Genomic DNA, 72089 nt, shown 5'->3' with positions numbered 1-72089 from the left:
TCTCAACACTTGATCACTAAATATTAGATCCTTCTGGCTAAATCCCTGCTGTGGTCTGAATGTTTGTATTCTCTCAAAATTTATATACTAAAACTCAGTCCTCAGTGTGATGGTATTAAGGGGTGGAGCCTTTGGGAGATGATTAAGTCGTATGAGTGGAGAGCTCATGAATGGCATTTGTGCCCTTACAAGAGGCTAAAGAGACCAGAGTTCTCCACTTCCGCCTTATGAGGACACAGTGAAAACACAGCCAACTATGAACCACAAAGAAGGTCCTCACCAGACTGAATCTGCCAGTGCCCAGTGACTCGATCTTGGACTTCCCAACCTCCAGAACTGTGAGAAATAAATTTCTGTGTTTTAGAAACCAGCCAGTCTATGGTATTTTGTTATAGCAGCCTCAGTGGACTGACATTCCTCCTTGGCCTGATTCCACATTCATCACGTGATATTCTAATTATGATATGACTTTTCATATAACTCTATATGACGCTAGTCACAGAGGTGTCAAGTATTTTGATCAATCTGTCCAGATAATGAACATGTTGGCTTTCTAAGTTAATATCCTTGTCCAAAGTCAACATTGCCATTCTCCTTGATATAACCCTACCCTTCTAACTGGTCTCCCAGTTTCCACTCTTGCTCCCTCCATTTCAGTACTGTATTGGCCTCTAAAAAGATTATTTCTCTATGGACATTTATTAAAACACTATCTCATTTGACCATCACAGCAAATGCAAAAGTTCTTATTATCTCCATAAACATATGAAGGAGTTGAGAATTATAAATAGTAAATGACTAAAACAATTAATAAGCTGTAGAATTGGGACTCACACGCAAGTGGAGTAGGTTGTTATTGTTACTGGCTTGGGCCTTTTCATGATCACCTACTACATAGGTTTGTTTGTCCTAAACAAATAGCAACAACATACTCATGTACTTAATCTTTATTCTATTCTTGCTACAGATGAGAAAATTGAGGCCCAGAGTTGTCAGGTGAATTCTTCAAATTTACCCTGCAAGTAACAGGGTTTAAATTTATACACTAGGTTTTTTACCAGTACATTTTTGGAAGAGATTGTTATTCATATATACATTTATATATATATATATATATTTTTTGAGACAGAGTCTTGCTCTGTCACCCACGCTGGAGTACAATGGTGTGATCTTGGCTCACCGCAACCTCCACCTCCCAGGGTCAAGCAATTGTCCTGCCTCAGCCTCCTGAGTACCTGGGACTACAGGCACGTGCCACTACACCTGGCTCATTTTTTTTTTTTTTAGTAGAGACAGGGTATCACCATGCTGACCAGGCTGGTCTCAAACTCCTGACCTTGTGATCGGCCTCCCAAAGTGTTGGGATTCCAGGAGTGAGCCACCACCCCCAGCCCACATATTTTTATTTTTAAGGCCTACTATAAACATTCCATTTCAATTTGTAAACATGTTTACAATTTTTAAAAATTTAATTTTATGTTTAACTTTTCAAAATCCCAATTTTGTTTCTATTAAAATTTGTGTATGTGTGTGCATATATGTGTGTGTGGATATTTTCTATTGTTGACATAACAAATTACCACAAACTTAGAGGCTTAAAAATGCAAATTTAGTATTTTAGAATTCCTTAGGTCAGAAGTCCAACACCAGTCTCATGAGGTTGAAATTAAGGTGTTGTCAAGGCTACATTTCTTTCTGGAGACTGTAGTGGGAAATCCATTTATTTGACTTTTTCAGATCTAGCCATCAATTGCTTCCCTTGGCTTGTGGCCCCTTCTATCTTCAAAGCCAGCAGCAGGAAACAGAGTCCATCTCACACGACCATCTCTTTGGCTTTCTGCAGGCAGGAACGGTTCTCTGTTTTTAAGGATGCATGTAATTAGATTAGGCCCACATGAATAATCCAGTATAATCCCCCATCTCAAGGTCCTTCACCTTAATCATACCTGTCAAGGTCTCTTTTGCCATGTAAGGTACCATATTTCCCAGGTTCTAAGTTAGGAAGTGGACATCTTTGAGGGCCATTATTCTGCCTACATACATAGACAGAATTATGTATATTTTATATATATATAAAATAATAGATTATATAGTACATAATCTAGATAATATGATAATCTAGATAATCTGATTATATAGTACATAATCTAGTAACATAACTTAATGTTATCTTATGCTAACATAACTTAATGTTACTAGATTATGCACTATATAATCTACATGTTTTGTGTGTATATATATAAAATTCATGTTATCTATTTATAATATATGTTATGAAAACACTACGTAATTTATGCATTTTGAAATTTTTGTTTATGTGTATATATACTATGTGCATGTGTGTATATATGATATGTGAAATACCTAGAAGTCTTTTTCACAGTTGTTTTTTATAACTCTTATTTCTCCACCCTTTGCTCCACACTCAGTGACTTAGGTAGAATTGGCTATTTTCATCTTTTCACTTTTTCACTTGGGTCTACTTTTATTGAAGTGATTATAGCAGTCAGAGAGGCTAAGTTATAAGTGTTTTAAGCAACATCCGTCTGCCATGCCTTAAAACTACAAAAGCCCTAATTTTACCCATACTCCATGTCAGTCATAGGGTGACCGCAGGGCTCTGCTCTGTGCTGTCCTTACACAGGGACCCCAGGGCAGGGAAAATCCAGCTCCAAGATCCAGAAACACCAGGATAGAAGAAATGTGGTGGATTGTGCGCTCATTCTTGAAGCCCCACTTCCAGGCCCATTTCATTGACCAAAGCACAGCACTTGGCCTCACTTAAGTACAACAGCACATTGAATATTTATGGACAGTCCTAGTGACTCCCTTTAAAATGCACAAACGCCCTTTAAAAAGTCCACATCCTTTAACATAGAACTACAAGATTTATTATTTAAAAAAAAAAAAAAAGTCTCTACCCCAGAGAGCTCCTTCTCTACCTCAAGTAAAAAGCACTTTAAATTGTATAGTGATTTCTTCTGAATTTACCCTCCAATTTTGAAATAAAAGGTATGGTTCTTTTCTTCCATTTTAGATACCATCTATTGGATTCCTGTTAAGGAAGATTTGACTTACTTCTCTTCCTCACTACCTCTCCATTCACACCCTTCTTCTCTCATCTTCCTAATGTAATCACATTAAAATATTTGGTTAGATCACTATTTAGTGTTTACAATGTCATGATCTTGTAAACAACACTTACAGCTGAGCTATAGGGTGTACTATGGCTTCATTTCCTTTCTCATACATTTTTTCTTATAGTTGGTAAATGCCTCTTTTTAGAAATTTGCGTAGCTCTCTGTGTATTTACCTTTAATTTTTCCCCAAGTTTTCTGATCAAGCTGTAAAACTCCTCTTAAAACATTCAGACACACTGAGTCCTTCATTAGCTCCATTCTATTCTTCAAAACATCCCTCCTCAGCCCTCAGTCCCCCTGCTCCAAATAGGATGGGTCATCCTCTAGGCCTATTTACATCTAGAATTCCTATGCCTTGAAAACTGTGGGTTACCAATCAAGAAGAGAAGAAAAGACTAGATAACTTCTGAAGTCCCTGGTCCCTGCTCTGGAATTTGAGGACAAAGATGAAATGTTATGAGAAACCCACATAGGCTCCAAGAATTGGCTCTGGACCAGTGTCCTATGGCCAACACTGCCCATCACTGCAGCCTAATCACTGGATTCTGGGCCCTCCCCTAGCCAGCTCAGGTTTACATTGCTTACCTTGACTTTTGTCTCTGCTGCTTTTTACATCTTGCTCATCCTCTGATCTCCATTGTCCAGGAGCCAATAATAAGAGACAAGGGGAAAGGCCCAGCCTGTGTTGTGGGGGTTCCTAAACTCCTGAACCCCAGCCCTAGAAGCATCCTCATGGTTTTGTTCCTCCTGTGTCCCATCAGAAAGGAAATTATTAGACTACTCAATAAGTGGAAAATCCAAGTCATAGAGAAAAGCAGTGTGAAAGATAATATCTTGTTATGCTCTTATCTAGGAACTGATTGAATTCCTGAAAGCTCTTGAGGTGCCCCTGCTGGCAGTTATGGCTGAGGGTTCAAAGCAGAGAAACAGAGCATGTGGGGAAATTTTTTTACTGCATGATTTTCTTCTCACACCTGGTGATGGAAAGAAAATTGCAAGGGGAGTGGAATGGGAATATACATATTGCAATGATGATGGTAATGCTTTTATACCTGGTGTGGAGATGAGATTTGGTTTGGTTGTAGAAGGATAAGGCAGAGAGGACAATCAAAATGATTTTGAGAAACTGATGAAATCCAGACTGGTGCAGTTCTGTGCGTGAAGAGTGTGTTAAATAAACCTAAGTGATTTTATGCCTGCTTAGTCTAACACCAAGAAAATGATCTTATTCTTTTTCTCCTCTCTTTTTGTGTTATGTGGTAACGTAACTGGAGATTGGACTAGAAAAGACGTTCCTGGGGCTTTCTCTGAAAATAATGACCCCACCCAGTGACAGGACAAGGATTGATGCTAGGAATTAACCACTTGTAAATGGAAATTAATACTCTAATTAGCAAGATAGGAAAATCAATCTTATTGTAAATAGTGCTACTTATAGATTGTGATATTCCTCCAGGGATTACCGGGTTATTTAAAAGGAATAAATCAAGAACTACATTCAGACCCATGAAGAAAGAGCAGCAGAAATATTCATAGCAGGCATATGCTAAAAACTGGCAATATTTTCACCAAGATTGTGAAACAATGGATAAAGTCAATTTTTAAAAAGATACACATTTGTGATTTTTGACACTTCTTAGATGGAAAGAGTTTTCAGATTGGCTTTTGAATATTAACATTGTCACCTAGACAGCTTTCTAGCAAACAAACTCAAGACATTGGATAAAAAGATTAGTCTCACAAAAAAATGAGCAAATAAATACTGCGTTTCAAATAAAAGCAAGGGTCTCCAAGGATAATATAAACATTCGATAAACCTGCAGCTCTGGTGAAAACCTATTTAACAGCCTGGCATTTCTATAGCTGTTTAAAATGTGGAACCTGCTTTCATATCCATTAACTCATTTGTTTCTCAAAAGAGAACAGATGAGGAAATGGAGTCCAGAAAGATTAAAACTCACACAGCCTCCCAGGTATTAAGGGGCTGTGAGTATTTAATGTTAACCTCTCTTAAACTGGAGTTAAAATTCAGCCATATTTCTCTAGACAGCCCCATGAATGAACATAGAGATGACATTCCAGCCACAGTAGGGTTGTGACTTCTTTTTGAGTTCAAGAATGAATCCATGTAAGCCAATTAGAAAAATGCCTCCCATTCCCTTCATGTATATGAATGTAAGGATAACAGAATTTCATCCTGTTATTCCCATTATAACACTCATGTGTGACAGATTGATTAGGGTTCTGGTAGTGACAGTGCACATCACAATTTGCCTTGAATCAAGACTCTTCATGTAAACATCTTCCCTCTGGACCATAGGAGCCAAAGACCAGCAACAAGGTCTTTTTATTATTATTATTATACTTTATGTTCTAGGGTACATGTGCATAATGTGCAGGTTTGTTACATATGTATACATGTGCCCTGTTGGTGTGCTGCACCCATTAACTCATCATTTACATTATGTATGTCTCCTAATGCTATCCTTCTCCCCTTCCCCCACCCCACAACAGGCCCCAGTGTGTGATGTACCTTCCTGTGTCCAAGTGTTCTCATTATTCAATTCCCCATCAAAAAGTGGGCAAAGGACATTAACAAACACTTCTCAAAAGAAGACATTTATGCAGCCAACAGACACATGAAAAAATGCTCATCATCACTGGCCATCAGAGAAATGCAAATCAAAACCGCAGTGAGATACCATCTCACACCAGTTAGAATGGTGATCATTAAAAAGTCAGGAAACAACAGGTGCTGGAGAGGATGTGGAGAAATATGAACACTTTTACACTGTTGGTGGGAGTGTAAACTAGTTCAACCATTGTGGAAGACAGTGTGGTGATTCCTCAAGGATCTAGAACTGGAAATCCCGTTTGACCCAGCCATCCCATTACTGGGTATATACCCAAAGGACTATAAATCATGCTGCTATAAGGACACATGCACTCATATGTTTATTGCAGCACTATTTACAATAACAAGGTCTTTAATATTTTGTCTCCATCCTGTGCCCTTCCCAGTGCCTAGCACAAAGGAGTTGCTTCATTAACATGTGTGGTGATTGAAATAAGCCACAGAACAGACACTTTGCAGTGTGCCAATTGAGTTACATTGTGGACCTGCAGACTGGAAGTAGTCACAGCCCCTTAGAGGGTTAGCAATGTCACATTGTTCCCTTTTCAATCACATAAGTCGGTTCTTGTTTTTTGCATAGTTTCATCCCATTTTGGGGGATGAAGTCAATTATGAGTGAACCCCTACTTTCACACAGAATGAAAATGTGTGTGAAAACCAAGTCATAAACTCATACTATAAAAGGAGTTTTTTCCAGGTTTCTGTTTTCCAACACTTTAAATCCCCTATCAGAAATACCAGGTCCTCTGGCTGGGCTAGAGGAATTCTGCAAATCCCAATAAGTGATTATCCATGGATGTTATGGTCCCTACCCCAGCTCTGGACCACACCCCAGCTCACACCCCTACCCAGGCTCTCATGGAGGGCCTGAGAGGTGGCTGGAAAATCAGGGATTGGGGCACAGTGAGAGGTGGCTGGGAAATCGGAGATTGGTGAGCTACAGGAGCATCCACGGAAAAAACCTGTGCCAAGGGAAAAAACAATATGTAATAATTTCTATTTTGTATAAAATTGGGGGAAAAGGTTAAAATAAATGTATATGCAAGCATAGACAAAATACAGGAAAGAAATAGACAAAAATGTTAAGAATTTATTTTTCTAGGTGGTATTTTATATTTTTTTCTATATTTGTATTGTTTTCATGTCCTATTTTTTTATAGATCTATAAGTTCTTTTTAATTTTATGTTTATCTACCTGTAAGACATTAAAAATATTACCGATGAGGCTAAAATCTGACCCCCATCCTCAAATCCAGCTAGTCTCCTGACTACCCAGAGATAACCATGTGTCATGTTGGCATCATCTCTCTAGATGTTTTGGACATACAGTGGTTCCCTCTTACCCCCCTTATCCTTGGGGGATATGTTCCAAGACCCCCAGTGGATCTCTGAAACAGCAGATAGCACCAAACCCTAAATACACTGTGCTTTTTCCTACATAATAATGGGTGGGTAGTGTATGCAGGATGGATACGCCAGACAAAGGGATGATTTGCGCCCTGGGTGGGATGGAACTGGAGGGCACACAATTTAAAACTTGTGAATGGTTATTTCTAGAATTTTTAATTTAAGATTTGCTACTTGCTATACTTGTCTATTGTTCATTTAGACCTAGTGTTTGGTGAGAGTCAGGGATGGCAAGGAAACAGATCCCAATATTAATATGTATGTGAGAAATCATGAAAAAAAGTTTTAATTTTACTAAATTAAGGTAAAAAGTAAGAAAAATTAGGTTTTGCTATTTTAGACATGATAAGGATACAAAAATATTTGTATACTGTAACAGGACTGACTTCTTAGCCTTAGGACAATTTCCTAAGTATTATATAACCTAGAAAATGTTTTCATGCCATAGGATAATTTATTTAGGTAAGAGACCCAACAAATCCAACCAATTCAACATTAAAGTATTTGAATAAAAGCATATACAAGAGACAAATATGGAAAGCATTATGATTTAAATAACCTGCAAATATTTGGGATCCCAATGTGATTTTTCAAAAAACTCATTCTGACCCAAAGATGACAGAATTTGAAAAATTTGTAAGTCCTTAAAACAAATTTTTTTAAAGTCTAAATTTCTGGCAAAGCAATTAATTTTATAAAAAGTTCACCCTTAACAAAGAATTATATCTCCATCTCTGGTTTTGAAGAAAAGCACAGATAAACAAGAAATATGAGGCATATCATTTTGTTCAATATGATTAATTGTGTAAAATACTGGTAAGCTATGATCCATAATGCTTTTCTGGTAACATGAAAGCAGGTTTAAAAAAAATGCTGATTATCTTTTCTCTTCTAAAGTAAAGCCTTCAATTAGTGTATGCAAAAGTCTTCAAGGGGATTCAGAAGGCTCAGGGTGAAATGTTAACGAGAGAAGCTGACCATTCTGGATGCTAATATAAGGCAATGAGGTCTCGGGGGTGTCACTGTGAAGCATACCATCCTGAATCCTATATACAGGGGTGGGGAAACAGGGTGGGTTCAAACCCTCCAGATTTAATTCCTGGAACTTGAGATTTCACATCTTCTGTTAGTGACAACTTACCCGTGCTGGGTTGATTCTGCTACGTTTCACTTGTAGGAGAAATCAAGGGGAGATGTCTAGTGACTTATACAAAATAAAGGAGAAATGCAGTAACCTAAAAAACAGGTTTTTATATGAAAATAATACCTAAGATAGACAAAGAAATAGCACTTTACAGCCATTCCCTCATTTCCTTCTGTATCTGGAATCTAATGCTCTGAAACAACTTGCTCCAGAACTTAGTAGTTTAAAACAACAACAAACATTGATTTCCCCAGTGTCTATGGATCAGGAACTCCAGAGAAGTCTAGCTGGGTGGCTTTGGTTCAAGTTCTCTCATGGGGTCACTGTCAAGATATCGGCTGGAGCTGTTGTCATCTGAAGGCTTGTCTTGGGCTGGAAGATCTGCTTTCAAAGTGGCTCACCCACACGGATGACAAATCAGTGCCGGTTGGTGGCAAGAAGCCTCAGTTCCATGATACATGGACTTTTCTTCGGGACTGTTTGAGTGTCACAACATGGCACTGGCTTCCCGCAAAGCAAGTGATTCAAGAAGGAACAAGGTGAAATGCAATATATTTTATAAGTGACAGTGCCCTGTTCTGAAAAATGAATGAGTTGGACTAGATTAGGGAGGGCAAACAGGTTTCCATATATCCAGTCTGTCATGAAAAGGCTGCGTGGAGGTATCCTCAGAAGAATTCTAAGGTTAAATCTCAGATAGAAGCTTACCTTAATGAGTTAGTGATGTTGCTGACATCTAGGAGCAGAGAGTGGTGACATCCGTGGCATTTATTTGCCATCCTTGGACTAGATAATCAATTAACTTCACTGAAAGATGGAGGCTGACATTCTATAACCCACCCAAGCCTTCTCATCAACGGGAGAATGTTCTGAAACTAAATTTGGATTATCCAGTTTTCTATACCCAGCTCAGTCATAATCAGTGTTGCCTTTACAATTTTTGTAAATAGCCAGCTGGTTACTTAATTAAATTCACCCAGTTGTTTTCAAAACAAGCAGGAGTATGACCAAATTCAGTCTTTTCTTCAAACTAGTTTTGCATAGCTCTGTGAGGTGCTACATGACGATATATGTTATTTTAAACTCTCCTTATTTTTAATGATATAAACAATGAAAGCCTAAGTAAGAGAAAGGAGCTAACACATTTATTCCCATTCTGCCATCTGTTTAAAGCTGCTGATGTAATTCCAGTTTGAAATTGCATTAGCGTTTGCCTCCTGGACTTCTTCCTTATTTCCTTTTGTATTTCAGGCCTTCTGTACTTAAGAGAAAGCACTGCCTCTAGGATGTTGGTCAATTAATACGAAGCTACAGTATAGCTCTGGCCATTTTCAAACTGGTCTCCGATTTGGATTTCCTTCAAGATGAGCTAGAATGACTGTAACTGGAGTGTTATTTGCTTAAATGTATTTGGTATTTAAGGTTTGATTAGTGATGTTTTCAGCAATATCATCAACAATTAGCAGATTTGTTTACACTGCGGAGGATGGCAGAGATTAAGGGTTGTGGTCGTGCATACTCAATCATTGCATACTGGCTTTTTTGACTTTTATCTCTGGATTATGCCTCAGAATTCAATTTTAATCTTTTTTTAAAAAAAAATCCAGCTGCTTTACAGTGATTCAGATAATATTGTGATAGAGAGTTTTGTTAAATTGTGTGATATTTTGTGTGTGTTGGGGGCTGTCTTTTATGAGGCTAGATTTCATTTAAAACTAAATTTTGGTTTGATGGCCAGGGTATGGTTTCTTTTCTTGGATATAAACTGGGGACACAGGTCAAGCCCTCCTTCTCTTCATTTCCAAATATCCCCAGTGGGGACCTGGTGGCAGGGGAGTGTGAACAAGGTGTTTGAAGACACAAGTGGGGCTGCAGCAGAAAAACCAGAAATGTAGGAAGCTTCCTCCAGTTTTCTGAGCCTCAGTTTCCCCACCTGAGATTATACTAACCAATTCTGAAGTCTTTCTCTTCTAAACAAATTCTATTGATACCTGAAACAAACATCTTTACCTTTCCTTGCTCTCACTGTAGTTAGTGGCACTGCTTTGGGGGAGTGACATTGAATTTCATCTCAGAAAATCTCATCAGGATAACAGAAGGTTGGACTTGGAAGGGACCTTAAGGATTCTCCTCCTAAAACTCTTTTTATTTATTTTTGAGACGAGGTCCTTCTCTGTTGCCCAGGCTGGAATGCAGTGGAGCAATTATGGCTCTCTGCAGCCTTGAACTCCTGGGCTCCAGCAATCCTCCTGCCTCAGCCTCCTGAGTAGCTGGGACTACAGGTGTACACCACCATGCCCAGTTAATTTTTAAAAATTTAATTTGTAGAGACTGGGTCTTGCTATGTTGCCCAGGCTGGTCTCAAACTCCTGAGCTCAAGTGATCCTCCTGCCTCAGCTTCCCAAAGTTCTGGGATTACAGGCATGAACCATGTGCCTGGCCTCCCAAAAATATTTTTTAGGCTCTCAGTTACACTCACCCTCAGAACTTAAGGGCATGGCCAGTGGAGAGAAATGTGTCTTACCAGGTACCAAGAACACAGCTCGACTTCAGCAAGCTGACCTGGAATATCTCTTGCTACTCAGAACTATGGCTCTGAACTGTGGCTCAGAACCACCTGTGGATTTTTTCCTTAATATCAAAGTCTGGGTCTTATATCCAACTTGCTAAATCAGAATTTTAGGCAGTGGGGACCAATTACTTGTATATTACAAAACTCCATGGCTGATTTCGAGTCTAGTGAATCAAAATCTCTTGGTCAAGGTGAAGAACCTCAGAGTCCCTTCCAGAGAGGATGGAGCTCCCTAGCCTTTCTGAAGGGGAATTCCCACAGGTAGGGGTAGCAGCTTCACCCTGAGAAATCTTCAGGGAAGTTGGTGTTGGGACCTGAAGGCTGAAAAGGATTTTGACAGGTGAAAAAAAGCATATGGTGTTGCATTCTAGGAAATAGCGTGCTCCGAGGACAGAGGAACAGGAGTGTGCCTGGGAAACTTTGAGGAGACAAGAGTGGGTGGGGTAGTGTGTGTGTGTGTGTGTGTGTGTGTGTGTGTGTATCTGCAGGGGTTTGTTGGGACTCAAGAGGACACATGGTCAGGGAAATGTTTGGGGCCAGGAGTTTAAGAGTTTGAGAAATTATATTGAATGAGTTATAACCTAGTAACTGAATGAGTTACTACCCAGTTTCTGAATTAGTCATTTTGCTTCCTTTCTTAATGGGTTTCAGACGTGTTTCCCTAAGCATTGCCATTATTTTTTCTTATTATGATTTGTTTGTTTGTTTGTTTGTTTATTCATTTTACAATTCTTCTATGTTCAGTTAGTGAAAGGTTGTAAGATGGATAGGAACAGCAAGACTCAATGATTATTTAACAAGTAATAAACTGACAGTACAGTCAAACAAGCTTGTCATTGGAAGTCTTACTCTGCTATGTGAAGTTAACACAGCAGAGCTCATTTATTTAATTAGAAGCTGTTTTTACTGGAAGACTTCCAGGAGGACAGTGGGTGTATTCTATGGCATTTGGGGGCTCCTTCGATTTCAGAGGTCTCACAGATAGAAATTAAATTGAAGAGGACAATTAAAATAAAACCCTGTGAACTGTTACTTCCTTCAGGAGTGTCTGTTGACTGCATCCTCCCTCTTCAGCTGTTTGGGGATGGAGACCTTTATCCTCAGAACTAGGCAGATATAAATTACATTAAAATGTACCAAGCTCTTTTGGTGTTTTTCCCAGATTTAGAAGACACACATCTTGCCATTTCTTGATTAATTACTACATGAAAGTTGCAGAGAAGCAAGCTTGGCTCAACATAACGAAGGATTCGCATGTGACCTGGAAATGCTGTCAGGCTGGGTAAGGAGGACCTGGGTTCTAGTCTCAGGTGCAGCAATAATTCTTTGTGTGACCCTGGGCAGGTTGCTTCTCTTCCCTGGGCTTCAACACTTCATTTGTAAAACGAGAAGGGAAACTTTATGGTTGTTTTTAGCTGCTCCATTCTGAAATTCTGGGTCACAAGAAGGCTGCCAAAGGGGAGAACCCAGCCAAGGCAGAACATCAAGGAAAGATCTTTAGAATGACAGAGGCTGAGTGGAGCCTTAAAGGAAGAACAAGCATCAATGACAGGAGTGAATCCTGTAAATGTCTCTAAACAAATAATCACTATTATAGATGTATGCAAAGACTTACCTAGAAGAAAGAGAGAATGCTAGAAGGTTCTTTGAATATTATTATTTTGAGAATCTTAAATGAGTTAATGAGTATGAAGTGCTTAGCATAGATCTTTTTTCTAGGAACAGCGAAGTAGGTTATTTAGATCAATCCTCCTGCCAGAAGCAACAGAAAATACACATTTTTTTAAAAGATCTTCTTAAAAGCATTGAAGAGATGACAAAAGAAATGTTAGAAATACCAAATCAAAAATAAAGGGAAAATGAAAACTTAGAAATGAAAGTAAGCAAACACAGAAAGTTTATTGCTCTGAGCACACATGTGCCGATTTCTCAAAATCAGAAATATTTTTTCTGGCAGCCTTGAGAAACGAGGGGAACAGAAATAAAATCAAAGCCTAGGCCCACAGCAGAGAGGCAACTCCCAGAAAACCCTTCCCACAACAAGCTAGAATCCCAGAGACTTCACTCCCAGGATGAGAGAGAACCAGAAATGGCACAGCCCTCATAGAATCGCAGCCTGGTTCCAGTCTTCTGGGTTTTTTTTCTGGTCCCTTACTACTCAAAGTGTGACCCACAGATCCCCAACATCAGCATCACCAGAGAGCTCATCTGCAACATAAATTCTTGGGCACCATTCCAGACCAATTGTATCAGAATCTGTACTTTAACAAGATCCCACGTAGAAGCAAGCCCAAATCCATTTGTGAGGAACTCACTTTCATTACAGGTCTCAAATTACTGCTGGAAGTAATCTCTCTAATGCAATTTCTGGTCAATACAAGAGATAACAAAGCACAGAAGAAAAGCAGGCAAGAAAGTCAGCAAAAACAACAGACAACAGAAACAGATGTACAGGGTCTTTGGAGATTGGAATTATCAGGTGCAGTCTCTCAATTAATAAATTATATTCACAATAGCTATGTGTGAAAGGGAATATAAAAAATAAAAACTCGAAGTTCTCTTCAGTGAATAGGAATCTATTTAAAAAATTGTAATGGATTTGAAAAAGAAATTCTAGACACGAAGTGTTTAGTACATTGGAGTAGTGAGTTCCCTGTCATTGAACGCACATGAAAAAGGCTAGACAACTGAGTATCAGACTAGTTGAAGAGGGGAGTCTAGCCCTGGCTAACAGTTAGCCTGGTCATCTTCAAGTCTCCTTATGGTATAAATGCTGTAAGATATTTTATCTAAGAACAAGACATCCTCCAATTGACCAGGGCCCTCAGATCACGTCTAGCTTGACTTCTCCAGGTGTGGGCTTGAGAATCCTGCTCAAGCCTGTTGCATTGCTCGCTGCCCCAGGGTAGCTAACAGTTACCATGGCTATGTGAACTTGCAGACAGATAGGGATCATCCATAGAAGCTCCAGATGAAACACAGGGAGCCAATCTGGGGGACATATCACATACCATGGATCCAGGAGAAGTTTTATAACATGTAGTTCAAATTGATCATTTGCAGACATCTGCATGAGTTTGCAAAAACTCTCTTCACTTTTATTCTCAGAACTTTATAATATTCAAAAATAAAATAAAAAACCATCAACTTTTGACCCTCTGTCTTTCTTGGTTCTATTTATGTTCTCACCTTGTTCTACTCTATCAAACTCTCCATATGGGGGGGCCTATGGCCGTATTTTCTGTCCATGCTCACTCTTCAGAATCCCCAGCCCAAATTTCTTTGCATGCAGTCAGTTTATTCAAGTTACACTTTTTCTTAGGTTCATCCTTTCCAACATATCTGATCATCTTCTCCTTCCTGGGGCTCTCTTTGGAAATCACAGTTACCATTCAAGGGGCATTCTTAAACCACTTTCTGTTACATCATTTACTCCTTACATGAATCATGAGTAATCACTTTTGTTATGGCTATTATATGGTAATATTCATTGCTTATAGGAAAAACAGAAAATACCTGTAAACAAAAGCAAATTGACATCTCTTCTAATTTTACCAACAAGAAAAAAACGTGTTGCTAATGCTTGTTAACATTTGGTATGTTTTCTCTAGGTATTTTTTTCTGTGAAATTTTGTAAAACATGAGATTTTATATGCTGAGCATACATTTTAGTCTGCCTTTATTTATTAACAGTAGATTATGAACCCTTTTCCATGTTAATAAATATACAGCTACAACATAATTCTTAATGTTTGCACAGTATGTTTCTATATGGATATATGACAACTTCCTTACAAATCTTCTATTGTCAAACATTTGAATTAATTCCAATCTTTACTATTAAAATAGCATCTTACAGCTGTATCTTTGTGTACATCCTTAATTATTTCTCCAAAATAAATTCCTAAATGTGGAAATGAATTCGTACTTCTGCTTTTGATAAATTTCCCCTCCAAAAAGTTTGTACTAATTTAGACTCCCAACAGCCATGTGTGAACAGGAATATTTCCCTACACTCCAACCAAGATTTGGGTACTAATGTTTTTATTGTACTGGCTAATTTCATAAGTAGCATTTTATTATTGTTTTAATTAGCTTTTCTACAGTTATAAGTCAAATAGAATATGTTCTTCTATGTTTATTTACCAATTGATTTTTTTTCTTTTGTGAATTAAATTGTTAGTATTCTTCATATAGTAACACTGGTACATAGAAATCAATGTTAACCAATATTATTATCATCATCATGATTATCATCATAGCTAGCAGCCCTTGTACATTGTAAATAGAATCCCAAATTTTTCATTTCCTTTTAATTTAATCCAATTATATTTTATTAATCTAGGCCATACAGAGGTTTACAGTTTCGATATGAATAAATTCATAAACTTTGATTTTTATGGTTTCTGCCTTTGATGACATGCTTGGGAAGACCTTTCCCATACTAACATTATATAAATGTCGTTTAAATGTTCCCCTTACAGTATTTAAATGGTTTCATATTTTATATTTAAATTATTAATACATCTGGAATTTAGTTTCATGTAAGGGTGGGATACAGACCAGTGGGCCTTCACAAAAAGCCAAATGGTTTTTCTACTTAACATTTTAAGTATTTTTCAAACAGAACAGAACAGGAACATTTTTGAATCAAGACCTGTGAATGGCTACATCTCTGAGTGGAAAGGAATTAATTACTGCATGTCAGAAATCAGCATGGGGCCAGAGCTGTTAAACATACTAATGGCTTGGATAGAATGAGAGCTGCAAAGCAGGCTGCTAGCTTTTCCTTGTCCAATGGTGATTTAAGAGGGTTACTTACAGCCCAAGATGACAGTGAGGAAAGCCAGACGGCCTTCAGTGTCAGGGAAGGGAGCAGCCGTAGTGTCAGCAGACAAAATTGGATCTGGTTGTGATCTGTCTGCAAGACTCTTCTAGGCCCTCGTTGTGCAGACTAGAAAGGGATAAGAATGGCCAGGACCTTCCCTTCCTGACCAGGCCCGGAAGGACCACACCCAGAGCCTTCTCTAGGTAACAGCTCAGCAGTCAACTGTGCTGGGGGTTCCTCTCCAACAAGGCCATCTTCCTTGGTTTTGCTCTATGGACTTCTAGCACACTTCTACTCTCCTACATCCCCTTCTCTACTGTTTTCTTCAGAGCACACATTTGATATTAAAATCATTCTTCCCCAGACTTTGTTTCCATGCTGTATGGCTGTCCGATCATTGCATGTCTTTTCCACCTTTAAACTGTTTTTCATAAGGCTGTATTTTCTGCACATAGCTTTTGGTTATTCTACCAGTGAGAAACATAATGCTATTACTTGACAATTATAACTTGCTTTTAATAACTTGCTTCACATGTCTTTTAATACAAACCTCTGAGTAATCCTGACAGGTAGTTGGGGAAGATCCTGCGGACAAAGCCAAGATCTGAGAAGTCGTTTGTCTCAGGGGCACGGTGACTCAGGAGCAGATCTGGAACTTGACACCAGAGATCTGGCCCAGCTTTAGAGCTCATCCTACCAGCCTCTGTGATCCCTTTCCTACTTAACTTGGTGGTTCTTGGAAGTCCTGTGGTTCAACACAACTCTAAGAATTTTTTCTGTCAAAATTCCACGCTAGGTTGTAAGGGTACCAAGATAACAGAGTCATACTCAGTGTCTGAGCAGGTTCACACCAGGAGTGACTTTTGGGTATTTTGTGCATACAAAATCAGAGGTGGACAGAAGAAACTGCTAACCATTGTCAGGCTATTGGTTGGGGAAGGCATCACAGAATACCACATTTTGGCATGTGGGTTGGGGCCTGTCACACTAGATGACTTTGGCATCTTTAAAGGCCATCTGTTGTACCATCCTGCCCATTCCCCATCCACACTACAATTTTCCTTCCTCTACTCTCAGTTCATGCAATATCACCTCCTGGCCACAGGTATAGATTCAGGTCTGGTACCCATGTTATTTCAATGGCATGAGACTCTGGACTTTTGTTAATTCCATTGGGGAAAAAAAAAGATGCTGACTTTCTGCAGGGGTATCTGAAGCTGGTGACCATCTTGTCTTTGAAAACAGAGAACTTACCTGAGAACGGAGCCCACACAGGAGCAAGTAGAACTGAGAGAGGCAAGGGATAAGACTGAGCCTGTGGGACATTGTCTGGGCTCTGAATGCAGCCACCCCTGAAAGCAAATACTTCGAATTTTACAGTCTTGTGAGCCAATAGATTCCTTTTCTTATGCAGGTACATCAATTTGAGTCAGGTTTCTGTCACTTGCAACTCAAAGATCTTTGACTAATATAGAGTCCCATTCCAAATCCAAGGCCCTGTGAGTCTTTGGCAGACTGGAGGACAGACATGGTGTCCAGCTGCCTCAGCACCTAGCTCCTCTGCCTGTGGTCCAGCTGCCCAGCATTCATGAAATTATTGGGCCAAAATTGTGCTGCTTTCAAAGATGTAGACTTTTATTCCTTGGTGGTATGAGGTTTTAGACCAGCAGGACTTTAACTCTCCTTGGTTGGGGCAACTACTGAAGCATTTCTGCAGAGTGGTCCAGCTGCTGATATCCTAGGTGGCGGCCACAGATGGTGGTTGCATTCGGCCATTCTTGCATTGTTATAAAAGAATTCCAGAGACTGGGTAATTTATAAGGAAAAGTGGTTTATTGGGGCTCATAGTTCTGCAGGCTGTACAGGAAGCATGGCACCAGCATCTGCTTCTGGTGAGAGCTTCCGGAAATTTCCAATCATGGCAGAAGGTGAAGGAGGATAAGGCATATCAGATGGTGAGCGTGGGAGCAAGAGAGAGAGGGAAAGGTGCCACAATCTTTTAAACAACTAGATCTTGCATGAACTCAGAGTGAGAACTCACTCATTATTGTGAGGACAGCACCAAGACATTCATGAAGGATCCACTGTCTTCACGCAAATACCTCACCAGGCCCCACCTCCAACAATGGGGATTACATTTCAACATGAGATTTGCAGGGAACAAACATCCAACTATACCAATGGCTATCCCATGAGGGTTCTATTGTTTGTCTTGGTAGAACAGCACCCCCTTTCTGTAAAATGATCCCTTCCCTCACTCTAGCCTTGTAGTTTGAGTGGGGCTGCCATAATCTTAGTCACATGTGACCAAAGTGATTGGCCTGGAATAGGTACCTCGTCAAGAATGAGATGAAGAAGAAGTCTCAGATCTTCTCCAACAGTGGAGATCTCTGGAGCTTTGGTGAGCAGGTCCCTTGTACTATGGAAGAAATAGCATGAGGAATGAATGAAGTGGCTACAAAGAGAGAACATGGGATGAGGGCTGTGGATATGGGGCAGGCAAGATCAAGTGGTTTTCTACTACTGGAGTAGAAAACTCCTTGAAATTTGTCCTTGAGATTCCACTCTATCCCCTACACACCTCTTGGTGAAATTGGTCTCCTAATAAATCCCTCTGCAAATAACCAAGCTAATGTAGCTGAATTAAATACCCGGCATTTGCCATCCAAAGGGTGTCACACAACTCCTGAATTCTCCAAGGCCATCTTGGCTCCATTTACCTAACAAGCCACCCACCCATTAAATCAGTGGCTCACAGCCCTGCCTCACATTAGAATTACGTAGGGTCCTTTTAAAATACTGTGGTATCCAGACCCAGCTCCAAGGACTTTTACTTAACTGATCTAGGGGAGGGCCCAAGCATAGTGCGTGTTTTCTTTAGTTTCTTTTTGTTTTGTTTGTTTGTTTGTTTGTTTGTTTTTTTTGGAGACAGAATCTCACTCTGTCGCTCAGGCTTGAGGGCCGTGGTGCGATCTTGGCTCACTGCAACCTCCGCCTCCCAGGTTTAAGCAATTCTCTGCCTCAGCCTCCACAGTAGCTGAAATTACAGGCGCCCACCACCATGCCCCGCTAATTTTTGTTCTTTTAGCAGACACATGGTCTCACCATTTTGGCCAGGCTGGTCTTGAACTCCTGACCTCGTGATCCAACCGTGTCCACCTCCCAAAGTGCTGGGATTACAGGCGTGAACCACCATGCCTGGCCTGCAGAGGGCATGTTTTTGAGCTACTTTGTTAATTCAAGAGTTGTAAACCACTGCAGAGATGATCCACTCCCCTGACTTGCCTCTAGAATGGGACATGGGGCACCAAGGTGTGAGGAAATGATCTTGCTGTCTGAAGGGCTCCGTCCAAGCCCATCTTGGTTGTTAATTATGTGACTATAGACAAGTCTACTGATCAAGTCTCTGGGTCCCCACCTGTAAAATGGAAATAATAACTATTATGCTGTCTTCCTCACAGAGGTCTTTTCGGACAAATGGGAAGAACCTAGAACTTTGAGAATCTGGAACTTCATGCTCCTCACACAGGGGAAGAGGATACCAAGGCTTCTCCACATCATTTCTTTGGAGTCAGAACTGAAATGTTCACAAGGAGAAAAGGGCAACTCTACCTCAGTAGAGGAACACAGCAGAAAATGGGTTTCTGACTGGCTGTTCTCTAGAAATGCTTATTTTGTCATCCTCGTTCCCTGCTCCACCCGCGTGCCCTCCCCACCCCGATCAAAGTTCCTGTAGGAATACCTCAAAGATCCCTTGTCAACAGCCAGCTACCCATCAAGGCTACTTCATGATCAAATCAGCCTTTCTAGGCCTTTTCCTAAAGGATTTTAATCTCTGTCCTTGTTCTCCCCGGGATTTTTTTCCACCACTCTTTGGCTTAATAAATGCCTTTCCAGAAGGCTTCAGCGCGGCTGGAAGTATACTTGAACAGCAATTCTAAGTCCTTATTAGCTCTATAGTGATCAGGTGAAGGAATAATTGATCTCAATCAGGAACACCTGGTTTTATAATTGCACAAATGATTATAATTCAATAATAAAAGTCAATTTAACTAACTTAATTCAGATTGCTTTAACCTCTCGCAGACAGTTAAAAAATGAACAAGCAAACAGGAAAGGGAAAAGAAAAGAAAAAAGAAAAACAAAGCTCTATCTAAACTACCTGACCAAATACGGCCAGAATGTAATTGATTCATTTTTCCCCTACCATAGGTAACATGAATTCTCGCTTCTGGAGCTATGTTCATTAAAGTCTTTCTGTGTCAAATGTCCTTCTCTTCTCTCTGTACTTCCAAACTGTATTCATTTTTTCAGATCAGGCTCAAATACAACCTCCTTTACCTTCCCTAGAAAGGTTCTGGGATGGTAGGAGTTGGAAAGACATTCACTTCCCCTATGGGGCTTGAGTGAGATCGGGCCTAAGAAGAAGAAAGTGATAGCCATTGAGCAGCTATTATGAGTCAATCAGACATTATTTCTGGCATTTCAATCAGTCTTCACAAAGAAAATGGGAAACTGAGGCTAGACAAGCTTAAGGATCTGCTCAAAGTTTCATAGCCAGATAATAGCAGAGATAGGACTTGAACCCAGGTCTATCCTGAATTCAGAGCCTATGCTCTTTGCTCCCCACCATGACAGACAATCAGGACCCCCCAGGCCTTTCCAGGCTCTTGGACTTTGTCACGACTTCAGCCGCCCTTTTGAGTTTCAGCTGCTGCCCCTTGAGTCTGAACCACGAATAATTTGGCCAAGAGTTTGCCAGTCAGATAAGGCTTTCTCTGTTGGCTTCCACCTCATGGCTATTTGCAGGGGGGTTGTTAGGAGCCTCAAGAGGTGTGCAGAGGGTAGAGGAGGATCTCAAGGATCTACCCCAGAGGTAGCTCTCCACTGTCTCTCCAACCAAACATTCATTCATGGAGATCAAAGGAGGACATGAAATGCTGGTCTGTATATCTCTTCAACTTCGTGAGTCCTAGAGATTGAACTTCAAGGAGTATGGTCTTGAGATCATAAAGAATGCCTGAGGCTGAGCCTGAGAGATGGAGTAATGCCCCCAAACCAGTTGCTGCCTCTGTCTGCTTTCTGGGCGGGAAGGGAGAGAGGAAGACAGTGAGGGACCTCATTATTCCACCCTTCCATTTACTAAACATTCATGGAGTGCCTGGAAGCCCCTGTGCTGGGGATTCTCAGCTGACTGCTGCTGCTGCTGCTGCTGCTGCTGCTACTACTACTACTGTTTATTATGAACGATAATAATACCACCTGCCATTCATTGAGTATCAGATACTCTGATAGGGAGATATATGCATTAACCTATTTTCCTTTACAGCCTTCTAAAGTAGGTACTAGCAGTAACCCATTTTACAGATGGACAAATTGAGATTAAGAAGATTTAAGTAATTTACCCAGAGTTGCAGAATTTGATAGTGGTAGACAGAGTTAAGGTTTCAACCCATGAATATGGCTTTAAAGTCTGTGCTCTTAACTTTTCCTCTGCAGAACATCTCTAGTTTGTCTCAAGGTATGCTCCCTGCTCTCAAGTGCTCATAGCCTAGTGGGGGATATGAGTTGCACATGAATCAAAAGAATTCTGTATGAAAGGGCCAGTGGAGGCGTATGTGATCAATGATGGCAGAAATAGGGAGAAACATAATTCACATAATTCTACTGAGACTGGAGTTGGGAGTTCATCCAACTGGGAAGACTTCCTGTAAGAGGTGATGTTTGAGCTCACCCTTGAACATTCTAGGAAAGACGACAAACACACATAGTCACAGGCCCAGACTGGGAGAAAGTCTGCGATGTTCAGAAGCTCCCAGAAGTCTGGTACACTTGATGTGTAGAGCACTGGTATATGTGCCAGGTGAAGTTGAGACGGGCTGGAGAGATGGGCAGTATGTTGTCTTGGACAGTATTCTGCAAAAACAAGAATCCTTGGGAGTAATGAGTAAGGGATTAAAATAATGGACTATGTTTTATCTATGGCCGGAAACGAGACTGGGCAGACCAGAGGCGAGGGGCTCATCCAAGGACAAGAAAGGCCAGAGGGGAAAGGGTGCAGGCAGAGGGTCTCATTCCTTATCCCTGGGCAGCTGGTCTGTCTCCATGTAGATGTCCCCTCCCTGTCCTTTAAAGGCTGAGTTCTCAGACAGACCCTGTGCAGACACTCTGATACACTTTGACATGAGCTTATTGGCCAGTTTCTGAATACGATTTCTTTTTCTAGAACACATTGGCCCTCATGGATAGTGTTTCTCTTCAGAAGCTGTCACTATAAGCTGTGAAATCTCCTCCACTCCCCAGCTCTTCACTATCCTCCTTATTAAGAAGTAATTTGGTTCCTCAAAAAACTAAAAATAGAACTACCATATGATATAGCAATCCCACTGCTGGGTATATATCTGAAAGAAAAGAAATCAGTATGTTGAAGTCATATCTGCATGCCCATGTTTATTGCAGCACTATTCACAATAGCCAAGATATGGAATCAACCTAAGTGTCCATCAATGGATGAATGAATAAAAAAATGTGGTTTAAATATACAATGAGATACTATTCAGCCATAAAAAAGTATGAAATCCTGTCATTTGCAGCAATGTGGATGGAGCTGGAGAACATTATGTTAAGTGAAAGCAGCCAGGCACAGAAAGACAAATATCTTATGTTGTCACTCATGTGTGGGAGCTAATAAAGTGGATTTCAAGGAGGTAGAGAGTAGAATGGTGGTTACCAGAGGCTGGGAAGGGTAGGGGAAGAAGGGGATGAGAAGAGGTTTGTTGATGGCTACAAAAATACAGTTAGAGGGAGTAATTTCTAATTTTGACAGTACAATAGGGAGACCATAGTTAACAATGATTTATTGCATATTTCTAAATAGCTACGAGAATTGGAATATTCCCAACCCAAGAAAAGATAAATGTTTGAGGTGATAGATATCCTGATTACCCTGATTTCATCATTAAACATTGTGTACATGTATCGAAATATCACCTCTACCCCATAAATTTGTACAGCTACTATGTCAATAAAAAATAAAACATACACAGAAAAAGAAATAACACATTAATAACAATTAATATATTAATTATAAAGCAGTAATTTATGTCAATATATAATTATTGATTAAAGTAATTTATATTAATTCATTGAAAATACAGGTAAGGGGCCAGGCGCTGTGGCTCACACCTGTAGTCCTAGCACTTTGGCAGGCCAAGGCAGGCAGATCACGAGGTCAGGAGATCGAGACCATCCTGGCCAACATGGTGAAACCCTGTCTGTACTAAAAAATACAAAAATTAGTTGGGTGTGGTGATGCATGCCTGTAATTCCAGCTACTCAAGGAGGCAGGAGAATCGCTTGAACCAGGGAGTCGGAGGTTGCAGTGAGCCAAGATCGCGCCGCAGCACTTCAGCCTGGCGACACAGTGAGACTCCATCTAAAAAAGAAAGAGAGAGAGAGAGAGAGAAAGCGAGAGAGAGAGAGAGAAAGAAAGAAAGAGAAAGAATAAAAAAAGAAAATGCCAGTAAGGAATAATTTTTTTAAATTTCCTGGAAATTCCATCTTCCAGAAACAACCATAGCCATCATTTTGATGTTTGTTCATTCAAAAGTTGTCCAATGGTCATGTGAAGAGTGTGTATGGGCGTACTTTTCTTTCACAAAAACGCAATAGTATTGCAATTCAGTTTGCAGCCTGCCTTTTTCACATGGCAATATATGATGAGCACCTTCCCATGGGATCACATTTAGAATGAATGGTTTCTAAACTTTTGCAAACCTTGAAATCTGCAGCATGGCAGTGCATAGGTGATAAAGCATAGGAGATGGCAAGGATCATGAGAAGCAAGCCATAGCATTTGAGTCCTGGTTTTTCCTCCCATAGCTGGGTGACCCCTCTGAACCTTACCATTTTTATCTATCAGCTAGGGATGATACCACACTCCTACCCAGCAGACCTCGCAGGTCTGGGGTGAGTGTCTATGCAGTGACAGGCATAAAGTTGTAGACTCTTAATGTATTATTCAAACAGAAGAGATCTATAAAGACTCTGTGCCCCGAATTCCCCTCCTTTTGCTACTGAGAGCTCTAAGATGACATCCCCAAAATCTGAAGATTCCAGGCTTATCCCTGGGGTACCTGCCAGCCAGTCTTCCTGGTTGGTAGTAATGAAGTTCTAACATTGGAATGGGGAGGAATTAAATCAGCCTGTCTGACTTGTCTGGCTTGTTTTACCACCATATTTTCCAGTCTTTTGGCTACTATGGGGCCCATGTTCCAAGCAGGCTGGGCATCTTTCACAGCTCCCTCCTCACAGTGGATCTCATCACCCCAAGTCTCTGCCAGCTAACCCTACCAACTTGCTCTTACCTCTGTTGCCTCTTAGAGTTGGATGCTGTCTCCTCTTGCAACAGATCCCTAGAACTTCCTCAATCCTCTGCCCCACTTTCCTGGACTAAGACGACACCACACTTTGCCAGGAGAGGAGGCGGTGTGGCTTTCCAGGGCTTCTGATGGTGACTTTCCAGAAGGGCCACCCCAATGTCCCAGGGCACTCTCTGGTTCTACCCTGCCTCCTGGGGCAGCTGTGTCTTTTTAGCCCAAAGTGGCAGATGGACCCTTCATCCCCAGCAGTGAGGCCGAGTGGTGGCGCCCTCACTTCCCAGGATCCCATCACAGCTGAAGGAGCTGTGAATTGAATTCCAGACTGTTCCTTCTCTCCTCCAATCCATTCATTCGCAGTTCCCTCTTCCTGAATCATTCTTCCCCCACCCGCCACCCACACCCACTTCCCCATTCCCCAGACTTCCCCTTCCTCATCCTTCAGAACTGAGCTCAGACCGTGGGGCCCTTCTCCTCCTGCAGGGCTACTTTAGGTGCTTATAGCCTCAAAGCATCTAGTACTTCTAATTACCACAGCACATTCTGATTTTCTATTAACTTATTTTTGTTAATTATGAGTCTAAATTATGAGTTCCTTGAGAAGGGAACTGCATCTTATTGTCTATTATTGCCCAGAGCTGAACACATAATGGTGCTTAGTAAATATTTGTGGAATTAATGACTAAACAAACTTAGTATGCCTTAGTCTCACAAGGGTCACTTCAACCCCCTTTTGTTCTTCTGGATAATTTTTTTGGTGACCTAGAAATCCGTCCATCCTTTCTCCTGCAGCTGAGCTATGAGCAAAAGAAATCGAGGTGGGCAGACCTAACACTAACCTGCTCCTACCCCTTTGTCCCTGTGGCCTTCCCCAGAGGGAAAGTCTGACTTGTGAGTGTGACTCACAAGGCCTTGGGCACCTTCTCTCTCTGTTGCCTTCCTGACCTATCCTCTCAAAAGCTGCCTGGCCCCGGATTAGTTTCCAAATGAAAATGAATTTTGTTAATGTCCTAAGAAGTTGCTAATATCCCTACCTGTAAATAGAGATTTCTGCCCAGATTCTGCTTGGATATCGTCAAAGCTGAGATAGAAGTCACTGAGCTTACCTCATTCATGCATGCATTCTTTGATGCAGTACACATTTTCTGAGTTTCTATAATGCTCCAGGTACTGAGCTAGGTGCCAAGGATCCACATTCCACTGTAGATAGGCTCTCTGCTTTAACAGATCTCACTGTTAAAACAACTTCACCTAAAGCCATTTCTTCCATTGGTGGATTTCTGTAATGGGCAGTTGGCCTAATATTCAGCCCATTTGTAAGTTTTTGAACCTGTTTAGATGTCCTGTTCTCTTTGTGCTATCTTTTGGAGGTGGGGGGATTGAAATATTTATTTTTGTAATGATTTGTCTTACAACTCTTCTTATATCAATTAAGATATACAATCTTTTAAAAATAAAGTATGCAAATGTGTGGTAGATGCTCCTGACAGCAATGACTTAAGCATATCCTGAGAATGGCCTTATGGTCCACGAAGAATATGTGTTCAAAGCTCCAAGCTAAGGAATCTGGGAGTGGCCAACCTGTAGATTAATTTCTTATCTATGAGGAATATCTGAACCCCCGGCCCATCCCATGGAACACAGACCATACAGGGGACTGAAGCCCTTTGTTCTGGGTTAAATGAAGTTGTCAGGTGGAGGTTGTTAGCGGGAGGATGCTCAGAGAAAAATGCTGTGTAAATGACATGCTTTTTACAAGCAGTAATGGTTCTCTTGTCCACCCTGCCACCATTGGCAGGGGACCACCCTGTATGTAAGTCCCTTTAATAAACACTGTGTCTCATTGGCTGGCTCCCTGTCTCTTCTTCAGCCTCTCGAACATGGTGTCCTCCCTATTGAAGTCAATAGGGGTTCAGCACAACAGCAAATCATACTGATGTTCGAAGATTGGAGTTTGTGGAACCAATGGGCTTTCAATGCCTTTTCAATCCAGTTGCTGGATTCTGCTGGCACGAGGAATTCATTTTTGGTTGAAGGGAGGGGTGGTTTTGGAGGGAGTATGCAAAGATGAGAAATGGTGGGATAGGACGTGGTTTCTGTCCTCTGCAGACCTGAGAGATGGATCCTGGAGGGAAGGTGCAGAATAAAAGTTAACGGACCACGTTCATAAAAAACTGGAAGGCTCTCGTCTCGCACAGAGCCCACCCTGGAGCTGGGATGAGCCACCTCCCTTTCTGTACCAGACACCGAGTGTGGTTTTAGCCACACTTTAGGGGGACACGTGTCCTTCAAAGGAACTACGTGGAAGGAGAATGTGAGGGGAAGCCTGGGGGAAAGGCTGAAAGTGATGCGTAACAGAGCACAGGTGAGGCAACCCTGCGGACAAGTTGAAACAGCTGGGGGAAGGGCTGCCAAGGTCCTCTGGTTATCCAGGTTGAGGCTGAAGATCGGCAAGACTTGGACATTACTGTCACTGGAACTTTACTTGTGTTCCCAAGATGCTAAGGCCTGAGCACGTTTGAGTTTACAAGACACCCCCAAGCATATAAGACAATCCTATGCACATCAAAATGAATCTTATTGGAAATATAAAATTAAGTTTTAAGCTTCCATTTTTAAATTAAGGAAAAGATCATCTTTACAATGTCAAGAAGAAAAAAAAGTGAGGCAACGGATGGATTAATAGGCAAATTGATTGTTAAGCAAACTGGTTTTAGGCAACAGATATTTAGGTGAAGTGATGGAGCTGCTGTTTGCCCTTGATTGCAGTCCTGAGACCACAGCTCCCCCTCTTGAACAGGGCTGACTTGTTGCTCCCATGTGATCTCTGCATTGCCAAGGAGAGGAGGCCCAGCCACTTCTGGCAACACTCTGGGCTGGGGAAGAGCAGCCTCCCCCATGACGGCAGAGAGCAAACAAAGGTAGTTAGGCTAAGGCTGGGGCACAAAGGGCTCTGTTCCCAATGTGGCCCCTGGACACTGGCCAACCCTCCTTGTCCACTGGGACTCAGGGCAGAGGCACAGTATCGCAGGCTGGGAGAGAATCTCTCTGCTCCTAGGAACCTTGGCCTCGGGATCATCAAAACCTCAAGCTGTAAATACCCTTAGGAATTATCTAGTCCAACTCCCTCATTTCCCAGAGCAGTTGCTGGGGCCCAGAGAGTGGAAGGAATTTGTTCACTGTCACCGGGAATGCTAGTGACGCAGGCTTCCCCGGCTGGGTTCAGTGTGGTACACTGAACCCTGACAAGGGACCCTGGGTTTCCATTGGGTTTATCACGAAAATCAAAATAATTGCATCACTCAGTATTTTCCAGTTACTGGAAAAGTCTAACTTTGTTAAATTCACGAAGCATAAACATTTGCTAATCAAAGTACTTACCCAAATGATACTCAATTAAAGCAATATTAAGGGAAACAAAATGTGTACATGCTACTGACCACCTACGCAGGATTTATATCACATTTCCTTAAATGAGCGTTAAATCAATGGCAGTTCTCACTGGCTGGGACTTGAACAGCAGGGAATTAGCTGGAGCCTTTAGGAGGATTTGACAGACAGAGGGAAAGGCGCACCACTGTCAGGAGCTAGGAACTCCAGCTCCTCCCTTAGCTCTGCCACTCCAGGGCCCAATGACCTGAGGCAAGTCCCCAGCCTCTCTGAGCTTCAATATCTTCAGCCTTGAAATGATGCTTAAAATGATGCTCCCTGCCCAGCCTGCCCACCAGGGTTGTTGCAAGGACAACATGAGGTGGTCGCTTGAAAACTGTGATGTCTGATGCAAATCAATGTTTTCCAGATGCTCTCAAGCTGGGCCGGTGGCCAAATGCAGAAAGGAGAGAGGCTGGGCAGGGTAGGTCAGAGAAAGCGCAGGGTGGGGAAGGAGATTGGAGACCAGGGTCCTGTAGGGAAAGTTGTAATCACTGGAAGTGTTGATCCTGGAGAAGGTGAGATCTTTCCGAAGGGAACAGCAAATGGAGCCAGTTGGATCTGGGATATCTGGGTCTTCCTGGCCACGTGGCCTTGGGCAACTCATGTGAGTTCTCTGAGCATGTAAAATGAAGATGAAAATATACACTTTGTGGGCTATCATAAATACTAATAGTAATAATAACAGGCAGATACTGAGTGCTTGTATCTTAGATACTATTCTAGGTGCTAAGTCTGTACTAACTCATCTAAACCTCACAACAGCCCTCTGAGTCAGATGCCATCACTATCCGCATTTTACTGATGAGAAAATGTAGGTAAAAAGAGGTTCAATAACTTGCTCAAGGTCACACAGCTACAACGTGTTAGAACTAGACTTGGCATTTAGGCCTCTGACCCCAGAACCTATATACTTAACCTCTCTGCAGGCCATATTAATGCCCTATGGCTGTTGTAACAAATTACCACAAACTTTGTGGCTTAAAACAACACAGATTTATAAGCTTACAATTCTGGAGATTAGAAGTCCTAAATCTAAGGTGCTGGCAGGACTGCGTTCCTTTTGGAGCCTCCAGGGACAATCTGTTTCCTTGTCTTTTCCAGCTTCCAGAGGCCACCTGCATTTGTTGGTTGATAGCCTCTTCCTCGCATCACCCTGATCCTCCCCTTCTGTGGCCACATTTTCTTCTCTCCAAATCTGAGTCTTCTGCCTCTCTCCTCTAGGGACCCTGGAGATGACTTTGGGCCCATCCAGATCATCCAAGATAATCTCCCCTTCTCAGTTTCTTAATCACATCGGCAAGGTCTTTTTTGCCACATAAAGTAATATTTCCACTGGGTTCAGGAATCAGGATGTGAGCATCTTTGTGGGGGGAGTCACTATTCCACCTACCACACAGGGTCTCTTGAACAAGTGAGATTAGATGAGAAAATGTTGGTGAAGCACTGAACCCAGAGCTGGAGCACAGTAGGTGTGGATGCTGGTGATAGTGAAGGGATGAGTAGCTGACAAAGACCAGCCAGCTGATTTCACAGCTGTGAGAAATTAGCCTCCAGTGACACCCAAGGAGATTTGCCACACGCTGAGTCAGATAAGCTCTCTGACTTTGTTTTGCCCCAGAAGCAAACCTCCAGAAGAGGACTTCAGTGCAAGTTGTTTATTTAGAAGGCAAGTCCACAAAACGGAAGTGCAAACGCAAGATAGGCAAGGCAAGGAAACCAATGGAGAATGCCATGAAGCTAGTTACCACTGTAGGCAGGTGGAGCTTAATCCCACTGGGGAATTGTGGAAAACAGTGTGGAACCTGCACCTCAGAGTTATCCTACTTGAGGGGTGACAGGGCTGGGGTATGGATGCACCAATTCCCTTCAGTCTGTTGCAAGTTGTTCCAGGGAGGGGGAGAGTGGAGTTAATTCACCTGCATGCCCATCTGCACACACACGTATAAAGCAGGCTCTGCTATTTGCAATAGCAAAGACTTGGAACCAATCCAATTGCCCATCAATGATAGACTGGATAAAGAAAATGTGGCACATATACACCATGGAATACTATGCAGCCATAAAAAAGAATGGGTTCATGTCCTTTGCAGGGACATGGACGAAGCTGGAAATCATCATCCTCAGCAAACTAACACAGGAACAGAAAACCAAACACTGCATGTTCTCACTCATAAGTGGGAACTGAACAATGAAAACACATGGACATGGGGAGGGGAATATCACACACTGGAGCCTGTCAGGGAGTGGGAGGAAAGGGAAGGGAGAGCATTAGGACAAATACCTAATGCATGCGGGCCTCAAAACCTAGATGATGGGTTGATAGGTGCAGCAAACCACCATGGCACATGTATACCTATGTAACAAACCTGCACGTTCAGCACATGTATCCCAGAACTTAAAGTAAAATAAAATAAATAAATAAATAAATGATAGAAAAAATACAAAAAAGTAAAGAAGGCTCTGATGGCCAGAGAATGCCTACCTGCAAATACCCATAGGTGCCAGCAACTGGAAGTCCAGCTGTGTGCACTGAAATGGCAAAGATGCGAGTGCTGCAGCCAGGTACTGGTAGTGTCTGCTACCCCACCTTGAGCCTATAGTCTTCATTTCCTGTGGACACTATCCACAGGCCAAGCTAATGCAGAAAGATGAGAAAATCAAGGAGTCAGCTCTGCCCAAAGTGAAGGTAAGAGGATTGCTTGGAATCCACAGCTGGCAGCTGAAGCTGATGAAAGACATCACCTTAATGTTGCTCTCCAGCGCTTGCAGCCCTTAGGACAGGCTGCCCTTAGGATAGGGCGGCCTGGTGGTGACAGTGGTTGTCCCGCTGAATCTCCGAACCACTGAATTCCCGATGCTGTCTCGTATTGCCACTTTCCTGGGAGGCTGTCGTCCACCTCTGATTTAGGCTACCCCATGGTCTTATGGTTAAGCTTTTGAGTAGTTTTTGTCATTTTGTATTATTTTCCTTCGTTCTTGTTGTTGAGGAAGGTTCTTGGCTGTCTTTGGCGTAGTTTGTGTCATATCTTCCAATGAAATAAACACATCTCTCCGTAAACTGCCAGCCATGTGTTGTCACCCATCTTCCCTTCCTCACTCCAGTGCAATCTGGCTTTTCCCCTGCCTCTCTGGGGAAATGGTTCTCCCTAAGGTCACCAACGGATTCCAAATTCCCAAACCTAATGGAATGTCTTAGTCAAGCTCCAGTCTGCTTTTGATGCTGTCAAATGCTGCAGTGCTGGCTGGTGTTTCCCCCCCTTCTCGCTCCTTGAGACTCTGTATTTCCTGGGTTTCCATGCATGACACTTCACTGGTTTGCCAGCTGCTAGACTATTTCTGTCCTCTTCACTGAGTTCTCTTCCTTTGGTTGTCACTTAATGTCAGTTCCCGTAGGGTTTCAGCGTTGTCTCTCCTCTCTTCTCCCACTTCGCACTCTCCTGGGGTGATCTCAGCCAAATGCACAGATTCAGTGGCTATTCACCTACAATGCCCAGATCCCCAGCTGTCCCCCAAGCCACCCTCCTGATCCCTAGATCCAAATGGTCCTCCCCTCCTTGCAGGTCAGTTCCACATAAATGTCACATTTAACAGGCCCAAATCTGACCTCATCTTCGTGGGAAAACCAGCTCTTCCTCCAGCATGGCCCATCTGGGTGAACGGTACCCTCCCATCCCCATCGTTGTCAAGCCATATGGAGGCCTCATCCTAAGTCCTACCTCTCCTTCACCTGCCACATCAAATCCCTTATCAGTCATATCTTTGTTATTTCCCCTTAACCAGCTCCCACCTGTCCTCTGCTGCCCAGCTCTCTCATCTGTGGTTCGGGCCTCCACTGTCCAGGGCAAGAGCTCCCCAGTGTGTTCTTCTGTAGCTGGGATCAGCCAGGATCATCTAATCACAATCCTGTCATTTTACAGAGCCAGAAATTTGCCTGCTGAGGGGAAGGTGCAGGCCGGGTACCCAGGCCTCCTGGCCCATGGTGGAATGAGGTTGAAGCCAGACAGGCCTGTGCGCAAAGCGTCCCTCCACTCTGTGCCAACTTGTGTTAGTTTCCAGTTGTTGCTATAACAAATTACCACCAACTGGCCTAACATAACACACATGTATTAGCTTACAGCTCTGGAGCTCAAAAGTCCAAAATGGGTCTTACAGGATTAAAATCAAGCTGCAAGTGGGGCTGGTTCCCTGGCGGGGCTTGAGGGGGAAACGTGCTTTCTTGCCTTTTCCAGCTCCTAGAGGCTGCCTGCATTCCTTGGCTGGTGGTCCCTCCTGCTCCAGTATCACCCCAACCTCTGCTTCCACTGTTGTGTCTCTTTCTCTGACTCTGACCCTCCTGCCTTTCTCTTGAAAGGATCCTTGGATTACACTGGACCCACCCAAACAATCCAAGAAAACCTCCTCGTCTGAGGGTCCTTAACTCAATCACACCTGCAAAGTCCCTTTTTAAGTAAGTTTTGGGGATTAGAATGTGGACATTTTGGGGGGATCATTATTCAGCCTACTCTTCTAGCTGTGCCCCCTAAGAAAGTTGCTTAACCTCTCTGAGGTTCTGGTCTCTTATCTATAGAATAGGCGTAATTTTTTCCACCCACAGAGATAGAGTGAGGAACAAAGAAAAGAATACATCTCATGTCCCAGCCTCTTCCTCCCAGTCCTCACTGGTGCTGGCTAGGATTGGAGCAGGATCCAGCTATCCTCCCTGTGACTTCCCAGTTTTAGGAATCTTCTCTAGAACTTGAACTGTCATTTGTCGTAAGAAAGAGATGCCGTGCTAGTCTGAATCTACTAGGACAACTCTGCCTCTGAGGCCTGGATTCAAGGCAACTTGGCTGCTGACTTGGGGCAGAGGTAGAAGAATAAGAAGAATGGTCTATCTTATTTTTTTAAGTTGTAAGAACATATTTAATGAAATAATGAAAAATGATATTTTGACTCTAATAAGAAAATTTAAACTTTGATTATGCATAGCAAATAAATCCTTTTATTTATCCATTTTGTAAGAACAATTTTTTACAGGTAAAAATATTTTAATTTTTAACTATAACAGAACATTAAAAATTATCAATAAACTTGAAACCTGGATGAAATGGATAATTTTCTTTCTTTCTTTTTTTTTTTTTTTTTTTTTTGAGAGATAGAGTCTTGCTCTGTTGCCTAGGTTGGAGGGCAGTGGTACAATCTTGGCTCAGGGCAGTGGTACAATCTTGGCTCACAGCAACATCCACCTCCCAGGTTCAAGCAATTCTCCTGCGTCACCTTCCCAAATAGCTGGAGCTACAGGCATGCATCACCACGCCCAGATAATTTTTGTTTTTTGTTTGTTTGTTTGTTTTTTTAGTAGAGATGGGGTTTCACTATATGTTGGCCAGGCTGGTCTCCAACTCCTGACCTCAGGTAATCCACCCGCCTTGGCCTCCCAAAGTGCTGGGATTATAGGCCTAAGCCACCGTGCCTGGCCGATGAAATGGATAATTTTCTTTAAAGAAATACAAGCCACCAAGGAGAAGTAGGAAGCCTAACTAGACTAATTTTCGCAGAACAAATTGAAAAAAATTTGCCAGTGTTCTACTGTTGCAGTGTTGCTGGTATATCAAAATCACATCAAACAAGGTTTTATCTACTTTCATTTAACCTAGCACTGCAATAATTTTAACTTAGCACTGCATTAATTTTTTGATTTTGTAAATTGCACTGCACTAATTTTAACCTAGCACTTCATTAATTTTTTTATTTTTTAATTGAAAAATAAAAATGGGATACATGTATTATGTACATCATTGTAGTGTCCCTCAATGGCTTTCTAACTATCCAGAAAAACCCAGTGGGAGATGGTCTCTCTTTTCCTCCTGCCATGATTATGTCTGGATGACAAGTCTGGCACTCCTGTAGCTGTCTTGTCACGAGCCTGAGTATAAAGCCAGCCTGAGGATAGCAGAGAGGTGGAAAGAGTGCAGGCTCTTAATGATCCCCATGAGCTGTGAAGTCAACTAAATTTGATGGCTGCTTTACCCTAGAATTCTGATTTTTAGAGAATAAATTATTGGAGAATAAATCTTTATTGGTTAAGCCTGCTTCCCAACATTTGCCACCCAAAGCGTTAAACTGATGTGGTAGCTGTGTGACCTTGGATAAGCCTCCTAACCTCTCTGAGCTTTATCATAATCCACCTTTCACACTCACTATGAGGATTAAGTGGAAAAGCACACACAAAAGCATATTTCAAACAAACTATACAGTGCTGGACAATTTAGGCTATTATTATCATTTTAAGCTTTGGTAAATGTGCATTGCTCAAATTGAGTCTATTTAACAAAATTCTTTATATCATGGATTTATTCAAATTTACTTTTTTCTAATCTGTTTTTTAATTGACAAAATTTGGGTATATTTGTCATGTGCAACATGTTTTGCCCCTTGATGGTTTACATCATGGATTTGTTCACATCTCTGCTCTACTTTGACCCAGCAACTTCAGCTGCATTATTGCAGAGCCATGCTAGCATGAGGACAGTACACAGGTCTTTCCCCTCCCTCTGCCTTGCCCAACTTCAAATGGGTCTCCTACAAGGAAAGGGAAGCGGCCAAAGTTTGTGTCATGAGAAAAAAAAAAATCCCCCAGGAAGAAGAAACAGGGCAGTCTTCCAGATCTCCCTTGGAAAATAAGAGCCCAGGAACACCTGAGAAGTCTAAACGGCCCAAACCCCACGGGCTGCCCCACGGCTCCCAGGTGCCGAGGCTTGCTCCGCAGTTTCATGTCATCCGTGCCTCTCAGTCAACACATTCCTCTGGGGGAAAATTGTAGTTCTGAGGATTTCCAAATAGCGCCTGGGCCATCTGTTCTTTCTGAGTATCTCCTCTCCTTCAGCATAAGGAAACTCTAATTGGGGGAACCTTTGCCCTTCTCCTTTTCACTTTTTCTATGAACATGTGAAGATGAAGACAGACCGCAGCATCTCTGTTCATCTGTAGTCAGATTTCTCGACACGATGCACAGATCAGGCAGGAAGGGCTCAGGGACTTGAAGAGGCACGGGCAGTGATACCAGAGGGAACATACCCTGCTTTGGGATTGGCTCTGGCAGGGTGACTTCAGACTGCTCCTTGAAAGATGGAGAAATTGGGATATAGGAAGACTGAGGGGAGGAAGATCTTGCAGGTAAAGGGACCAGTATGAGGGTGAGGAGGTGAGGCCACTCAGGTGGGCTGTAGTTCAGCATTAATTAACAAATGCTGCTCTGTGGACCAAAATCAACCTGCGATAGCTTTTTTCCGATCCACAGTCAAAGTGAGAAAAATAAGGACAAAGAGTATGTTTTAAACAAAGATAATTCATTCAACTTGAAGTTTTCTTTTTTATTGTTTTGAACATTAAAATGCCTTTCCTTTTATAAAACGATTGTTATCATCAAACATAACTGCGGGAGCCATGGGTATTTTCCTAACTGTTCCTCTTCTCTCACCTTCCAGGCATGTGGGAGGATTACTCTTCCTGGCCCCGTTTGAGTGAGGTCTAGCCAAGTGATTTGTTTTCACCAATGAAAGAAAAGTAAAAAGAACATGTCACTTCCAGGCAGAATGTCTGAAAGTTGGTGGACAGTCTGCCTTGATCCATTTTCCTGCCTCAGAGGTCATGGAAACATGTGTCAAGACTCAGTCTCTGTCAGCCTGGATTCCCCAGTGACCACAACCCTGCCAACCTCCCTGGGCATGTAGTAGGAGTGAAAAATAAGCTTCTATTGTACGAAGCTAAGAGATCTGGAGGGTTATTTGTTCCTGTAGCACACTGTGACTAATAGAGTAGCTAGTAGCTAGGAGGTTTTTTTTATATCTTTATTTAGCAAAATGAAACGGTGCCAATCTTAGGTTGATATGATTTTTTTCTTTTGATATTTAATTGCCCCGGGAAGTACAATGCCTTGGACATTCTGACACTGATAACTGGAGTGTGGGGAGGTGTCCAGTTTAACACAGGTAACAGTTCTCAGGACAGGGGCCACAATACGGGACCCCTCAGCCCCAATTCAACCAGAGTCACACCTGTTTTATCTGTATAATGAATAAATAAACAAGCACACTGGGCTTCTGCACGAGATGTCAGCATCAGGAAAGGGTTTTATAGCTGAAAAAGAAAAAGTTAAAAGTTGTGCGGCAAAGACTATGCGAGGCCCTGGGGATGTTGTGAAGAGCGAGACTGACACAGGTTGCATATTGGCTATGACTTTCAGCTTTGCGGGGCATGGAGAGGCCGGACGGGCAGACCAAAGACAAGCCAACTAACTAATTAAATAACTGAAAGTAGAAATACTCTACATAGGTAAGATGTGGGGACTGAGAGATTAACAGGAGGGGGCGGGCTGGTAAGATCTCTTCTCAGAAGATAGTATTTTAGTTGCAACCTGGAGGATAGCAGGGCTAGCAGGCAAAAAGGTGTGTGACCTGTTCAACAGGCTGAAGGCCTGTGTAGCAGGAGGCAGGGCCGAGAAGGAGAGAAGCGGGAAATAAGTTGGAGGGTCCACAGGAGCCTAATAAGCAGGCCCTCGCAAGCCACAAGGAGGTAAGCGAAAGAGAGCAGCAGTGGATGACGCTGCCTTGTCTGTGTCTACTTAATAAACACTCGGACTTGAAGCCTTCAAAGCAGAAATCCTGATGTCCACTCGCTGGCTCTCCCACTCTGCCTCTCCTCCTACCTTTCCCATCTCATAAATGGCAGTTTCACTTTTCAACTGACTCAGGCCCCAAACCTTGAGATCTCTTTCACCTCCATGCCTAATCCATTAGGGAATCCTACTGGCTCTGCCTTCCAGATGTACCCTGAATTGGACCACCTTTCATCACCTCAGGGCTATTATCCTTGTCCAAGTTGCTAGTATCTCTTATCTGGACTTTTGCAGTAGCCTCTTCACTGGCCATGCTGCTTTCACTCTTTATCCTGAATCCTTTGCCTTACACAACAGTCAAAGAGATCCCTCAAAACACATAGTCAGACCATTGTCTACTCCAAACCTGTGATGGCTTTACACCCCACTCACAATAAAACCAAGGTCAGTTGGTACCTGTACCTTCGAGTCCTCCGTGGTCTGGCCCTTGGGCAGGTTTCTATATCATCTTTGTTTCTCCTCCCCTTGCTCACTCAGCTGCAATCCCATGTACCTTCTTGATGTTTTTGTTTATGTTTGTTTTGTTTTGTTTTTTGAAACAGGGTCTCTCACTCTGGCACCTAGGCTGGAATGCAGTGGTGCAATCATGGCTCACTGCAACCTTAACCTCCTGGGCTCAAGCAATCCTCCAACCTCAGCCTCCTGAGTAGCTGGACTACAGGTGAGTGCCACCATGCCCAGCTAATTTTTTGTATTTTTGTAGAGACAGGGTTTTGCCACATTGCCCAGGCTTGTCTAGAACTCCTAGGCTCAAGCAATCCATCCACCTTGGCCTCCCAAAGTGCTGGGATTACAGGCCTGAGCCACTGTGCCCAGCCCTTCTTGATGTTTTTAAACATGCCAGGTGGCATGGTTTTGTGGTGTGGTCTTTGCATTTGCTGTTTTCTCTCCCAGAACCCACTTTCCTCAGTTATCTGTTTCTTGTGATTTGCTCTCTCCTTTCATTTGGCTCTTTTATTCATGGTCATGTTATTGGCGTGCAAATCTCTAGACACACCTTTCATCATTTTTATCTCTACACCTGTTTATTTTTCTTCATGACATGAATCGTCACCTGACATATTTTATGCTTATTTTTTCTAGGCCATAGGTTGGCAAACTTGTCTTATAAAGGGCCAGATGGTAAATATTTTAGGCTTTGCAGGCCATACGGTTGCCGTCACAACTACTAACTCTACCATTGTGGTGTAAAAACAGCTATAGACAGTAAGTAAAATAAATGAGCATGGCTGTGTTCCAATAAAACTTTATTTACAAAAGTAGACGGCAAGATGGATTTGACCTATAGGCCATAATCTGACAACCCCTAGTTTAATCATTTGTTGTCCACTTCCTAAAATGCCAGCTCCAGGAGAGTAAAGATTTTGTCTTTTTTGTTCACTACTCTCTGGGGCACCTACTAATGTGCCTGGCACGTGGTAGGCAATCCATAAATATTTATTGAATTAATTAATTGATTAATGAATAAGCTCTTGGGAGACCTCGATTATAAGGGCTTGGCTAAGGAGTTTGGATTTTCTTCTTTGAAGAAGTTTGAAAAGAGTCTTCGCCAGTTTTAACAATGTTCATGACTGCTGATTGACAGCTCTTATCTGCAGTCTGCAATTCTCAGAATGAAGACATTTTGAGACAAATAACAGCCGCTTGCTCGTCTCACTGTTTACTCCTCTTGTAAGAGCACTGTATGATGCACATCGCACATTGAGTTGGATGTGTGATGATGCATCAGACTGCTGCCAACAAAAACACATCGAAATAAAATAATCATCTCTGCAGAGGCCCGGGAATGACACTCCAGACATTCCGTGGAAATCAAGGAGCCTGCTGCAGCTCTGCGGGAGACAGGATCGAGGACCCATTGTAATGCTGGGTGTGGGGAAGCACACAGGTCAGGGCGGGATTAAATGAGTGGCAAGACTCAAAAAGTTGTAAGGAGACAGGTTAGCTTGGGCTGGCTGGAGGGAGTAGGTGGAGACAGATAAAAGCATGAGTCATTTTCTGGGACTTGGTGAGCCAAGGTGTGGGACTGGCCAAGAGTGGGATGTGCTCCTGAATTCTGAAGAACCCAGTTAGAGGAAGTATTTTCCTTAAGGAGCAGTAGGTTGGATATGCAAGTCTGGACTGTGGACAGCCTCGAAAGCCAGTTTGGGGCCAGGCGTGGGTGGTGGCTCACACCTGTAATTTCAGCTCTTTGGGAAGATGAGCCAGGAAGATCACTTGAACCCAGGAGTTCGAGAGTAGCCTAGGCAATGTGGCAAGACCTCATCTCTACAAAAAAATTTAAAAGTTAGTCAGATGTGGTGGTGTGCACCTTGTAGTCCCAACTACTCAGGAGGCTGAGGCAGGAGGATCACTTGAGCCCAGGAACTAGAGGCTGTAGAGAGCTATGATTGCACCACCGCACCCCAGCCTGGGTGACATAGAGAGACTCTGTTTCCACAATAAGTAAATAATAAATAAATAAACAAAAGAAAAACTTTTTAAAAATTTTACAAAAAAGAAAGCCAGTTTGGAAAACCGGTACCATCTGGGCAATGGGAAAGCACTGAAGGTTTTTAAGGAATCAGTTGTTATGGTGATGGAAGTTTATCTGCAACAAGATTGAGAAATGAAACAAATGACCAAAAGGATGTGAGTGAATGAGGGAGAGGTGAATCTTAGGTGGAGTCAGCGCTGAGTCCTGAGGGCACTGCAGAGCCAATGAAAGGTTTTAAGTAGAGAGTGGCATGACCATATTTCTCTTTCCAGATGAGATGGGTGGGTGCTCAGAGGGAGTAAAAGAATCTTAAGCCTAACAAGACCACTTGGACTGCGGTTTGTAATGATGTCCCTTTTGCACATGTAGCCACATTGTGTGGCATTTGGGTCACCGAAGGTCACCAAGTTGATACACCATTTATTTGCTAAATCTGGCAACCGCACTCAGGGGCAACCCTCTCCGTGAAATCTTCCCTGATTTTCCCACCTGAAAGGGACCTGCCTCCTCGGGGCCCTCACATCTCTTCAAATGTCTCCCTCTAATTACAATGATTACTTTTTATCTTAGCACCGGACTGCCTGGAATTGAATCACAGCTCTGCCACTTGCTAGTTCTGTGGCCTTGGACAAGTCCCTTAGCCTTCTTGGGCCTCTGTTCCTCATTAGTAAAATGGAAGATAATAATAATACCTTTCCCCTAAGGTCACTGTAAGGATTTAATATATTAAAATATGTGATATGTTTAAAACACTGCCTACAATATAGTGAGCTCTATATAAGCAATGGCTATTATCATCATTGTCAATTTTACTGTTACTACTATGTTTATGTTATTTGTGCCCTTATCTTATCTCCTGTAATAGATTTGAGGCTTTGAAGGCAAGAACTATACCTGATTCATTTTGTGTTTTCCCCAGTGAGTAGTAAAATGCATTCACATAGTACGTGCTCAATAACTATTTGTGAAGTTAATGAATAAATGATCAAATTAATGAATAAATGTAATCTTTGGAATGGGATTTACCTATGGTGCTGTAAATATGATATTATTTGTATTCAAGGATACTCTGATTTTTAGAAATAAAAACAAATGATGTGGGTAATGGCAGGATCCTAAGAACTTGAGTCAGAAACATGGGACAAGGCCGGGCATGATGGCCCATGCCTGGAATTCCAGCACTTTGGGAGACCAAGGTGGACGGATCACTTGAGCTCAGAGTTTGAGACCAGCCTAGGCAACATGGTGAAACTCTGTCTCTACAAAAAATACAAAAATTAGCCAGGGGTGGTGGCATGTGCCTGTGGTACCAGCTACTCGGGAGACTGGGGTGGGAGGATCTCTTGAGCCCAGGAGGTGGAGGCTGTAGTAAGCCACAATTGCACCCCTGCACCCAAGCAAGACTCTATCTTAAAAAAGGGAAGGAAGGAAGGAAGGAAGGAAGGAAGGAAGGAAGGAAGGAAGGAAGGAAGGAAGGAAGGAAGGAAGGAAGGGTAAATCTTATAGAGTGTATTTTCTTTTTTTTTTTTTTTTTTTTTGTAGATGGATTCTCGCTCTGTTGCCCAGGCTGGAGTGTAGGGGCACAATCTTGGCTCATTGCAACCTCTGCCTCCCGGGTTCAAGCAATTCTCTGCCTCAGACTTCCTAGTAGCTGGGATTACAGGTGCTCGCCACCATGCCCATATAATTTTTTTGTATTTTTAGTAGAGATGGGGTTTCACCATCTTGGCCAGGCTGGTCTTGAACTCCTGACCTCATGATCCACCTGCCTTGGCCTCCAAAAGTGCTGGGATTACAGGTGTGAGCCACCGTGCCCAGCCAGCATGTATTTTCAAAACCCAACTCTGTGCCTTCATTTTTCCATTGGCAAAATAAGGAGGTTTGATTAAATTATTTTAAAGGTCCTATATGGTCCTAAAGTTCTATTATTGGGAATCACTAGATTCTCAAGAGTCTTGTTTTTTGGTGACTACATCATTTGGAATTTCCTAGAAAAATGAGTGGAAGAATTTTTTTAATTGAAAAAATACTTCCAAAGGACTCCTAGTACTAGGATGTAGAGAAAGATCTTATCAAACGTAGTGAGAGCTTGAGTTAGAGGTGGATTCTTTGTTTCCTCATTTTAATTAGTACTAACATATCAAGGACAAAAATACTTCTATCTACATCAGCCACATGTGCCCCAAAGACAGGAAGCTTGCAAAGAGGGACCAGACCTGTTCAGAAGTCCCTGGAAAAAAGGACAATGAGAAGCACCAGCAAAATGAATCCAAATTCACTTGGGAGTCACTGACACTGCTGAATAAGTGGTTTGGCAGACTGAGCTGTGCCACTGCAAATCTTTTTGGGGCTCAATGTAAAGGGTGAAGACTCTGACTTTTTTTTTTTTTTTTTTTTTGAGACGGAGTCTCACTGTGTCACCCAAGCTGGAGTGCAGCAGCACCATCTCAGCTCACTGCAGCCCCCGCCTCCCAGGTTCAAACAATTCTCCTGCCTCAGCCTCCCAAGTAGCTGGGACTACAGGCATGTGCCACCACGCCTGGCTAATGTTTTGTATTTTAAGTAGAGACAGAGTTTCACCGCCTTAGCCAGGATGGTCTTGATCTCCTGACCTCGTGATCTGCCCCCCTTGGCCTCCCAAAGTGCTGGGATTACAGGCATGAGCCACCATCCCTTGCCGACTTTGGTTTTTAAAGATGCCCTGAGACGATGGCAGAGGGAGATCTAGACCAGATGGCCTTGTCTTCTAGGTCTCACTCAGCATCCTCTCCAACTGCCCGTGTGACTATCATTTGTGTCATTGGATGTTAAATTCTCCAAAGATTGGGCTTATTTGTCTGAAGACCCACTAGCGTCTAGTAAGTGCAAAACAATTATTTGTTGAATGAGTGAATAAATGTTGGTTAAGCCTTAACGTCTGGCTTTGGGGAATGGTGAGGTGAGAGAGGAGGTGTTGTGGATCCTTTAATTTCCAGGTTGTGTGGTGGAAACCGATGAACATTTATTTCTGGGTTAAAAGAAATTTTATGTGTAGTTACCAGATAAAGGCAAAGCAACCAGCACATGTTCTTCCTTCTTCTCTCTCGACTCCTCTTCAATCACCCTGGGCTGAGAGTAGAGTCCTGAGGGCAAGGAGCCTATAGCTCTAACATTGGCACAGTCTGTGGGTTTGCCCATCTCTGAAGGAAGTGCCTGGGATATCGGGTGGCTGGTAGCTGGGGATAACAAAAGCCACGAGGCAGACACGGCTGATTTCTGTTGGGGTTCTGCCTCTCCTACACAAACCCCGCAGCGTATGATCTCCCCCAAAAGAGCCCTGTGCTGGGTTGCTGGGTTCTGGGCAGGGAGAGGGAAGCTAGATTCCTCCTCAACAGATGTCACCATAATTAGATAACTCATTATATCAAGGAATAAGGAAGGGAGATCGACATGGATACAAATGCGAACATATTGATAGCTTTTCTGCATGTGAGTTTGTGCAATCTGGGAAACTGATTTCCTGGACAAGGCTCAAGGGATGATTCAGCGGTTGGAGCCTGGGGAGATTTTCCACAATGAAATTCTAGTCCCAGGAAAGTATCCTAAGAGCTTTCCACCCTGTAAGATCATTCTTAGGGGCGGCCACGGCTGGAAGCCAGTGTGGGTGTGTGCCTACGTGTGGGAGAAGATCAGCGGGGAGCCAGAGCCTGGGGGTGGAGGAGGGCAGGGGACACAGGCATGCTATGGGTGAGGCAGGCTGCATGGGCAATGGCTGAAGTTGATGCAGTGTACCCCATCCAGGAGGGCTGCAGCAGCCTGCAGTGACAACCCTGGGAACTGGCTAACAGCAGGAACCAGGCTCCTGCCATCTGAGTTTGAAGCCTCCCTGGGGAGGTCACCAGGGTCCCCAGGCTGGGATTAAGTGTCCTTCACAAGTGTTCCCATATGACCCTGCTCATTCTGTTGGAGCACCCATTGTTCTATCATGGATGTGCCTCTTTTCCCTGTGGCAAAATTGTGCCATGGACTACATGATCTTTTCCAGTTCAAACATTCTAAAGATGGAAACGCCTAAAAAATAGGAAAAAAAAAAAAGAAGAAGAAGAAAGAAAAGAAACTGAATTAACATCGAACACATGGCCCCTCCTTGGCTGAGCATTTCACATCTATCATTTCCAACAACCTCCGGCGGTGGACCTTGCAGTTTTCAGGGGGCAGTGATGACTTAAACCACTTATGCCTTCTGAGGATCCCAGAGCAACCCGGTCTCTTTCCCTGTGGTCTGGTTGGCAATGTGTACTTAGCACTTTTCTCCTTCAGGAGACTTAGGGAAGTGGAGGGTGCGAACAGGGAGAGCTGCTCCTGCAAGAGTTCCTAATGCATGCTTCTCTCATGCCATCATCCTCCATCCCCGCACCCCAGGCATTTCATCTGGGGCTCTCAGACATCATCCATTCCTTTCTCCCTACCTCTACCCCAGCATCTAACACCTAGTGAACGACCTCTCCTATTTTACAGAGAAAATAGAATCAACAAGAGGGAACTCCCTCATCTTACTACCGTGGAAGAAGTGCCCCACCTCCTCCTTAAGAATTTCCCTAGCGGCTGGAACCCACCCCACACTTGGAGAGTCGTGGTCTATCCTTGATTGCATTTCTTGAATCTCTCCTCTCCTCTGCCCCCAGCCTAACCTAGTCCCTCTAGACTTTCCTCCAGGCAGTTACGATATACTCCACCCTCTCCCCAGTGGTCTTTCTGCCACTACTGTCTTCCTCATTCTGGGCCTTAGATTTCCCACCCACATCTCACACACCTCCTGAACCTACAGAAAGACCTTTCAGCTGCTTGAACCTGGCACTCATAGATCTTGGTATGAGTCCTGGGGAAAATCCTTTTTTGGTGCCCGAAGTCCATAAGAAGATAACACTATCCCAAAGTGCTTGAAGCAGATAGGCTTTAAATATAAAGGCAGAAGTCCTTAGTTGTTCATGTTTAGAAGCCAGCGCTATGTGTGAGACATTAAAGATAGGACAGGCTTTTAGCTATACATTTTTGAAGAACTGATGATCACTATAGCCCAGAGAGTCCAGGGCTCAATGATAGATGACTGTCAATAAAAGGTAGGTCTATGCTCAGTTAATCACATAAAAGAAAAGAGCCAGTGACCACCGCTCCTGAACAGCCTGAGGCAATGACACCTGGTCCTGCTACTGTTACTCCTGCTGACATAAGGCCACCTGGACTGGGAGAGGATGCAGAGGGCCCCTTTTCCTCAGGGACTAGGTACAGTCAGACTGTCTCCACTTTCCAATGGAGTCATTGGCCCCAAACCTGCTTGAAGGCTGGGAAACACTGACACCCCTAGCCTAGGAATCCACTTTCTTCCTATTTGGTCTTGGGTAAATGAGAGGCAGTGTTAAAACTTTCTGGACTGTGTTTTGCTCAGGCCTTGTGAATCTGTGTAAAAGTCCTTTTAGAGGACCTGTTTGTATTTGTAGCTCCAACTCTGGAACCAGAAAGTCAGTCTTTAACAGACAAATGCCGGCTCTCCATTCCCTTTCCAGCCTTGTCGCCTGCTCATTCTGTATAGCGACTCTCTTTCCCTAGACATGCGCCATGCTTCTTTCTTCTGTTTCCCTTTATGGCCAGCTCTGACCATCCAGCAGCATCTTCTAAATCTCTTAATTCTCCATGGCAGCCTTCTGACTTCTGGCTTCTTAACCGGTATTCTCCCTTGCAGTCCCAGTGGCGAACCCAGCCTGCAAGTATCAGCCGCATTTTCTATTAGAGATATTACGCTATCTGCGTCCATCCAAAAACTCCATGAAATAAATCAGTTGTATGCCGCAGCGGTTTCCAGTCAACCCTGAAGACTTCTTTAGAAAAGAGGCTGAGATTGGCGGATTTGTATAGGATCGAGACTATCCTGGTTAACCTCAATCTCTCCTACTAAAGTCATGAAAATTATTGGCGAGGTGGAAAATTTCTGTAGTCCCAGTGCTACTTGGGAGGCTGGAGGTGCAGGGAGGAATGGCGAACTGGGTAAAGGGCTTCCCGCTGCCCGCCTGCCTGGGGCAGGAGTAAGATCTGCCCCAAAAAAAATAAACCAGCCTAAGTCATGGAGCACATCCTCTTGGCCCCAGCATGATGCTGATCGTATCGGTCCTGCCCAAACAACAGGTTTGCTCTTGACACTTACTCAGGATAATTTTGGTATTCAACATCCTTCCACCTCCTGCCCCACCGTCCCAGCACAGATGCAGGTCACTGAGGCTCTGAGAGGTAACATGACTTGCTCAAGGTCACTTGGGTAGCAAGCGGCTGAGGTGGGATTTGAACCAGACTTTTGTTTGCAGGCTCCTACAGTGTGCATGCAGTGATAGGAGGGGTAGAAGAGCTAACTTGCTCAGTTGTGTAAACACTGCTTTATAGCAGTCTTTCCCCACCAGAACATACATCTGAGATGCCTTTGAGAACTTTTAAGGAGCTCTTGGAAGAATGGAGTCAATGTGGCCAACACACTAAAGGGGAAAGCCAGAAAGCAGATCAGAAACCAAGAGTCTGGTTTTCTTTTGCTGGCCCTCCTCCCCTTCAAGGAGTCTGGTTTACAAGTTTGGGAAGAGAGAAGGGGAAAGAAGAGAACTTCCAGATGAGAGAAATGGTGTAGCTATGAAAGTGTGGGCAACTGTGGGAAGACACATAGGTTTTGTCCATATAAAAGAGACCTCTGTAGAAATGTATGTAGTTTGTCATTGCTTTCTGATGTCAGATGGCTGTTTCTTGTCCATATGACCTAATGAGGTGGGACTGGAGGCCATCCAGTGTATGTCCCCACACATCCCCTCCTGTGATCAAAGTAGTGTTGTCATCTCTATTTCACAAGAAGTGGATCTGTGTGCTTCAAACCAGAATTTGTCTACTTGGGCTGCTGTAACACAATACCAAAAACTGATTGAAACACCGACATTTATTTTTTCACAGTTCCAGAGACCAGAAGTCCCAGATCAGGGTCCAGCAGAGTTGGTTTCTGGTGAGGGCTCTCTTCCTGGCTTGTGGATAGCCACCTTCTCACTGTGACCTCGCATGATGGGGAGAGAAAGATCTTGTGAGCTCTCTGGTGCCTCTTCCTAAAAGGACACTAATCATATGGTGTTAGAGGCCCAACTTATGACCTCATTTAACTTTAATTACCTCCTTAAGGCCCTATTTCCAAATATTGTCACACTGAGGGTTAAGGCATCAACTTATGGATTTGGGCAGAGCAGTGGGTGGAAGGAAACACAATTCAATCCATAGCAAAACTCACATCTCCTAATCCTGAGCTAGTGTCCTTTCTCAGGGCCTACTTACATCTGTGTGTTCTCCTGTGGCATGGCCTCATGATGTGAATCCCAGGTCTTGTGCAAAGAGGAGAGAATCACCTCTGTGCTTTTGAACTCTCCACTCCCTATTCGTGGCAGTTTCCCACTGGATCTCAGGGTCCTGAGACTCATGCTTATTGGTTGTGGGGCTCTGGTGATCTCTTTTTTGACAGCGATAGAAAGAGAAAGAACTATGGGATCCAGCTCACTGTACATTCAAGATCCATCAAAGGTGGGCCGTGGCTATAGAAATAAGAATGCTGTCTTAAAGTACAATGTTCAGATGTCCAAGTTTACTGAGCTAGTTAAACCATGTCTAGAGTACTGTGTTCTGGGCCTCACTTATATCCAGGTTGCCAAAGGGGTGGAAATAACACTGTCTAGCTGATGGTTAAAGGAACTATGGATATGGGGCAGAGTTGACTATTTCATCTCTAAAGAGCTGTCTTGAGGCAAAGGAAGATGATGGATGCTTGCATAGGCCTGGGTTGGGGAGGCAGGATGGGTGGAAGAACCTCTAGCAAAGCAGCTTCCAATTAGTCAGAGGACCCTTCCTGAGGTGTGGAACTTCCCAAAGATGGATGAATGGTGGTGATCTCTTAGGTGTGTCCAAGCAGAGGCGGGATGAGCTTGGGGATTGGAGGAGGAGGTCAGATTGGCAAAGAGTGAGCTATTATGTATGAAATGTAGCCCGTGGGGTTTTCATTGCAAAAATACAATCTGCCTTCTTATTTTGGGCTTTCAATTTATTACTAAGAGAGACAGAACAGCCAGGAACTTTTTGGAATATACAAGAGTCCAAAGTAGCCAGTTGTAAATGACCCAGAAACCAAAGCAGCCTACATTTAGCAAATTTGCCTGCGTTGTACATCATTCCTATTTTGAGGATTCTTACATCCTGAAACAGAGACTGTCATTTCTGGCTCTAACTTCAGAAATAATAACATCCCCTTAGGGCTTGTAATCCATACTAGAGAAATCATTAGCTCAGATACCTAGCACCATCTGAAAGAGTCCCTCTATCTCACTTGAATCAAACCAAACCAGCAAATATTTACCGAACACCTTGCCTGTGCAAGGCCAACCAAGATGGGTAAGATCTGGTTCCTGCCATCTAGGCACCAACAAGAGAGTGAAGGGGAGAGGACAGGTTGTAAAAAGCTTAATTACAATGTCACCTCTTCTAGCACTTTTCCAAATTATTGCAATTATTTGTTTAAAATGGCCAGCTGCCCCACCAAGCTGTGAATTCCCAAGGACAGTATAGCTTATTGGGTGAGACACAGCATTTATACTAATAAAACCTGAGTTCACCTTTCCACCCAGCCATGTGTCAGTTGCAACTTTGGACAAGTTGCTTTACTGCTCTATACTTCAATTTCCTCATCTGAAAATGTAAATAATATTGGTACTGATTATTATGTGAATTAAAGCAAATAATACATGTAAAGCACTTAGCACTGTGGCCTGGTATGTATGTGACACAATAAATATTTGCCACTAAGTGGGATTGCTCTATGTAGGAGTTAATTTCTGAAGTAACTTCACAGGTAAAAACCATACATAATCAATATGATACTTCAAAATCCCATCTTATGTGCTCTCAAAAGGATATACATCTCTTCTCTCCCTCTTTCCCAGTCTCTCTCTCTCTCTCTCTCTCTCTCTCTCTCTCACTGTCACATGAATGGGATTGGTCCACTTAAGTTAGTAACAGCTAACATTTAATATGTGCTTATTACATGACAGGTACTGGTAGAAAGCTTTACGTGCATTAACCCATTTCATTTAATGCCATATCAATTCCATAGGTAAGTGCTAGGATTTTCTCCATCTTACATATGAGAAAACTGAGGCACAGAAAGGTTAAACAACTTGCCCAAAGAACACAGGGACTTTAATCCAGGTGGTCAGCCAGCCAGGCTCCAGAAGACGCATTTGCAACCCCTGGGTCCAACTGTCTCTTCTAAAGTAAGTAATATGTGACTGTTCTCTAATACTAATTTTGGTATGGCCAGGCATTTGTATAAATCCTGGAATACAGTGGATGTTTGCTGAATGTTTGTGGAGTAAATGAATTCCTCAGGTTACTTATTGTAAGAACTACTGCCTTTGTACAGAGAACCCATCTATTCATAAACTCACAGGCAGAGGAGGGGAAATGGGGCTGGGGTGAGGCCAGCAAGGAGCATTCCCACCTCAGGAGCCTCTGCTGTTTTCTGTTGATGCTTGGCCGACTCCTGGTCCATGTCTCCATCCTCATCCTTCCGGAGCCAGCTCATTCCCAACTCAAACCATCCTGCAACAAGAAGTCTTCATCCCATGCAGCTGCCATCTTGTGTCATTTTGCAGATGCTATGTCACTATCTTCTTCTAGGGTGAGGGTGTAAAGGGAGCAGGGAGGCCAGGAGCAGTGGCTCACGCCTGTAATCCCAGCACTTTGGGAGGCCGAGCCAGGTCGATTACCAGAGGTCAGGAGTTCAAGACCAGCCTGGCCAACATGGTGAAACCCAGCCTCAACTAAAAATACAAATATTAGCTGGGAATGATGGCAGGTGCCTGTAATCCCAGCTACTCAGGAGGCTGAGGTGAGAGAATCACTTGAACCCAGAAGGCAGAGGTTGCAGTGAGCCAAGATCACGCCATTGTACTCCAGCCTGGGCAACAAAGTGAGACTCCATCTCAAAAAAAAAAAAAAAAAAAACGGAGCAGGAAAGGAGCTTACGACTTTTAGTAATCTTTAGAGGGACTCTAGTAAAGCGATGTTTCTCCGAGTAGAGTGATGGGGGGAAGTGCATACATGTATTCTCAGGGTTGCATGAGTTCTCTCCAAGAACTTTTAAGTGATGTGTTTTTATTTCAATGATTATGTGATTAAATTAATAGTCATATATTCTAGGGGTTAAGGCTGCTAACTCTTGCATCAGAGATCCTGGATGCAAATCCTGGTATTGCCAAGCAACAAATTGAGCCCTTGCAACTAGGCTCCTAAATGATGAGAAGTTGAATGCGGCAAACAAGTTTTCCTCTTGACTCTCTTCTCCTTCCTCCCTACCTAGGCAACTCAGAATCTGGTTCTAGTTTGTATTTACAGTTAGGTTCTGGCCTTTGGTGCAAGACTTTCTGGTGGGGGTGACTCTTGAGCTGAGAAGGCATCCACCAGGCTGGTATGTTACATAACCATTACATTCACTTGTACAGTGCCTTCTGGTAGAAGATGTCTTCTCCCTATGCATTTGGTCCTGACAAAAACCATGTGAGGTAAGTAGCGATACAGTTGACTCTTGAACAATGAGGGGCTTTGTGGAGCTGACACCCCATGCAGTCGAAAATCCCGACTTTGAACCCCCAAAACTCAATTGCTAATAGCCCACTGTTGACTGGAAGCCTTACCCATAATATAAATACTCAATTAACACATATTTTGTATGTTGTATGTATTATATGCTGATTCTTACAATAAAGTAACATGGAATAAAAAGATTTCACTAAGGAAATCATAAGAGAAAAGCTATTTACTATTCAGTAAATGGAAGTGGATCATTATGAAAGTCTTCATCCTCACCATCTTTACATTGCATAGGCTGAGGAGGAGGAGAAAGAGGGTTGATCTTGCTGTCTCAGAGGTAACAGAGGTGGAAGAAAATCTGTGTAAGTTTCCTGCACAGTTCATACTGTGATTACTCACTCCCAACTCAGGTTACTCATTGTAAGAACTACTGCCTTTGCACAGAGAACCCATCTGTTCATAAACTGTAATCCCAGCACTTCGGGAGGCCGAGTCAGGCAGATTACCAGAGGTCAGGAGTTCAATACCAGCCTGGCCAACATGGTGAAACCCAGCCTAAACTAAAAATACAAAAATTAGCCGGGCATGATGGCGGGTGCCTCTAATCCCAGCTACTCTTGTGTTGTTCAAGAGTCAACTGAATATATATTTATATTTATATACAGTCTACATTAATCATAATTTCTATATTTGCAAATCTGCCTACTCATTAAGATTAATTTTTAACCCCAAAATCAATACTTGCAGCACTTTTGCTGTGAGCAGAATGGCAAAAAATTGCAGCTGCCCAGTGTGCACATTCCCAGCTGAGGTCAAACAAGGCAACACTCTGCCTCCTTGTTTCAGCTCTCACACTATAAACAAGTGTCCTTTTGTGGTCTACTTGGTACCACATTTTTCACATTTTTGTGCTTTTTTGTTCAGTATTTCACTGTTTCAAATGGTCGCCCAGCATAGCACTGAAGTAAGCCCAGGGAGGCTATCATGCTCCTTACAGAGAAAATAACTGTGGTAGAAACGCTTCATTCAGGCATGAGTTACAGTGCTGTTGGCCATGAGTTCAGTGTCAATGAATCAGCAGTAGTATTAAATAAGCTGTCTTTAAACAGGTGAGTTCAATGTCAATGAATCAGCAATAATATTAAATAAGATGTCTTTAAACAGAAACACACACATGATTATGTTTTATGATTGACAGAACTGTAACCAGAGGCTCACTGGAATCTAACCCTGTTATTTCCCCTTGGAGCAGTGGTTAAGTATCTGCCAGTGCAGTGTTCCCAGAGGCTTTTTAGAATACAACGACTGCAAATAATAACAATACAGGGCAGACTGGATATACATAAAATATATGAAATTTTAAAAATCGAGGCTCAGAGAGGAAGGAGAATCTGCCTAAATGGCCCAGATTTTATATCTGATGCAGAAGCCAGAGTTGGCCCCTGAACTCAGGTCTGTCTGAGTCCCTGCTCCCTCTGTTACCACCACTGCCACCCCCTACCCCACCCCCACGGCTCAGGGGTTCATGGCCTGATGACTTGTACAGACAATGGCCATTTGTGGAGTTTGGGTAAGGAGGACTAACTCCAGATGTCTTTCACCTCTCCTTTGCTAATGCTGCTCTTTGTTTCATCTCCCACCCTTTTTGTTCATTTGTTTTTGGATTATCCATAACCACTTTGCCATTGCACTGAAGGTCCTTCAGAACAAGTAAGCTTGCAGGTACCTCTCACTGCAAAGCACAAACCTTCCCAAAGAGGTGTCTAGGGAAAGAACAGGGCAGTCAGCTTGGAAATAAATGCAGTCAGTTTGTTGTTGTTTGAGACGGAGTCTCGCTCTGTCGCCCAGGCTGGAGCACAGTGGCGCCATCTCGGCTCACTGCAAACTCCGCCTTCTGGGTTCAAGTAATTCCCCTGCCTCAGCCTCCCAAGTAGCTAGACTACAGGCCCCTGCCATTATGCCTGGCTAATTTTTGCATTTTTTAGTAGAGACAGAGTTTCACCATGTTGGCCAGGCTGGTCTCAAACTCCTGACCTCAAGTGATCCGCCTGCCTCGGCCTCCCAAAGTGCTGGGATTACCGGCGTGAGCCACCGTGCCCAGCCTGCAGTCAACTTTTACATTCAAGTTCACACATAAGCCAGTGAAAATTCCCCTACTTATTCTTTTTTTTTTTTTTTTTTTTTTTTTTTTTTTTTTTTTTTTGAGACGGATTCTCGCTCTGTCGCCCGGGCTGGAGTGCAGTGGCCGGATCTCAGCTCACTGCAAGTTCCGCCTCCCGGGTTTACGCCATTCTCCTGCCTCAGCCTCCCAAGTAGCTGAGACTACAGGCACCTGCCACCTCGCCCGGCTAGCTTTTTTTTGTATTTTTTGGTAGAGACGGGGTTTCACCGTGTTAGCCAGGATGGTCTCCATATCCTGACCTCGTGATCCGCCCGTCTCGGCCTCCCAAAGTGCTGGGATTACAGGCTTAAGCCACCGCGCCCGGCCTCCCCTACTTATTCTTACTGAAATTTAAACTCTAGAACAGGGCAGGTGGGAGGAGAGGAGCTGAAGGAACATCTGCACCTTCCCTGACTCTACCTTGGCAGCCTTCAGTAATCCTGGAGAGTCTTACCCCTTCCCACAGAGGAGCAGGGACTCTAAGCATTTTCAAACAATCAGAGCCATTTTGTGGGAACTTAGATCCAATATATCCCTGTTCAAGGGTCCCACAAGGCTTAGAATGATACACTGTCCTAAGGATTTTGACAGGCGTGGCAGAGGAGAGGCAGGAGGGAGGAGAAGAAGAGAGGATTAACAAGTGTCTGTGAGGTGGCATTTACGTTTAGAACTTCCTTTCCTTTCAAAGGAATCTCCAGGATAGCCAAATAGTCCAGCTTAAATGTGCCAGCCAGAAAAAGTGCCCAAACCACTCAGTGAGATCACAGCTTTGAAGACCCCTCCTTGGCATAGACCCTACGGCTTTCACAAATAATGCTGAGCTCTGGGCAGCACCAGAACCTGAGGCTCTGACACCCTCAAAGCTGCAGGTCTCTAGGGCTGCTTGGGCCAAAGGTGGGTTCTGGGCAGCCCCCTTCCTTCTGGTCCATTTCTGAACCACACTCTTCCATGGGCATATCTGATTTGTAAAGCCCAGGGCACGTGACTGGGTGCCTGAAAACAACAGAAATTTATTGTTTTACATTTCTGGAGACAAGAAGTCCAAAATCAAGGTGTTAGCAGTGCTGCCCTCCCTCTGGACACTGTAGGGCAGAATCCATTCTTCGCCTCTTCCAGTTCCTTGGAGCTATAGACATTCTTTGATTTGTGGCCACATTGCTCCAATCTCTGCTTCTCTGGTCATAGTGCTTCTTTCTCCTCTCTCAGTGTTAAATCTCATTCTGCCTTACATTTATAAGGACATTGGCATTGGATTTAGAGCCCACCAGGTAATTCGGGATGATCTTCTTCATATCAAGATCCTTCACATCTGCAAAGATCCTTTTTCCAAATAAGGTAATAGTCACAGGTTCTGGGGATTAGGACATGGAACATTTTTCTTTCCTTCTTTCTTTTTTTTTTTTTTTTTTTTTTTTGGAGGAGAGGAACCATTCAACTCACTGTACCTGGCTATAGATTCAAACCACCAATGAGGCTTTTTATACAAATACAGATATGGAAGCCTACTCAGACCAATGGAATTGAAATCTTTAGGGCTGTGGCATCTAGACTGCATTTTGTTGTTGTTGTCAACTTTCCAAGTATTGTGCTGCTTAGCCTGGCTTGAGTACCAGTGATTATACAGTCCACCTCTTTATACAGGTGAGACCAGAGGCTTGGACAGGAGCCAAGACCTCCTCAAGTCACACTGCATAGGCTTGGATCCCCAGCAGGTGTTCCTCAGCCACTTCCAGCTGTGTGCAGCCCCCATCCCCCCAGGACCCTTCAGGCTTCCAGAGCACCCGGGTGGCCAGCATCTTCCCCAGCTTGCTCTTAGCTAGGATCCTTATGAACTTTCTCAAGATTCAGGACAATGCCTGGCCTCAGATTTGATGGGTCCTCAAACAGGGGCCAGATCAACCTGCTGACTTGCTGTGTGACCTCAAGGAAGTCACTGAACTTCTCTTGTTCTAGTTTGCTCATCTTTAACATGGAGGATTCAGCTCATTGTGCTCTAAGGCAACTGTCATAGCAGAAATGCTATGATTTGGTAATTCTAAGCATCTGAGAATGTTTTCTTTGGCCCTCAGCCATCCCAGGATGTTTGATAAAATCTGATCATTTGGATAAGTCCCAGGAAAGGAGCAGATCAGAGCCTGCGTTGGGTGCTGGGAGCCCACCTGATGGGAGAGTGTGTGTACATGTGGTAGGGAATAGGGAGCATGGTAAAGTGTGGAGACTGAGAACTAGAAAGAATTAAAGATTATTCAACTTGTTCCAAATATAGAAACTGAGCCCCAGAGAAGGAGATGATTCGTTCAAGTTCATACAGCTAGTTAAAGGCAGAACTGGGATTAGAATTAATCCATTCCTGGGTTCTTTCCCCTACAATGAGGATGACAAATACATATCCTTTTCCGCCCTCTGATCAATTAGCAGTGGCTGCCTTGAGCACTGACTTCTGGAAGGTTCCCAGGTCCTTCAAAATTCGCAAGAAGAATGCTGATTGATTAGCAATGTCTGATATGGCCACAGGAAAGGAGAGTACCCAGATTTTGTCAGCCAGGACTTACCAGGACTTGTGACAGAACATAATTGCCAGTGGGGAACTTGAGGCTCCTTCTTCACAGAGAAACAACAGGTGAAAAAAAAGCAGTAAACTACATAACTCCTTCTACAGAAAACTCTTTTAAGTGTCTGGCCAAAAATTCAGAGGTGGTAGTCAATGCACGCTTAGGGGACCAGTTCAGTCAAAGTTTGCTAAGTAGCACTGGGAACAAATAGTATTGCAAACTATGAAAAGGGAAGCAGAACAAGCAAGGTAGAAACACATTGTATAATGTGCACCAGAAGTTTTTGTTGTATTTTTTAATGTTGCTCCAACTGTAATATCACTGCTTAGATGGAGACAGTGAAATTAATTGATTTACTTTCAGGAGCATAGTTGCAAAGTTGTATGTAAAACTATACGAACATATGGACTTGCTAATTTCTCCATGCCTAGATTTAATTCTAGTCAATAATAATAACAACAATAGCTATGTCATTTAATCCTCACGACAACCTTATGAGGTAAATGTTACTATCACTGATTTACAGATGAGGAAACTGAGGTGTAGATGGACTGAGGGTCCTGTCCAAGCTCACACAATTAATAGGTGGCAGAACTGGGATATGAATCTAACTTGTGATTTCAACATGTTCCTCTAATTAAAAGCTGGACCCAATCTGAGGCATATATGAGAACTCACGGAAGTTACTAGAAGTGGGGTATAGGTCTCTTCAGAACTGGCCTTGAAATTTCAACTCTTCTTAATACAAAAGCAACATCATGGTCTTTCCCTTGTTTTCATTTACTAGGCTCCAAATCACCAAACTTCTTTGCCTCTCTGGGAAAACTAAATGACCCACCATTTCAGAAGAATCTCATGGGGTCTGTGCATGGCTTTTCACATCCTCCCTGAAACACCAACACGCCCGGTCCGGGTTAAAGGATATCAGCACTGCCACACACTCTTCTTTTTCCCAAATTAATCAAGAAGTAGGAATTTCTGACAAATGCCATCTGCTGATTTTTCAGAGAGACAAGTTTTGGTGGTGTGACCAGCAGGTGCCTCAGCTTTTTCTAGCATGCAGTACCAAAATAGTCACCATGGCAACCCTGGGAGGGCAGACTTCCAAAGAGATGCATTGTGAGCACAGAAACTCTAGAGCACTTTCAAGCTAGAAGGAAGGAGGCTCAGCGGTGGGTTTCTAACAGTGGCAAGTAGCGCTTCTTCCCACAGCCCTGGGCTGGACCCCAGGCCCCTGCATACTGGGCACAGCCAGGACTCCCCGACCCTGGGGTGTGTGCTTCCAAGAAGAGGGGGGAAAAGGAATTTGTGGGGAGTGGCAGGCAGGTGGAGCAGACAACTCCCAGATTTCTGGCAGGAGGTAAAGTAGCATGGAGGGTGATAAAAGGTGCAGACCTGGGTTGGGAGGCAGGAGAATTAGGTTGAAATACCTGCCCTGTCGCTTGCTAACCAATGACCTTGGGCAATTGACCTTGCCTGTCTGACTCTCAGCTTCTCATTTTCGAAATGGGAGTGGTAAGCTTGCACTGCCTCTTCACAGGGAAAATTGTGGATATGATAGGAAGCTTGTGAAAACTGTTGGGAAAGTGCTCAGTGGACAGTGCCAAGCAGAAGAGAACAGGGATTTGGGGATCAGGAAGCTTGGGTTCTGGACCAGGCTCTGCTGCTTTCTAATCTTATGAGCTTGGGAAAGTCATAGAGCTTGTCAGACCTACACCCTCACCTTGGAAGAAGGTTCAGAAGCCCTGCCTCACAGAGAGGATGTGCAGGTTATCTGGGCTCTTTCTGTGACTTGGGATTCTGTACTCCCCTTTGGTGCATACACCAAGACAGGATAAACCATACAGAGGATTTTACTAGTGGAAACATCTGTGAGATAAAAATGGGGAGGGAGCTGGTAGAGGCTAGGAGAGAGGAAAGGCTAGGAGAGCCATCACACCTTGATGCAAGGTTGACCCAAGTGCAGGAGAGAGGGAAGCAAGGTTGGGTGGAAGCTCCTAGACTACCTATAGCAAGGCCATCAGAGAGTCCTCAAGCCAAAGTCACCTATCAGAGAAGTTCCCTGTCTCTTGGAGACAGTTCTGCCTTAGTATCCCTACCACACTCAGTTGCTGATTGTCTGGAAGCAGCCAACAGGAAGAGTGGCCTCTACATAAATATGAGTGCAAGCAGCTAGAGGCCATGATCATCTGAGCTCCCTCTTCAGGAGACATATTCTTATGGCCACCACACCTACCCAATCCAGATGTTTTTAGCTTGGACATCCACATCAGGTACTTGGCCTCAGGCCCACACCTCTACTTCAGAAGCCTTGTACCCCACATCCATGGTCCTCTTACCCAGAATATTATAGGAACTCAGGCTCAATGGTATCTTAGAACACCACCCCTAGGAAAAAATTTATTTTCTACATCTTAATTAGATTATGTAGCAAAGGTGCACAGTCATTGTTCCATTCTGCATTTGAATGCACGCAGGTGTAGGAATGCATGCTTATTTATCAGTGTGCATGCATATGAATAGTATATTTGTATATATAGATGAGCATTTATATCTACGTGCATGCATGTTGTGAATTTACGCAACAATACCATTAGCCCATTAGCACTACATAAGCATTTTGCACACAGTATCTTTGATCTTTACAACTATCTTTGAGGTAGATAAGCAGGTAGTGTTGCAGGTACAATCCTTGTTTCCCCCAACATACTTTCCCCAACATGTCACTCAGATAACACAAGGTAGAGTCATGGTTTGAACCAGAAATGTCTTCCTTCAAAGTTGCAGCTCTTGTCCTTTCTGCCACCCACCCCCATCCCACCTACTCATATGACTATGTGTTGCATGAAAGCACATATGTGTGCATATATAAAAAAGATTCAGATAGGGGAGGGGAATATAGCTGGAGAGGTATAGGTTGATTATGGATTGGTGACTGGTGAAAAGTATTTCTGCCAGAAGCCCCCACTCTCCAAAATGTAATTCTATTAGTGTGTGTCATCTAAAAACATATTGTATTCTAGCTGTAAGAATTTCTATTTAATGGGCTACAAAGACAAATTTTGGAGATTCTAAGCAACTTGAGTCTCTTATTCTTCTAGTATAATCAAACAGTGATCCACTTTCTTGGCCTTCCCCCAAAATCCTTGCTCCCATGGCAAGTTTTTCAGCCTACCTGGTGGAAATTGTTTTGTCCTGATTGGGAGGTATTAAAGAAAAAATATCTACTCCAACACCTTAGTTTTCCAAATCACTTGTCTTTGCTTGCTTCCCAGCAGCATGAAATACTACTCTGAGGAAATAGATTTAGAATCAGTTTCAATTGCCATTTATTGATCACAGGCACTATGCATACAATTTTCATAAATGATCATATTTGATTTTGATTCTCATCAAAATGATATCTATTCAGCAATGAATAACTGAGGGTCTAATGGGTTAGGAGACTTACTCAATGTACCCTGTTAGTAAGGGGACATAACAGGAACTAGAGCTGGGCTCTGCAGAACTCATGGCCTGGCTCTTTCCACAGTATTCACATTCTCTCCAGGCAGAAGATACGATCTGCCCAAATAATTGCTTTCCAGGCCATCCACTAGCTCTGCTGTATCCTGGGAACCTGCAGGACCAGCCAAGCCCTGGACAGGGCCGCTTGGGGCCAGGGCAGGTAGACTTACCTGGAAGAGCACCAGCCTGGCTATCAGCATATCCACTTTCTTCCCATTTCCTTTTGCAGCCTCCTTCCTTGGTTCACAATGACAGTCCAACTTCTGCCAGTCCTGACTGTCATTCAAGCCTTTTTGCTATTTAAGAATTTTGAGGAAGAAAACCGTCATGTACTCAAAATCCTGGTAATCAGAAGTGTCTGGAGATTTCGAGCTGTTAACATAGAGAGGTGGCAAAAGTATTTTCTAGGACATCCTTATGGGCCTGAATGGCAGCGGGAGTCGACATAGCTGGTGCCTGGGCAGGTTTCCAAAGCACAGGCGAGGTGGAGAGTAGGTGAGGGCTGCAACAAAGGCCCCGACATCTGAAGAGCACTGCACAGTTTGTCAGCGGCTTTCAGCTCCACATTCTCACTTAGTCCTCACAGCAACCCCATGCAGTGACTGCTGTCACTCCTTTTCATGGCTGAGGAGACAGTTGGGAGAGGAAAAATGAATTGCCCACTGGCAGGCAGGTAAGAGGCAGAGCTGAAACTCTCACGTAGTTCTTCCAACTCCAGGCCCAGCATCTCAGGATTGTACCCAAGTGGCTCTCGCACCAGTATCAGGGCCAATGGCAGGGTCAGCAGAAAATAGCAGAGGGGCTTGAAAACAGATGGGAACATCTGGAAAAGGTAAGGAAGTTGTCTTAGTCACTATAACAAATATCCTAGGCTCGGTAGATGAAATCACAGAAATTTAGTTCTCATGGTTCTGGAAGCTGGGAAGTACATGTTGAGTGTGCCAGCATGGTTGGATTCTGGGGAGGGCCCTCGCTTGACATCTCCTTGCTGTGTCTTTACATGGCAGAGAGCAGAGAGAGGAAGAACACTCTTCTGTCTGTCTTTATACGGGCACTAATCCCACCATGAAGGTCCTGTCCTCATCACCTCATTACTTCCCAAAGTCTCCATCTCCAAAAACTATTACACTGGGGATTAGGGTTTCAACATAAATTTGGGAGGAATGCAAAAATTCACTACATAGCAGAAGTATAGAGCACTGGAGGCCCAGTTCATTTTGTGTAATGAATGTCACTATGCTAGGCACCGGGGGTATGGCCTGAATAAGGTCATCCAGACCCTTCCCTAAGAAGTTAGACTCCAGTGGGGAGACCAGTGGATAAACAGGCAATTCCAACACAGAGGAACAAGCATTCTGGTGATGGAGGGACATGCAGGCTCTGTTGGTGGGTAGGGGAGGGCACCACACCCATATGCAGTACTGCACCTCTTGATTCATTTTCCAAATATACAAAAATGACTTGGGGTTTGCAGAAGGAGTGAAAAAAAAAAACTGAAAGGTAGTTGCTGTGGGAGGAGAGATCCAAGAAGGCTTCCCAGAATAGGTGGGCAGTCTTCTGGAACTGGGGCCCTGAAGGGTGGGTAGAATCCTGATGTGCAGAGACTTGGAAGAGAAGTATTGTAGCCCAAAGAAACAGCATGGTCCCTGCAGAGGCATGAAAGGGAAGATTCCTGGGGGTAATCACCCACCTTCAGAGCCTGTGTAGGCACCACATAGGGTAGGGTAGCAGGAGACACAGCTGGAAAAGCAGATGGGGGTCAAGTCCGGCCTTCTAAGGTTTGGACTTTATCTTACAGGCGGTGGGGAGCTGTCGGGAGCATTTTGAGTGGGGCAGTGACACTGCTGGCTCTGCATTTTGGAAAGGTGGATTTCAGGGCAGTTTGGATGATGCTGGGGAGTGGCTGACAGGTTGAAGATCAGTCCTGAGGAGCAGGTCGGTGAAACATGATAGGGGCATTAGCATTCAATCCAGGGGTGTGAGCAGCAAGGTGGTCACCCAGGCTGGCTTGAGGAGCAGCATAAGCACACAAGCCCCAATCATATCTGAGGAGAAGTGCAGATCCACCTGGAGGAGCTAGGTTTGCCTTACATCCAAGAGGCAAGCTCAAGGCTAGTGATGAGCCAGAGGGCAGGGGCAGAGCAGATGAAGGGACTCCATGAGAGTGCAGGGCCAGGGTGGGATGCCGGGGGTGGGGGTGGGGGGTTGGGGTGTGAGGGCCATTGCTGGAAAGGGCCACAGGGCCCACATTGAATGTGGGTGTGCATGAGTGCGTGTATGTGTGTTGGGCTGTATGTGTGGACAGCGAAGGATGCATGGACATGTCCTGGGCTGGGAGGAGAGGGCACTGGGTTAAAGGGTGACAGACCAGGGGATAATGAGGGCCCCCAAAGGCCTGGAGGGGAGACACACCGGCAGGAGCAGGTCTTAACACCCACATGGGCACTCAACCCTTTGCCATCTCTGTAGCTGTAGAAAGCAGAGCAGTGAGCTTCCCAGAACAGTTTTGTTCCCTTGGTCATGCATCATACTGGAAGGCAGTGCCTGCAGCATCTCCCAGCTGTCCAGCTCAGGAGTCCAGCCACCGTACCCCATGCACCTACTTAGCACGTGATACCAGACACAGACATGAAAACCCAGTCTTTAAAAAAAAAAAAAAAAAAAAAAAAAAAAACTTGAATCAAACTCCTTTCTGGCACTTTCCACTGATTTTCTAGACATTTGTCCTCTGTACTCAGGGCTGAGGGGACCGGCTTGCCTGCAGGCTGGTCGTTCCAGGGGGTTCCTTTGAAAACTTCCTGCAGTGTCCAGGAGCGAGCAGCCTGCTGCACACAGGACGCAATGCCTGCTGAAATCCCACTTGAAAGTGAGCGGCATCGCCGAGACAAGCCTAGATCCTTTTCAGCACAGCGATTCCTTCCTTCCTCCCTTCCTCCCACAGCTCAGCTAGAGTTTTCTGCCCAGAGGAACTCTGTGAGAGCGTTTCAGAGTCATTCGGGCCGCTTGCCCCCAACAGGGCGACACTGGCTGGCTGACCCCCCTCCTGCTGGGGGGTACTGTACCCACGGCCCGGGGCTTCTCTATTCCTCTCCTCCCCTCCCGCTGCTGACGCACGCTTCCTATAATAAGCCTCTGTTACTTGGAGCAGGGGCGGCTCCGTAGTAAGCCGAAACCGCTACTATATTTACACCCTTTCCACATTTAGACAAAGGCTATTTTTAACAGAAGGTCTATTTGTGGGGGTTGCCCACGTCACACTGTTCACATGCATCTCACCATCCTCAGTCTGTTCTTCTGATTTCACACTTGTACCGGGCCTCTCTCCTTCTCTCTCTCTCCTTCTCTCCATCATTTTTCTTTCGTTTCTTTCTTCCTTTCTCCAATTTCCTTCCTTCCTTTAATCAGATTGAGGTCTTTGGCAGGCTATATTGCCAGAGTCCTTCAGGGGACGGCGAGGCTCTGTCCTCATGGAGCAGAGTGGGCAGTGCGGCCACATGCTGGGCTGTGAACTGTTCTTGGCACCTACTGTGGGGACCAGCAGAGACCCCAGTCCCCAGGGCTCCATATTGGCCTGCTCTGCCTCCAAGTTTTTGTGAGCAGGATGCTGGGACCATGACAGCCTGGCCTTTTCTCCTCATGCCAATCTAGTTTTATTGGTGGGAGGGAAGGGGGTGTGTGTGTGTGTGTGTGTGTGTGTGTGTGTGTGTTGGGGGAGGGGTAGTGAGCAAGGTCAGAGGAAAATAAGCCAATGGGGTCATCATTCATGCAGAACACCTTTTCAACTTAAAAGTTAATTTTATCAGATTTGTCTTAGATGACACAGTTTTTGTTTGGGTGAAAGGAAGTTTCATATTTCCTACACGCATAATCCACTTATGAAAAGGAGGGGGGATGCACGGAGTTAGCACATATTAAGTGCCTGCTGTAGTCAAGCCCTATTGGGCACCAGGGACATCTGGACCCTGAGAACGGAGTGAAGGGGTGGTCCTGCCTGCACCAGGTTTCAGATGAGGAGGTTGAGGCCTGCAGAGATCTGGGACTGGCCTAAATTCACTTAGCTGGTAAGTGGCTGTGCTGGGACTTAAATCTATGTGTCTGGCTACAGACTGTGTGCTGGCCCCAAATCTCAGACCTCCCCCGTTGTTACCTTTTCAGCTCTCTAAAAAATCAGCGGTCTTCATCATTAACACTCTTTCTGTTATTTTCTTTCCCTAGTTCTGCTCCTCTCCTCACCCCCCACCCCAATGAGAAGAGACCTTTCCCACCTCAGAATGCCATCTGCACTTCTTTGGTCTACTTCTTCAGATGATGAGTCATCTGAAACACACACATGTCAGAATCTAAAAAGGACAACAGAAAAGGCCTTGTGGGCACTAAAGGGTCCCAGAGAAACCCCATGTTGTCAAATCTTGCATTTTTCCCCAGCAGTCAATTTGAATTGTAGCTTCTGAGTGAAATATTGTTACTGCATTTCTGAGAGAGGAGAGCTGAGATTTGAATCCGCCTCAGACTGTGCTGGAAACAGAATACAGAGCCCATCACAGGATGTCCTGCCCTCTGTAGCCTCGTTTCTGAAAGTATCATTAAACATGTGGGAACCAAATGCCCCCTGAGTCCCCATATTCAAGCCTTTAAAATTGCAGATTCTGGTTCAGACATTTCCTAGAGACTCTGATAAGAGATTATTGTCTTCTTGGTGTCCTAGTGTCAGGGGTTCTGAGCCCAGGAGTCTAGCAGCTGTAACATGAGGCCAAGTCACATTCATCTCTAAAATAGAGATAATAATGTCCCTTGCCCACTCACCCACTTCACAATTTACAGAGATGTTGCAGTGAGACAATGCATGTGAGTGTGCTGCTGTGAAAGCTGGCAAACACGACAAGACTGCTAGTCGCTAGTGCTGATGTTTTCATCCTTAGTGAAGATGTGAGAGAGGGCTCAGGAAGGACAGGTGACATGTACAAGGTCACACCGCAAGTAAGTGGTTGAAATAAAGGCACAATAGCCCTGTGTCCCTCAGCAAGGGGCTGAAAAGAAATTACAGAGCCAGTAGAAGGGCTCGGGTGCTGAGCTTTAGCAACGCTAGGCTGAGCTCAGTCCAGAAATGGGGACACTGATTTGGGACGAATCCCATCACTCTCCCCAGCTGACCCTCCCTGTACCTTGGTCCCAGTGGCTTCTCAGGCTTCTCTGCAGCATGGGTGTCCTGCCTTGGCCAGAGCCGAAATCCCAGAGCGGTGAAAGAGGAGCCAGTGTCATGGGGCTTCTGGTTTCAGGACACACTGGAAAGGTGAGAAGGAAGCTTGTCTTCCCATGGATCTGGGCCAGGCCTGGGTGGCGGGGCCTCCCCGCCAGGAGCTGGGACGTTCCCTAGGTGCCCGGGCATCCCCGGGTCAGGAGGGCCACCAGCAGTTTTTCAAAGCATTAGCTTGGTCAGAAAATAAATCATTCGGCACTTTGCAGAGACCAAATGCTTTGTCAGTGCAGGCAAAACCTGCCCCAGAATCTGCAGCCTGGGAAGGCCTTGTGCTCACCTGGCTTAGGGGCCAGTTTAGGGAAAAGAGGCCCCTGCTCTTTGTACCTGCTTACTGGAGGAGTTGATGAGAAAACCTACACACCTTGACCTCCATGACTCTGACCTTCACATCTTGGCCACGCCCTTCTCACCACTACTACCCATCAGCCACCAGCCACCACTCCACCTCTCTACCCCAACCCTCATCAGACTTTCACCTGCTTTCAAGGCTCAGGTGTTGCTCCCTATGTGAAATCTTGTCTGGCCCTCTTTCTCCCAGTCAGGAATAATTTACCCCTGCTCCCTCCTCTGTGCCCTTAGTGTTCTCTGTGAATGTGGTAGCGGTCTCAGACCAGTCTGTGCTGGAGTTATCCTGGCACCCAGCCTACAATCAGAGGAGTCGTGCGGTTCATCCATGGAATTTGAGTCAGGCTTAGTTTTCACCTCTTCTGAGGGTGGAGCAGAGCCTCTGGGCTGGAGAGATACAAACAGTGTAGAAGATGCTATGGTGTCCCACCAGCTCCCCTTTTAAGGACCAATGCACACCCCCTGCCCCCAGCTGCTGAATGCCACCTGTTTGCCTGCTAATGACCCACAGATGCCCCCCTTCTCCAGAGAATGGCTCTCAGAAGACAGAAGCTGCATCTCCATGAGGTTACAACTTTCTCCCCATACCTGCTCCCCAATCACCACCACCACAGGCAATGACTAAGTGACACAGAAATGCAAAAGGGTAGTCCCCTCCCCTCAGGAAGGGACATCTCTGCAGTATGCTTCAGGCTCCAGAGAGTCAGTCCACTTCTATCCCCTCTCCAAGGATCAGCCCAAAGCTGGCTTTCCCTGAAATCACAGTTTAGGATGAGCAGCCTGAATTTCAGTTTTACACTGAAATTCCCATGTCCCATCAGTTTTGGGCAAATGGGGCTGATTGACTAGCTTAGACTGGGTTACCAGATTTAGCAAATAAAAATACAAGATACCCAGATATATTTGCACTTCAAATAAACAAAGGATACGTTTTGAGTATAAGCAGGCTTCATGCAAGACTTGCAACATACTTATAATGAGAAATTACTCATTGTTCATCTGAAATGCAAATTGACCTGGGCAGCCTATATTTTATCTGGTAGCCTGACCCTTGACCACACCTGTGTTTGTCTCTCTCCCTGCTCCTATCCTGCTTCCTTTCCTCTCTCCCTTGTAGGTTTTTCCTGAAAAGCACTCCCCCAGTAAATCACATGTACCTAAATCCCTGTCTCAGGTTCTGCTTCTAGGGAATCTGACGTAAGACTGTCATTAGTCCCTCTCTGCTGCCTAAGGTGACCAGAGAAGTCCTTTCATTTCCCCTGAACCTTGCAGAACCTTTCTTTTTGTTCAAACTTCACCTGGTCCATCCTGGCTAGAGTAGGGGAAATCATTACACTAATTGTCACCAGCTGAGGTCCTCCAGGTCCTCACAACAGCCCTGAGTGGTGGCTACAATTCTTAGATCCATTTTTAGATGAGAAGACTGAGGCAAGAGAGATGCAATAGCTTACCTGGCCTCACAGAAAGTGGCAGTGCCTCAATACAAAACCATATTTCCTGCCTCTTAGACTCTTGCTTCATCAGTGCCTCCCAGGGAATCCAGGAGAGACACAAGAGCAAGGCTTTAGCTTTGCTGATCCACCCCCACCCCCCAACCCCTGCAGCATTCGGACTTCAAGTTTTTACCTTGTCTCTTGTCACTGGAAGGATGGGGCAATTCTAGGTACGCTCTCTGGGTGACCCAGGGAGCTAGCCACTAACTTCACATTTGTGCAGAACTGGCTTCCCAGAAACCACAGGAAAATGGGGGTATCCAGAAATCCATGTGGCCACAGCCCCCTGTAGGAAGACTCTATTTTCATTCATCTATGACAGAACTAGGTTCGTGGCTTAGGGTCTGAGCCTTGATTTAACCATGAACATGAGAACTAGATTGACCTCTGGGGGATCATCCAGCTATGGCCCAGTGGGATTTGAAGTTTCCATAGACCTGACATTCATGTTAAGTACTTAACCTGGTAGCTGGCACAAGGTAGAGCTCACCTAACAGTGGCTGTAGGTAGTAGTATTTCCCATAAGCAATAGTAATAAGAACATCTGATTCCCCAGATAACACGAGAGTGATAAGAATATGTCCTATAGCACACTCAACTAAACAGACTTCAGCTCAAAGCCATCCAAAGATGGAATGAGTCGCCTCAGAGGGCAGTGAGCTTTCTGTCATTTCACAGGGAAGAAACGGGAGGGAATCTGTTTATCTACCTGCCAGTGGGAGATAATTTCCATCCATTATGTCTTTTAATCTAATGCTGAGATGTTCCAGAAAAGGCTGGATGGTGTGCCAGAAAAGGCTTGTGATGGTGTGCCAGCTTCTGAGGGACTGAACAAGAATGATGCAGAGGTCCCCCCTGACCTGAGACTCCAGGAGTCTCTGAAAATGCTGACATCCCACATTTATGGTAAGACCAGTGGCCACTCTCATGTCCAGAAATCTGGAATATAGTTCCTGAATAATGTCACAGGCACCAGCCCTACGCTTTTCAGAACTGTCCACACACTCAAACCAATTAGAGACCCAGCTTGTGCCCCTGAGTTGGGGGGTGCAGAGTGGACACTGACCTATGGGCCCTCAAAATCCTCCTGACCCACAAGTTCCCCAGCATAGGAGACTGCACCAGGCCCACTTTCTTCTTGCCTGTCACCACACTGTGCCTCCCCTCTTCTTGAGCAGCTCGGCTCAGCCACGGACTGAGTCAGCCATGCTCAGTTGCCAGCCCTACAGCTGCCCGGCTGAAGGAACTGACTTTCTGCTCCCTCTCCCACAGCTGTCAAAAGGATACCCCAGAGTCCCCATTACACACAAACACACATGCGCGCGCACGCACACACACACATGCCCTTATGGAATCTTTGCCCACAATCACAAAATCACAGGGCTGAAAGAGACAGCAAGTACCTAGCAGATTCGTTAAGTCCAGGCCTGTCAAGAAATCCCCTACCAGAAGCCTCTGTCCACACACCTTCACAGTGGAGAGCTCGCCCCCAGCTGGTGTCACCCTTTCCAGCATTGAACTCCCCGGCCATTAGAAGGTGCTTCTCATGTCCAGGCGCCAGGCATCCAGGTATCCAGGTGACTTCTTCTGGCTTCCTCTCATTGGTCCCAGTGTTTTCAGGGATGGCACGAGAGTCCAATCTCGTTGGAAGGTGGTGTACAAAGAGGTGCAGGAAGACACATGGGAGGAAGTAGTGAGAGATGAAGTCAGAGGTAGTGAGAAACGTCAGAGAGAGAATTAGCAGGGATGTGCACAATCTAAAAGGGACCTGTATCCTGCATGCTGACAATTTTTCCGTTATGTTTTTTAAAAAATTCTGTTGCTCTTCAGCTGCATGGAAAACATGTCCACCCCAAATAACTTACTCTCTGAGAACTGCAGAAAAAATGAGAGTATTGTATTACCTATTGCACTGATGAGAAAAGGGTGATCAGGAAGGGAGATCAAAACTACCACATGGAAAAGAGTTGAAAGAACTGGGTCTCTAGCCAGAAGAAGGGATTTGGCTGGTAAAGTGGTTGCCTCTGACAATCCTTCCTGGGGAAAAAAAGATTGGACCAATTCTAAACAGAATAAAGAATTGGACTTAGGACCAAAGGGTAAACCACCAGAGTGACCGAAAGCTTTCCACTAGACAGAACTGTCTAGCAGTTGTTAAGATAGTGAGAAGTCCCTGTCACTGAAGGTGTCTAAGGCGTGGGTGCACTTGATGTTTTATGTCTGACAGTTCATGACTTTTCTTTTAATGCATATGCACATCACCACCACCACCACCCCCAGCACGCACACACACACACACATACACACACAGAAACCTGGCCGTATAAAGCCAGGTGAGGCACACCAGTGTGGGGTGTGCATCTCTCACTTGGCTTAGCTTTGATCCCCCAGAGATTTTCCCATTGCAGACTTGGTTGTCAGCAAGAAATAAAAGCCTTTCCTCTCTCCTTGGGAGGAGCAGAGCAGATTGTCTGGATCTGCTGCGTACTGCCCTGGCTCTGGTCTCAGCACCAAACGCGTTCCTTCTGCTCAGTCTGCTCCCGTTTTGACAATGCAGAGGGGAGAGCTGGAGAAAGTCCCACAGCCTAGAGTCCTGGCATTGGAGGGCGGGGCTTTGCTGTTGGACCGGACAGATCACATTTGCATTCAAGAAAGACTAGGTGGAGCCCCTTGCTCCCAACACAGGCAGAAAGTTTAGCTGGGATTGGCGCCCATCCTCAGGCATCTTTTGAAGAGAAAGTGCTCTCTGCTGCTGTCCTTTCAGTGTTTTGTCAAGGGCAGAGCCTGAAAAAGGTTTTCGCAGGAGGAAACTTCTCTAAACCTCTCTAGCATCCTAGAGATTAAAATAAGTTATTTTTTCTCTGCAAAAGAGACAAGGTGCTCTGCTACCTGAGGGTGGAGTACTGGACCCTTCACGTGATTAAGATCCAGAAAATATGCTTTTTGCCTACAGCATTGTATGTCCCATTACCAGCCAGTAGTGATCCATGAAGCAATGTTACTCAAGGAGGATTCACTAAGCACCCACTCTGTGCTAGGCCATGCCTCCCAGGCACTGGGGAGCAGAGGTGAGAAAGATCCAGGATTTACCTTCAAGAAGCTTATAGTCCAGTGGGGGTGACTATCCCAAGCAAAAAAATAAAATCCATGCACTCAGGGCTCCAGGAGAACTTTGCTGTGAGTGCACTAGCTGTCTGGGAGCATCTGGGACGGCATCTGCAAGGAAGGGATGCTTGGGATGAGTTTTCAAGGACACACAGGATTTTATGAAGTGGTAAAGGGCAGCAGTGGGAAGGGATCTTGCATGCAAAGTTCTGGGAAAGATGTGGAAAAGCTTTGTTTATTTAAGGAACTATGAGAACTTTGACATGACCAGAGGAGCTACCATGCAGGCAGGGAAGTGCAAAGGATGAATCTAGAGCAGAGGTTTTAACCAGGGACAATTTTGTACCCCAGGGACACTTGTTTGTCACAAAGAGAGGAACAGCAGTGCTACTGGCATCTACAGGGTAGAGGCCAGGAATGCTGCTAAACATCCTACCATACCACCATGTGGACAGCCCCCACAACACCATGATCTGGTCCACAATGTCAATACTACTGAGACAGAGAAACCCTGAGCATGGTAGGGTGTTAGGAGTATCCCTGGCCTCTCTACCCACTACAGAGAAGGAGCAGCCACACCACGAAAAAATGGAGCTCTGTTAGGGGCACTGTGCTTTCTGAGGGTCACACAGAGAAGGCATCCAGGGGAAGGAAGCCAGGGGAGTGCTGAGCTTTCAGATTCTGCAATCTGGAGTCCTCCACACCTGTGTTTCAGCTAGCCCTCCCAGCTTTATTTTCTGTACATATCTGATAAGCCTACATCCAGTGTCTGCCTCCAAATTGTTGACAAAAATATTAAATAGAAAAATTTCAGGGCAAATAATGACTTAGATTCATATAAAGCTATTCAGTTTATGGGGCATTTTGCATCCTTCATCTCATTTATATTCATTTTACAAAACAGAAAAATGAAGCTGGGAGATGTTCTGCAATCTAAGAGTTATTTAACTATAACACATTCAGCTCCCATCTCTTCTCCTAGGGTGGTCCCTGAGTGCTCCAAGGACCCCTGCATCTGGCCACAGGGGATGCTGGGAGTATCCTCCATCCTGGCCTAAAAGGGCTCCCTTTCAGCTTCCTGGATTTATATCTTGTGTGAGTGGCTAAGGGCAGGTTCCCTGGTCTCCCTCTGCCCCTAGCTGCGACATTCACATACCATTCTGACTACAGGGGACTCTCTCCCTCCCTGAGGCTGAGTTGGTAAGAGGACCTCTCATGGATAGCAGGCAGGGACAGCTGCTCAGCTCATGTTCTCTGGCCAAGAAGCATTACTGACCCTGTGATTTGGCCCTTCATCCAAACTGGCAGATGGGTACAGGTGCCTTGCCGTGACGCTGCTTCCCCTTGACCAAGCATGCCTGACCATTAAATCACCCAGTGGAGGACAGCACCAGTCAGCTGAGGGGTGGGCTCTTTCCAAGTGGAACCCCAAAATACTGCTAATCTGAAATGTCACTGTTCTCAGGGACAGCACGAACGAACCATGCCAAGTCACACACTGCAGAAACACTCTCAATAATCAACACTAGGTGTTCTAACAGTTTGTTCAAGCCTGTTCATCTGTGGTTTAGAAGTTTATAACATGACAATCTTTTACCCTAATAGCTTTCTGGGAACTGATTGCCCATATTCCCCATATTCCCAAAGCCATCGCCAGCTCCCAGCTTTCTCATTCAGGAAAAAGAGCAAGCGCCTCCCCTTCATCCTCCTTATCTCCCACAATCACTAAGTACAAGCCCACGGAGAAGAATCAAGGGCAGTGAACCTTCATCAAACAATAAAATCCTGCCTGGTGCCAGGCCTACCTGTGCCATCCAAGCACTGCCTGCCCTGTCCCTCCATTAAACATCTTACCCTCGCGGCCGGTGGCTCCCGGGGCACTGTCCTTTCCATGTCTCCTCCTCCCATCAGCACAGCCCAGCGGCTCTCTCCTGCTGCTCTGGCTCCATCCCTCTCCAATAACATTGCTCCTTCTCTGGCAGCGTCCAGCCACTTTGTCACAAGCTACGTCTGTGGAGAGCACCGACCCTGGCTGCAGGGTGAGACAGATAAGAGGATAAGAGGGGGCAGGAGCAGACAGAGAAAGAAGGTGGCAAGACAGAGTAGGCGAGAGAAAGTGGTGGCTAAGTCTAGGGTGCTGATGATGGAGTAAAGGGAAAAGGAGGCAAGAAAGCTGAGCTCGTGTTGAAAAGAATGTCAAAGGGAGCTCAAGCACTGGGTGGGGTGAGGGCAGAAGAGAGGTCCTTTCCAACCCTGGGGCCTTTAAGCAGTACGAGGGCTCCCCTGGCTTGGAGCCACGCCATGCCTCTGATCCTAGGGAGTAAGAATGTCTTTTGGGGGATGTAGGGCAATGGCACCCATTTCTCCATGAGCCACGTGCTTGCATCTTCCAGTGGGATACTCTCCAGGGTCATCTGGGTCCTCTTGTCTTGTGCTTGTTCATCACCTGAGCATGATTCTCGCCTGCTCAGCAGGGCGGTAGGGGGTCGTGAGCTCACAGCCCAGAAGCTTGACCCCTGTGGGGCCTCGGCATCGTTCCCTGGGACTCTGTGGCAGTGAGGCAGCCACATGGTGTCAAGTGGCTGCTCTGTGTGAGGGGATTTCTAAAAATACATCTGTCCTGCTGCTCACAGGGCTCACGAGTGCCAGGCAGACAGGACAGGCATGTGCAACCTGCTCCCTCCTCACTGTCCCTACCACCTCCCTTCTAGTTCGGGTTGCTGCCTCTTCTCACCCAGACTATTCCACCAGCCACCTGCCTGCTCTCCCTCTCCCCATGGCCCACCAGGTATTATACTTACTGAAAACACAGAATCCTGTTGGGAGACCACACCTCAGCTAAAGCCTATTCTCTCATTCATTCGCTCACTCATTCATTCAATCCTCAGCATGCACATTTACATTTAACATGCCAATGTGGCATGCTTTTTCAACGCCAGGCTTGTGGCAGATGCTACAGATTGGATGAGTGAAGCCAGACACAAAAGGATGTAGTGTATGAATCCATGTGTGCAATGCTCAGGAATAGGCAGATCTAATCTGCAGCAATGGAAGTCACAAGACTGACGACTTCTTGGAGGTGGCACGTAGCTATTGACTGAGGAAGGGCAAGGTGGACTCTCTGGGGTCTGGCTGCTCTATATTGTGATCTGAGTGATGGTCTCAAGGGTGTAACAAATTGAAAATGTACTGAGCTGCACACTTGAGAACTGTGCCTTTTACTGTAGTATGTTAGAACTTGATAATTTTTAAAATGTATATAAAACATAATTCTGGTTTTGCTTTTTGGAGCTATACACATATCCATGACTCAAGAATCGAGGAGAAAACTATCAATACTCTAACAGTGCTTGTCTCTGACTGGTAAGATTATGGTAAACTTAATTTCCTTGTTGATACTTTTCTGGATTTCCCAAATATTCTACACTGAATAGATCTTGCTTAAGTAATGAGAGTAAATATATTAAATGTTATTTTAAAAGTAAAAACCCTCGAGGTGAGACAATCAGCAAGCACGAGACAGGTGGCTGTCTCCCCAGAGGGGCCAAGCCCACTCACGAGCTTTTGTCCTCTTAGGCAGCAAGGACACCGGCTTAGAGTCATGCTCCAGGTCTGTGAGATTTCAGTGCAGCTAAATAAAGCTCTTGGACCGCTGTGGGTGGTGAGGTGGGGCTGCCGGTGGAACCCTCGGGGTTTTCCTCTCATTCCTGAGGGGAAGGAGGTTCCAGGGCTTTCAGAGCCTTGCCAGGCCCATTCTCACCCTGGCAGCTGTTTAGACTAGCCTGACTCAGAGTCCCATGCAGTTCTAACCTCTTAGGCTTGGGACTGTGAGCCCCAGCCTGCCTGGAGTTCTCTCTTATGGAGGGGGGATAATTTCAGGACCCCTACCACATCCCTTCAGCAGGAAGGACCTGCCAGTATATGCAGTTTGGGGGCACAGAAAGATAAAGTGAGCTGATGGTGCAAGTGAAAAAAAAAAATACATACATATATATATATATATATATATATATATATAGAGAGAGAGAGAGAGAGAGAGAGAGAGAACCCTGGAAACTCTAAGGAAGGAAGAAAATGGAACATGGAAGAATCACTCTGGGCCTTGGTTTTCCACCAGGAAATGGGGCTGTTGTGAGATTACCACATGAATAGCATGTAGAAAATGCTGGAATGGGGGCTCATTTTGTGTTCTGGTTTTGGTGACGCTTTGGGACATGAAGACCGGCTGCATAGCTGGCATCCTGGCCTCCTGCTCCAATTCCAGTGCCCCGCTCTCTTACTCTCTTGGCTACCACAGCCCGGACACGGCAGGGACAGGATAGATTTTTCCATATGTGTGTCCGAAGCCTGATTTCTGCATTGGCAAACTATT

At 44.4% G+C, this 72089-nt stretch overlaps 2 long non-coding RNA genes across 2 annotated transcripts; one reads left to right on the top strand and one right to left on the bottom strand.

Annotated features, from left to right (window-relative positions):
• The first annotated feature begins 55284 nt into the window (after positions 1-55284).
• On the top strand, positions 55285-65458 carry LOC101017449. Its single transcript, XR_004177945.1, has 4 exons — positions 55285-55370; positions 58236-58349; positions 62339-62807; positions 65374-65458. It is a non-coding gene; the product is annotated as an uncharacterized LOC101017449 (long non-coding RNA).
• Positions 57321-70998, bottom strand: LOC110741388. The gene is made up of 2 exons (XR_004177946.1): positions 66080-70998; positions 57321-58340 (listed from the first exon to the last, which is right to left on the bottom strand). It is a non-coding gene; the product is annotated as an uncharacterized LOC110741388 (long non-coding RNA).
• Between the last annotated feature and the right edge of the window lie 1091 nt (positions 70999-72089).

The sequence above is a fragment of the Papio anubis genome, chromosome 13 (genome assembly GCF_008728515.1).
Source record: "Papio anubis isolate 15944 chromosome 13, Panubis1.0, whole genome shotgun sequence".
In the NCBI taxonomy this organism is placed as follows: domain Eukaryota; kingdom Metazoa; phylum Chordata; class Mammalia; order Primates; family Cercopithecidae; genus Papio; species Papio anubis.
Note: the sequence above shows the minus strand (reverse complement) of the source record. Positions and strands in the feature narration are given on the sequence as shown.